This window comes from Anopheles cruzii, chromosome 3, assembly GCF_943734635.1.
Source record: "Anopheles cruzii chromosome 3, idAnoCruzAS_RS32_06, whole genome shotgun sequence".
In the NCBI taxonomy this organism is placed as follows: domain Eukaryota; kingdom Metazoa; phylum Arthropoda; class Insecta; order Diptera; family Culicidae; genus Anopheles; species Anopheles cruzii.
Window position 1 is genome coordinate 48,879,213 of NC_069145.1, and position 64,653 is coordinate 48,943,865.

Below are 64,653 nucleotides of genomic sequence, written 5' to 3' on the forward strand. Positions count from 1 at the left end.
ACTGCTCCTAGAACATCTGACCTAGATTGATCGCAGCACTCGAACTAGAATCCAGTAGTTGGTTGGTTGGGTTGAATGAATGCTTTACGCATGCCTCGAGGACCTCGGGAGAGAGTGCGAGTCCTCGAGCGGGGCATACCCACTAAACCACTCACCTTGGTTCTCCATTCCACCACTTCTGGGACTACTTTTCCCAACTTTTTTACGGAAAAGGATATTGCCGCTACTCTTGAGGATCTCCGACAATCTCTGCAAGTGGATTGTTGAAATCCATTCTTGCCCAAGACACATGTCCTTAGGTGTATGCAATCATCGGGCCATGATGATAAACAATGAATGACGCAATGAAAGCAATGTTATTCTCAATAGACATAGATGTTTTAACCTTAGTCATACCATCTGAAGCAAAGCCTTAATGGTAGTTCCGAAAGGGCTAGGCGATTCAAAGGAGTTGATTGAAATCTCAAATATCAAATTATTTGCTTGATTAATCATATTATTTGTTGAAAAGCGAATCTTATTATGTGAATAACAAGGAAGTCTATAGAACAATGTTTCGCCCGTGAAATTGTTTGCCAGATCACTTAATCACTGATGGAATTAATGCATGAATACTAAAGTTCTTGTTCTGAGTTCTTCTAGTGGCGTGTTATAAAAATATCAAAACAAAATTTATATTTCTTATTTATTATTTTAATTTATATAAAAAGGTGATTTGATTCAGAACAGTTTAAGTAAATGGAGAAATCCAATGAAATATATCTAAATATATCCAGTAAATGGTTAAATCCAACAAACGTAATATTCTATTATAGACATTAGACAAACGGAAGTGCAAATGTACTTGTAAATCTGAGGATACTTTATTCCGGATCGCACCCCAACAGTAAAATGCATGAGTTTGAGGTGGGCAATTTATTGGTCCGCCTTTAGCGGCCCCCCTTTGAACATGCTGTCTATTAGTTCCTCTGTCACGGGTGAACATTGCACATGAGTCATGTAATTATGATTGCGGGGCGATAGAAAAATCCAACAAAAAATCGCATTTAAAACGTTTCCCAGTCATCGTATCCGCGTGTGCTGCATAACGCAAAACAACGGCCTATAGTTTTCGTGTTCATGGTTCGTTGTTTGACGTTTTCTAGTCTGGTTTTTGTTTAAACGGAAAAGCGAACAGCAGTACTCGAACCGTATGAAGTTTATATAATATTAGGATGCCCAAGGGCCATAGACTATACCACGCTCGGTTACAGTTACTGAATAACAACTTCAACAGCGGCTCTGTAAAGCTTGATGTGTTATTCGAAAAATCGCCATACCATTGAGCATAACGCTTGTAAAAAAGTCAGCTGCGTAGCTGGTGGCTCCGAACAACCACCGAATGTGGCTTTTGGTAGGACACTGGCGTCTACCGGGACCATCGCCTGCTAAAGTGTATCGGTGTGAAATTAGAAAGTGTTTTCTAACCATTTCAGCCACTCAACGAGCTTTGCTGCCTTTCGTATCACAAATATGCTCTTTCGCGTATGCATTTTTCGAGTATACCTTTACACGAGTGTTAGTGATTTTGATGAGGGCCTGCCCGTCTTGGTCGCATCGATAGTTGGCGGCATTCAGACTGCTCCGAACGCGGAACGGAAGATGATCTTCAAACGATACCACGTTGAATGCATAGATACTTAACCACTTCCACAGATTGGATTGGATTTCAGTTTGCAAATTGTCTTACGTGCTTGTGTTGGTTTAAAATTACAATCATATAAAAGATTTTTTAAATAATGTTCATGTTATCAAGTTTTGTAACTTTAAGTATTATTCGCGAGACTAACGTTCTCCTGGAAACACATTCTTCGCTTCCTCCAGAAATGGTACACTACCAAAGAAAACAAAAATTGGAAGACGCGTATAGTTTGTAATTTAAATAAATCGCTATTATTCTCGTACTCAGAAGAACCGGGGTTTTTCGTGTTTTATGTTTACCTTTTCGATCTTTTTTCCTTATGTTCGTATTCTATGAGTCTGTAGTGTAAGCATGCCTAGAACTATTGAGGATCGCTGGCAGGTAGCATGAAAACAATCATTGACGGAACTTCCACATGTTTACATAAAACGTTCTGAACCTGCTTTCTCTCATCCACCAGCCTCTCATCCTCTCTTGCTCTTTCTCTCTCTCTCTCTTTCTCTCTCCGTTTCTCTCTTTTTCCCTCTTTCTCTTTCTTTCTCTGACTTTTACCCCTAAAATTTCTCACTTACCCACACGATCACACACACATCGTACGAACAAAAATATTTCGAATGGTGCCAAAAATGAGAACCTCAACGTCCTTTCTCCAAACAAACCAACAAAACATAATGTTGTTTTTGCAGATTTGTTTCAAATTATGTTCCAATTTCTATCCAATGCCACACTTGCCCGAGTTATTTATGGTACCGATTTATGCTGTTGACAAAGTATATGTCTTCAAACTTAGATCTGCCTATTGTTCATTAAACCCTCTTCTTCCATTAAGATGGTTCGTCGTTGAGGATACAGTAATAAACTTGTCCACACTATTGCTCAACGGTTTTCGTTTGACAACCCTACACTGCACTGTGACAAGTTGTTAAATGGACTCAAACTGCATCGCTGTGTTTCGTTCGATATCTGTGTTTCTTTTCCCTTCGCAATATAAGGTTCTCTTTACTGCTACCAAACCTCTTCACAAGGCACGCACTTAGGCAGCTTGCGCTCTTCGTCGTGACTGGATGAAGGCCACTTAATGAAACTGTCTGGCTTGTTCGATTTCACTCGCTCACGAACGGTTTCTGCGAATTGCTTTCCGACTTACGTCTATAATTCGTAATATCAGCCACACTGGGTATAATCAAGGACGATATATCACAATCGATTTAACACGGGTACGATCGGGAATGCAACATTTGGGGCTGACCTCTACGATACGATACTAATCGAATAAACAACCCGATATTCCCGAGCACATTTATGCTTCTATCAAAACTATTCTTGGGTCTGCACTGGTGCTTAATGCCATTCGGCGCATGCATTTGTGTGGCAACTTTCTACCTTTAGCAAAAAAACTCTCGTGCTGTCACAAGCCTCACGCACACAACGATCCAATCGACTTCAAACGATTCCCTCTCCCCAGTATTCCACCAGCAATCCTAATATCATCCGTTGGCAATGAAACATCTCTACGCTTCAAGGCAACAATCGTAAAACACTGTAACCGTTTATAGTATTTCAACTTACCACGGCTTAAGTGTGCGTAGCAATGTTTTTGGTAGACGATCTTCGTGCCACTAACGGTGTCCTCTGGCAACAGAGAGACATTGATTTGTTTGCACTAAAATATCACACATCACGATCGTTGTACGTACACACACACGCACGAAACCGAGTGTACACGATGGCGGTGAACTTTTTCTCTCGGATTCGAACGGCCGCTGCAAAACAAAAACAATACTCCCGGCTGAACGTCTGCTTAACCAAAGGCGACAATCACTTCAGATCGGCTGATCTCGTCCGTCGTACGGCTCCGTGCCCGCAATGGCGCTATGCAGGAGCGAAGCGTCGTCACAAAATGTTAATCCACCGATGGCTTGCAGTAAACTGAGTTGCGTTCGGCCACATAATATGTTCAGTGGATGGAGTGGAGCCGAGCCCCGAATGACGACCGATGTTTACCAAGGTGAGACGAAACGATCGATCAGCGTGTGAGTCGGTGGGAAAGAAAGAGAAGTGGCTGCACAATAATGCTTAAGTCTGGTGCAACAAACAGCCGTGTCATCGGAGGGAGAGGGCACGGTTGGTAGAAAGTCGCCAGGAGCGGGTTGAGAGCCCCGTCGAAAGAGCGAAACTAGCTTACGATCGCAGAAGAGATCATTATTGAGAGAAATCGACTGCTTGTTCCGATGCTACGAACGCACCTGGCTCTGGGGAGTGAACTCTGATCGCACCGCCATAGCTCATCGCTCGTGACCAGTTCGGCAGCCGTTCGCGTACCGAACATGAGATGAGAAACAAATGACTTAAAACGCCGAAACGAACCGAAAAAGTAAGTGACGAACCCTACTTCGGCTACTCGTGAAAATGAAGCGTGGCCATCGATGGAGAAATTTGCCAATACGGCAGACAATGGGCACAGAAAAGCGGTGTAAACATACGTCCAATACGGTCACCATAACCAGCTTACCTGTTACGGCTAGCAGTTTCGGCCATGTTGGGTTTTTTTCTTATGGTCATAAATGGACAGAAACGCAAAGGGATTCGCTGGCAAGGGCAATCGAAAAAGAACTTACAAGCGGGGCTTAATGGAGTAACCGAAATGCTCGAAAGCCAGATCCTACATTTTACGATATTGTGCGTAATTCTATGTCATGTCAATAGTAGTGTTTATGTTTCAATAGTGTTTTCAAAGCATAACATAGACATATGTATTTTCGATACTTTCGATGTTATAAAACTATATAGAGAGAAATGTCTTTTCGCACTTGTTTAACATATTCGTTGATGTATTGCCATCAAAAATATAATATTAATAAAACACAATTGAAATAACCTTATAGCAGTTTTGTACCTGTATTTACTTATGTGCTTATCATCATTGTGGTAATTACATGATATTAAATCAGATACGATAAATCACAAATGTTTTGTTTTACATAATCTTTGTTGCAAAACTCGCCAGCCGTACAGCGCGGATCATCTTTGACAACGTATGCAAATTGTGTCCAATGACCTAAACTCCATTGGAAGAAACAAACGTGTCTCTGCGGATACAAACGTGGAACCGACCATTGAAGAAACCCGGTCATTCGTCGACTAGAGAACAACAAAGCACCACCGCTGCCGAACAGCCGTATTGGCACTGGCGGGATAATAGCCGAGCTCATAAAGTATGCTGGAGGGAGATTAGCGAACGAGAAAAAACAGATAGTGCATCAAGTGATCGAAATCGATGCATTTTGACTAGAACTTCGGCAACATCGGCATCAGTTTGAAGAAGCTACTTACTGTTGTTCAACGTATAAGTCTCGCCAGGCTCCGGAGGGTTGATCATGTCATGAGAAATGCGGGCGACGAACCTGGCCGTAAAATCTTCTCAGGCCGTAGAAGATGCTAGGCTGTTTCGAGTTATGAGCTACAGTTATGAGGCCAAGCGCGAGTGTAAAATCCAATGAATACCGTTTGATTTATTTTCATTTATGCTGAACAATTACAATTGTACAAAATAAGAAAACTAAATACATAATAAAATCAGTACGTATCAATAAAAAATAACAATGAAAAATAATAGTAATAATAATAACATGGTGAAAATCTAAGAACGCTTAATAATAGAATCCTAATTTGACTTCTAATAGAATCCTAAATTTGAATATACCGTCCACGCGACCACTCTTTTCCACCTCACTCGGTAACTGTTTCCAGCTTAAAAGTTTGAGTCGTACGGCAACACTGCCATATGTCAATTCGAAAATCAAAACAAACCAAACCACACACACACGTCAAACGTAAAAAAAAAAATTATTGTTGTAAAAGAAATATTAGAAAACCCAAAGCATTGGATGGAAATTTGTAAAACAATAACTGCGCACCACTCATTAAAGCTTTCTGTATTCGTTTAGTTCATTAAGCACATCGAAAGATTCTTTGTGCAACAATAATCATCAGCTAGTCGTTTTAATTGTTCGAAGCATTCTGATCAGCCAACACCACAGGTTATTATGGCCGCACTTCCGCCACGTAAAAATCCTACTCCAACCAAAATCTCCAAACAACATCTTACCCCACTACAAATTCTTCTTCAAATGGGCTTCCCAAAGCATCGTGCGTAAGTAGTGCTTGCGAGAAATACACGTTACAAAATAAAAGTCACTTCCACGCTTTGCAGGGAAAAGGCACTGGCTGCTACTGGGAACCGAGGGGTACAGTTGGCGTCTGACTGGCTTCTGGCACACGTTAACGACCCTTTTTTGGATGAATGTGCACCTCGCGAATATATATTGTACGTTTGCCCAACTGGTCCATTTCTGCAGCAGCTGGAAAAGTTTTGGTCACAGTCCAGGGAAGCTTGCGGTTGGAATGGAGCCCACAATTTCACTCCCCACATTACCCTAGTGTCCTTCTTTAAGGCACCGGATGAATGTGCACCTCAGATGTCTAAAGCTTTGAAGGACTTAATGAATCTTCCTGGTGCTCGCCTGGACCGTCCCATAGCCCTGGAACTGTATATGAGCCCGAATTTTATGGGCTTTTTTGTCGCAGAAGATGACGCCAATTATCTGAAACGCCTCGCCCTGCAATATGTAAAGGAAGTGTCTCACTCAAGTAAGCATTTTCCGTTTCAAGTTGTTGCTATGCTTAACTGCATCCACATATAATCTTTCATACTAATAATACTTGGTTTTGTGGTGTTTTGTTTATCTCTGTTTCGTACCTTTCCATCTTCACTACCCTGGGATCTTATTGGGCCGTTGATCAAACCATCAGTAATTAGTGACACGTATGAGCAGCTAGATGCACTGGTAACCTGTTTTCCATGGTGCGGGGGAGTAACTTCAGCTCGGTGCATACCGCGTAGCAGTCGATGTAAGCAGCTGGTGGCCCCACTGAACCGGTGGCCGCTGATGCTTTCAGTTTGCACTTAGTTTTCCGTATACTATGTTGTGTTAGTATGATTTGCATGTTAATTTTTGACAACGCAAATAGTTGATTTGAAAATTACGTTTTCTTTTTCGCTTGCTTGTGCTAAAATATGTAATCTCATACTTTAAAAACTGTTCACATTTTTTAGCCATCTCGCTGGAACCTCACGTAAAATCCCTACATCTTACACTGGCGTACCAGTTTTCGTCAGGACAATTTAATAGCCTGAAGTCATTGGTTGAAAAACTTGACACATCTTGTACGGAAGCAAATTGGGAGCTCAGGCTGTATTCGCGGGATCCACGATTAGCCTCTAAACAGGTCCATAAAGTGCTGTACCCTCACACACCACGGGAACCAGACGAATTAGAACTGCGCATTGGTGATTACATTTACCTAAATCAGGAAGCTATCCAAGCCTCGACGGATGGGTGGGTTGAAGGTATTTCTTGGTTAACTGGAACCAGTGGTTATCTACCAGAAAACTACACAGAGCGAACGGCTGAATCCGATGCCTGGACGATGCACCGTACTGTTTCTTTATGCGATACTAGAGAACTGGAAGAAGCATCCGACACAGTCGATGGAGTGCGGTTTGAACCTTCGATATTGCAAAACTTTGGTGCAGAAGGAAACGATGTTACATCGCAGGAGACAAGTAAGTTATTCATTTCAAGAGCGAGTAGTTCGATTTTTACACAAGTGTCATTTAATCAATGCAGAAAATTTCCTCGCGTAAAATGAACGCTCAGATTATTAAACTAGTTGACAATGCACGTGTAATACATGTGTATTAATTTATGTCTAGTTCGATGGAACAATATTTACTAAGCAACCAATGCGTTTTCCATTTCAAAAGAATCATGTTAACGACATAAAAAACTAATCAGATATAAAAATACGAAGTTAGCTGTAGCATTGGCATTTTAATTTTCTTAAATGGCCCTAAATATTGCTTAATGAAATGGACCGAACTTTCCGGTTGTCCTAATACATGTGCAAAAATTCGCTAACGTCATCGTGATTCAATAATGATTGAACGAAGCCCTTGAACGAATACTGATTCCCGAACTGACGCAACCGTGTAGATAAGATAAGGTTCTACCTCCAACTGGTAGCATATATGATACGACAGACATGCGATACTGCTCGTACTATCAAAAAGCGAATCCCTCTTTCAGGCTCTGCAGAGCAAGCCGAATCGCAGAGCGATCAAGTTTCAACGAAACTAGCCACATTGCAACCCCACGTGGACCCCTCATCAACAGAAGATTCGAGCAGCAGTAAAATGTTCGGTGGCTCAAAAACTTTGGAAGATGTGCCTTTGGAAAAACTACACGAACTAGTGAAGAAGCGGACCTCGATGCAGGTTATTCCCGGGGATGGTAGCAGTCGCCAGGAAAACTCGCTCAAACAGGATACAGGTAATCGAAAAGTGTACATAATGCGTCATGGAGAACGTATCGATTTCACATTTGGTACCTGGGTACCCTACTGTTTCGACGAAATCGGCAATTACCTGCGGAAAGACCTCAACATGCCAAAAACGCTGCCTGGAAGGTAACAAAAATCGTTATAACTTCTTCTTTTCGCGACATTATATTTCTACTGAGATATCTTTTTAATCATTCATTATTCTTCTCTTTTAAGGAACCCTACTCTTTGGAAAAAAGATTCTCCACTCACTAACGTAGGCCGCTATCAAGCTCGGCTTGTAGGAGAAGGCATGAAAGATGCAGGTGTCAAAATTGATGCAGTGTACAGCTCGCCGTCATTTCGTTGCATTCAGACAGCTACTTCAGTATTGGAAGGTCTTGGACTGAAAACATCCCTACCGATTCATGTCGAACCTGGCCTATTTGAATGGATGGCGTGGTATCAAGACGGACTTCCAGAATGGCTTTCAGCAGAAGAACTGCTAGCCGCTGACTACAATATTGCCACCAAGTACGAGGCTTTGACTACGGCGGAAGATCTTAAGGAATGCTTTCTAGAGAAGTTGAACGAATTTTATCATCGCAATTCGTCCGTTACGGAAAAAATTATTAATACTACCACAGGTATGAGGATAATCCATGATCATTTTCCACACCCCTGGGTGCATTTATATGATTCACCCGTCTGTAATTCGCGTAATCGTAACTCTCTTATTCGTATATTTCGTAGGAAATATTCTAATCGTTGGGCACGCGACGACCCTCGACACTTGTACTCGTTTCATAGTTGGAGAAAAACTTCGCTCTACCAGTGAAATGGCCAGAATTATGCAAAAAGTTCCTTATTGCAGTCTGGCCGTGATGGAATCTGACTCAGTGGGAACGGAAGACGGTATTGGCAAAACTATGGGACATTGGCGACTAATCGAACCTCCCTGTGATCCGGTCACACATACCAACAACAATCGGTTCGACTACAAAATACTCACAACTCATCTTCAGAGAGATACATAAACTCAACCGATTTGATCGACGATAACTGGAGCCAAGCGGCACATTATTTATTAACTCTAGTGCTGCCTAACGACAAAGTTTGCATGTCTTGTTGTTATTAGCGTAAATGAAATATAAAAGATGCGTAGCGAACATTTTGTTATTACACAATGAAGCAATTATAATATCCAATATGGAACAATATTATACAAGCTCTGTATACAATACTCGTTGGATCGGCATTAACAATGTTATGTATGCATCGTGCATGTAAATTGTTGTCTTCAGTGTTGCTAATCATATTTTTGTCGAAACCTCCAAATATCGCTTACTAATTGACAATAACGCAATAATAATATGATCTCAACGGCTCATGATGCACGTTCAATGGCTTAATGTTTTGTATTCAAAAAATACATTGGAACTAGCATATTTTTAGACAAATAAAAATATAGTAAATAATATTTAGTCAATATTACTCAACTTAAATTCTTACAATAGGACAAATCAATCTGCAAACATTTCCCTTAAAATAACCTAACGAAATATGATAATGCTCTTAAACTGCAATTGTGTGATTCGTTTCCTTTATTTTATAACGAATTTCCGTTAAGTATAAGAACATCTTATATGTTGTTTTAACATTATAAATCGTTATTAGGATCGATCTTGACGCTTGAGAAACGCATCTACAGTCTACTCATAACAGTTGTTCACAAGCAGACTGCATTCTTGTTAGTAATCCTCGATAAGGAACTACTCCTGCTTGAGATAATACGAGTGCAATACACGCGTGTACCACGATAAGCAAATATTTCCACCACACAGTAAGAAATCTACATCAAACCGAGAAGAAACAAATAGAACTTGAGGTCGAAGTCTATATATTCCAACAAATACATCAGCTTGCACTCACAACCAAGCACTCAACCATGAGAATGACCTCTCAAATGGTTATGAGTTACGCTAATCGCAGCCCAAGGAGTTGGTTTTGCACACGATCCCATACAATTCCTCGACCACACAGCCACAACCATATCATCGAGCGATGAGTCACTCATGGTTGTTTGTGCCCAGGGACAAAGAAATGGTTATTACGCAGTTGATAATAGAAACCATGATTCGTCACTGCAGATGATGGCACGGTTTCTAGCTGGCATTTTTGATAATAATAATCTTTCCACTATGAATTTTACATACATTTCAGAAAAGTTAATGATTATCCTTTCTGTGGTTAATCTGGCCTTTTCATTTTACTTTGTTTTATTCACAAAAGTTTTAACACATATTTGGACTACCTATAAAACGTATTTGCGACAGAACAAGCAACAACACATTGTTGCAATCAATCATTAGTGTGATATAAAATCTTTCGGTACTGTACTTATAAATTACAATACGCATGTTGTCGCAGTACTGTTGATGTGCAAATACCATTACCAAAAATAGAATCGGTTCTATTCTCGATGCAAATCAATGCATTTAGCCTGTCGAAAGTGCCACATCATTGCATCTTCTCGTTATTTACGTGCTTACACATTGAAGAGGCGCAATACCACGCTGATAGTGCAAAATCTGCTTTATTGTACCAAGAAGTGCCCATAGCAACGTAATGGAAAAAACCATCGAATGGTTGAGTTCTACAAAATGGTTTTGAGTTCCCTCACGCGGTCACATGGTCTGCATACCATGGCTCGATCGTATTACGGCTCGAAGGGACTAACATCCACTCACTTCTGTCATAGTATGCATTATTAGTGTAACATTCGGTCCAACCAAACCATGTACGTTCGAGATTGCTTTGCTGATAGCACTTAGCACTTCCTTGTTCCTACAAGCTTGAAGAAAATTTTGTTTTATAAGAAGCAACATGATCCGCTGGACATAGGTCAATGAATCGTTTCTGCATATGAAACTATATTTAGTTTTAATCGATAAAACAGTTTTATACACTAATCGTAGTTTAATGTTGTGTCAAAACATAATGAAAAGTAAATAAAAAGCCAAATATAAAGCACGAGCAAGCCACGCGAAGAATGCATGTAAACCGTCCAAGGAATCCGTCCGTAAATGATTTTTTTATATGGGGAACGTATAATGTTCACTATTTTCTGTTTGAAATGCAATGACATATTTTTGAAACCATTCATTGCATCATTCCAACGTTTGCTATTGCCTTAGTTTTTGAAACTATGTCATACGTTTCTGGAAATGAACACCTTTTAACACCTATCTCTTCAGCATCGATGACGAGACATACGCAACGACCGCAGAAGTTCTGGTAACAAAGTGACGACTGATAACAGAAACGAAAGATCTCAAGTTTGTTAAAATACTTCCCTTTATTAGCAACAGGAATCTATCTTTCTTGACCAACCATTCGAGTACTGAACAATTTACAACCCTAAATTTTTCAAGGATTTTTCTGACATTCCTTTACCATAAATTTTCTGTATCTGATGGCTAGTAACTAATACAAATTGGGCATAATACACGTGACGTTTGGATCACAAAGACAAATGGGATTTATTTCAATCTTAAACCACGTTACAGCGGCAAGTACAATGAATAGTGGCGTCTATCATGGCATCGAACAGTTTCTACCAACCGATATGAAGACGCCTGATTTACGATTGTTTATTCTGCTTTGGCCAAGTACTCATCAAACAGGTGATTACCCAAATCGCTGGCCGGCTGTTGCTTCTCAGTGAAGTGTTTCAGGTTATGGATGTATCCGGCAAGGTCACGTACAGTACCCGACTGATACTCAATAACCTTTTCATCCAGGTAGTGTGCTGCGTCAGGATCGTAATGGTAGACATCTTCAGATCCGTTTGCACTGACCTTCGAGTGGGCATGCGAAACCTTGCGGTGGATGGCGTGTGCTTCCTTGGCCAAAGTCTTCTCGTAATCCAGTGCAAACTGTAGCGAACTGAGCTCCTGGACATCCAAGACTTTATCGTACTTCGAATCCTTTTTCGGTTTTACGAGGTTGCCGAAAGATCCACGGCGGCTCTGGTATTTGATCAAACCAACTGCATCCTCCCAGGCCTTGTCGCTCATTTTGCGATAAAGCTTTTCGAAGCCCGGTCGGTCCAGGCTGTGCTTGTTGAAGGCCGACGACATGATGAGAAAGTGGAACGATTTGTCCACCAATTGGCTGGTGTATTGCCTCAAGTCGTTTTCAACCGTTTTATCTCCGCGAGGCAGGAAGCTTGAATAAGTGGGAGAGCATCTCTCTGCGCCATCAACGATACATGACAATCACAAAAGAAATCCGTTAATACCTCGACTGTTTCCAAACCAAACAAAACAAATCGGTAAAATACTCACCCACGGCTGCTTCACAATCGTCGGCGCTCGGGTCCGTCGCCAAAGCGGATGCTACAAGCACGAATCCAAACAGAACTGCGACTTTTGCGTTTGCCATCCTTGCTTGTCACTTCGTGCCTCAATATTAGGCTTTCTTCAAAACAAAATCGATAGCTCGAGGCGATTGCGTTGTTGAAAACCGATTTTGTGAACCTTCTCGGTTCGACAAAAACCTTCGTTCTACTAGTAGAGTCTAATCAGCGAATGTTTCGCTGCAAGCTGCAATTTTTCTTCCGACACAAACCACGATTTACGTCTTACTTCTCCGAATGGTAGCCACTGCATTGAATTCATCGGCAACGAGGAGTGACTTTTGTTCCCAACCATCCATCGCAGTGGTAGTGCTGAGTGCTGCAATCGGTACACGCGATCTCATCAGTTCTTTTCTATGTGGGTGTGTGTGCACACGGTGTTTGTCGATGACCAATTCTAGATCACCGATCAGTATCTTAAGCTACGTGTAAAGTACAAGGTTTAACTTGATCTAGATTCGATTGTTTGGTCTTTCGATTCGGGAGGAACGTGCGCAAAATAATTAATCTACTTCAATCCAGCCACAACCATTTTGCTGATCATCGTCAATGTAACCATTTGCTATTTACAAGGCAAAGGAACTCACATGGTTTCTTATCAATGTGTACGTAGGTTTCTTATCAATGTGTACGTATGAGTGGAGCTTCGAGATCAATAAATGACCAGTCTTAAATTGTGAGTTCAGCAATCGGAGCAAAACGTGCAACGAGTGAACAGTGGTTTCTTCCAGCCAGAACAAAAGCGCTTCTGTACAAATCAATTGTTTCGTAAGGAAATCCAGTTCTTAGTCTATCGCATTCGCGACTCGTCCTGTTGAAGTGTCACCTTCTGTGCCAGTGCGTATAAAGGCTGACAACTTTCATATATCAAACGCTTTTTTTTGTCCAGTTTCTGTGAGTGCTTATGCGAAAACAATTCTCACTACAAAGTGATTTACCTTCGCTCCTGCCGAACTTGCTACGGACATAAATCAACTTCGCTAACTATAAACAAATCTAAATTTTAGTGTTTGAACCCGTAAGAATACTAAGCAGAGATGATGAAGTCGATATTTTTCGGAATCATCGCGCTGATGTTTGCGGCTGTTGTCATGCATCAGGAGCAAGCTTCTGCACAACTGACAGATTCGGATACTGCATCAAGTGAGTTTTTAATCATAGTTGGTTTTTTATACAGCGTACATAGATCGTAAATTATTTCTAACTAGCACCATGCCCAAAGTGCAGGACAGAGTATTTAAAACACGGCGCAATAACCAAGTCCTTTCCGAGCCCTTTCTAGAGAAATCGATTATTCGTACACTTGGTCCCGGCACACTACGTCGCGCTTGTTACTAACACTATCAAGCTTTGTGTGTGTTCGTTCGTTCAACACACTCACAGATTGAGGCTTTGTTATGATTTACCAAATGGTTCTCAAAGAACTCAAAATCTGGAACTCATGTTGAGCTGATAATTCGAGGAATAGCTGTGAAAATAAAAACTGCAACGACCAGACGGTATCCTGCTGCGATAACAAAGGCTGAGGGTTGCCAGCTCAATCTCGTATGGGAGGAATCCGGTCCCAATCCACATGTGTTCCCTATTGTATTTCAATCACGCATTCAAACCGTGCCAGAACTTCTTTTTCCGCATTAGCAAAATTTTGTGCATGATGTCTACCGCCCAAAAATTTGCATCTATTTAGTTGTGATTAGCTAATTAAGTCGCCCACTGCGATCCTTTTCCATTCAATTTTTTTTGTATTCTGTCTCTTACCACAGCCACTGACCAGTGGAACTACATGAACAGGAGCTGCACGGCCAAACTGCATGATCAGATTAACAAGGAATTCGATGCAGCGCTCTTTTACATGCAATATGCGGCTTACTTTGCCCAGTACCAAGTCAACCTTCCTGGATTTGAAAAATTCTTCTTCAATGCCGCTTCCGAAGAACGAGAACATGGGATTAAGTTGGTTGAGTACGCCCTTATGCGCGGACAAAAGCCGATCGACGCCAGTACATTCAATCTAAATTTCGTACGTATTTAATTTATTTTGGCATGGAGGATGCTGAACACAACACTATGTGCCATTGTGCTCTGTCTGATACATTTTATCACCAACAGGGCAAACTTCAGCGCCCGGAACCTACCGATGGATCAGTGGCCCTAACTGCCCTTCAAGCCGCTCTATCTAAGGAACAGGAAGTAACGAAGAGCATTCGCGAACTGATTAAGACTTGTGAAGAAGATCATAACGACTACCATCTGGTGGACTATCTGACTGGCGAGTTCCTGGACGAACAACATGAAGGACAGCGCGACTTGGCCGGAAAGCTCGCAATGTTGCGCAAAATGTTGAACACGAACCCCCATCTGGGCGAATTCCTGTTCGACAAACAAAACATGTAAATCATAAAACTGACGGCGCGTTTCATGTTCAATGCCGCGGGTCTGTGTAATGATGTAGAATTTCAATAAACTACCAAGTACCATCAACCAGCGAGAAAAGGCTTTGTTGCTAGGCATTATGGCGGACGCTTGTAAAGGGTTAGTTGGCCAGAGGAAAAGGTTATTTGTATTGTGATAATTTTTGTCTTAGATGCGAAAACTCTTTAGTAACAAGGTTTATCATCACTAAATAAATTTAACAATATACTAAGGCTTTGTCTAAGTACACTTCAATTGTGTTGATTTAAATGTATCATCATTTGCGCTGTCAAGATAACATCAAGCGAACAAAGATGTTCGAAGGTTGTTCACCGATCGTCATTGACAATAATTAATCCGATTGAGAGAATGAATCACTACTTGTGATAAGTTGAATTCAAAGATAAGGGATCCAGTAAATCCGTTGTTCGATCCTCAGAAAAAAGAACGACCAATCGAAGTAATGTTTTCTTGTGCTGTCTTGCTTTACGTGTGTTGTTCTACAAAAATCACGACCAAAATTACAATACGCTAAAGTTTTTCCTAAACAAATTTATCATAGCTACCAAAAGTTTTATCTAAAAGTTCTTAGAAAAAATATAGTTAAGGAATCATACGGAAATGACAGACGAACTAATAACGAAAGTATGTTCATTCTTCGATCGTCCATTAAGTTCATAGCTAGTACTTGGATTCAAGTGCGCAGATGCAATGATGAGGAATACCTGTCAGAAACGGCGAAAGAAAATGTTAGACGATTGACATATTTTCACTTCCAGATAAGTTTAATATTCATCGTAAAGTGTTTCCCACCACATTATGCTTTGAAAACGTTCATAATTCTGCAAATTCATTATTCTTATGATTTCACGTGACCCAATAGACTTGATATGCATTCTTTACACCGCAGAGCGTGGAGCGTGTTTCAGCGTGGAATAAGTAGTTGAACTCTTCAGCAAACTCATGGAGTCTGATGTGGAGAACGAGTCACAAAGTTTGCAGAAAAATCTGATAACGACCTCAGAATTGCACGTAAATTAATGCTGGCTACGAAATAACTATCTAATTTTCATACAGGGCATGAAAGACCCCTGTTGTAGTGCAAACAACAAGCTGAAATGAAGCGCCAAAACATTCGTACCCTTTCATTGGTGGTATGTACTTTTACCTATTTACTAATTGGTGCAGCCGTGTTTGATGCACTAGAATCGGAAACCGAAGCTAGAAGATGGGAGTTTTTAAAAAGTAAGTTCTGTAAATTATAAAAAGTAAGTTAGTGTCAACACCGCATGATTTTTGTCGGCTTTTTCAGGTGTAAAAGCAAACTTTGTTGCCAAGTACAATATTACCCCGGAAGACTATCATATGATCGAAATTGTAATTACGGAGAATAAACCACACAAAGCGGGACCCCAGTGGAAGTTTGCCGGTGCCTTCTATTTTGCCACCGTTGTTCTGGCCATGATCGGTTACGGACACAGTACCCCCGTCACAGTGGGTGGAAAGGCTTTTTGTATGGCTTACGCCATGGTCGGAATTCCGCTGGGGCTCGTGATGTTTCAAAGCATCGGTGAACGTTTGAACAAGTTTGCGTCTGTTGTAATACGCCGTGCGAAAAGATATCTGCGCTGCAACCACACGGAGGCAACGGAAATGAATCTGATGGTCGCAACGGGATTACTTTCGTCGGTCATTATTACGACCGGAGCGGCTGTGTTTTCACGTTACGAAGGGTGGAGCTATTTCGACAGTTTTTACTACTGTTTCGTGACACTCACTACGATAGGGTTTGGTGATTATGTTGCACTCCAGAATGATCAAGCGTTGATTAACAAACCGGGCTACGTTGCACTAAGTTTAGTGTTCATACTTTTTGGATTGGCGGTCGTCGCTGCTAGTATTAATCTCTTGGTGCTAAGATTCATGACCATGTGCGTACCAGCATCTGAGTTCCAAAACGCAATCCGCTACCGACAGTATTACTGGAAAATTGTCTTTATTTTAGGAACGCGGAAGACATACGACGTGAAGAAGCAGAAATGCAATCTTCAGTGGACGGTCTCACGACATATGAGTGTCAATCTACCGGTAAACTACTTTCCTGTGCCAATTTAAACTACTGTTCGGAAATTGAAGAAGACACCTCTGTATGTTCATGTACTTGCTTGGGAGGCAACAGTTTGACAACCCACGAACACGAATTTCTATTAAACCAAGGATATCACCCAGCAGATATTATTACCAGTACAATTAGTTTGAAACGCATGTCTATTTAAAAACATAAGGCTAAGCTGATACAGATAATCACAGTCCTGCATACTAGATAGAATTACGTTCCTTCTCTTACAATATGCCACTTCCATTCCATTAGATAGAGTTATGAGAAAATTTAAATTAACCTCCAACGAAACGATGTGTGCCAATTGCCGGGAAGAATAACTCTCAGATAAAAATCCCTTCAAGTACATTCGAATCACTACAAATAATGTTCTTTGTTTCATTCGACATTTACCAACATATATAAAAAAATGTGACAGCACATTAAATTTCATTGACAGATATGATATGTATATATTCCGCAAATAATAAATTCGTAATTGTGATTGAATTAAGTATTGCACAATTGTCTTTTCTAACTTAGTACAGAGTACAGAGTGAACCACCTAGCGTTCTGGATATGGTTGGTTCTTTTCATTTGATTATAAAGGAAACAATCCCACCGCTGTCACCAGTTGCACGGACCCACGTGATGGTCTGAGATCCTGCAATTTCTCCTAAGTGGGAAAATACCTACTTTCAAATCACCTTGCGCGATCGGACGGACTGATGAATCTAAGACTCGAACAAATGATCTTACAAGTCGACGTTTCAACTCAACAATCACGCACAAAACATTCACACGTTTTGGGTGTATTGGCTTCTCTTGCACGACGTATGGGTTCTCCGGACCCCAAAAATGACAACTCTGCTTCTTAACATAACCACAGAGGAGGAAATGAGCGCATGGGACTTGCCGTTAAACTTGCCTTGCAAATTAAAGGAGACAATTGTTAGAGACAGCTTAAGCTTGCAGGCGACATGCAACGAATATGTGCGTTTTGGAACGCCAGGAGGTTTTCTCGCATCCAGGTAGAAATGTGAGTGTTTCTTTAAACCTTTACAGGTCCCGACGTTGAGCAACCTCGATGGTGTCTATGATCATCCTATGAGCGGTTTAATTGAGCAGTGGTTGGCCCCCTGTCACGACGTAGGACCCACGTGAGGATAATATTTAAGATCCTTGGGGACCGCGTTGCTCCTGACCCTCTAAATTTAGTCTAGGGGTAGCTCAAAATTAAGTCTTATTGACCATCCATCCAAGCTTAGATATTCAGAAACAGGATTGTACACCTTCTTTTCGAATTCTGAAAATATCCTGTTCTGTTAAGCGTCTGATGTAACCCTTGCCATGATGACAACTGATGTTGGTTCGTTTATATTCCTTGTTTGGAACGTCAAACAAGATATTCCCTTTGAAACATTGCTACAGCCATATGCAAAGTTTTCAAACCGTGCCTTTAACGCTATATAATACTGGTGGTTTGTTCCAAAACATCATCACACAGGTAGTAAGAATTTAATCCGTCTTTATCTGTATGTTTGCTATTGTTTAGTTAGGTAAAATGTGTAATTTACTCAGCTAACTTCTTGCCAAGTGACACTTCTTACCATTCTTTTACATTTCTTAGCTGTGGTCTCAATTAAAGAAACGCTGTACGGGTGTACTTTTGCTGTAAGTAGAAAAATCGATAATCATTGCCAACCCTTTCCCTTTCCATGAGAAACTCTACTCCACTTTTTCATCTTATCTGTGTTTAGCCATCAGCTTGAGGCATAGCAAAAGGCAGACAATGTTTTGCAATGTCCCTGCCGGTCAACACAGCGACGGCAGCTGAACCATTTTCGTCACCGGTGAACGAGGAAAAATCAAAGCACCAACAACCAATCACGTTGATTTTACCCACCAGCGGTAAATTGTTCTACGAAAAGAAGCAAGAGCTTCAACTCTGCAAACCGAGACTACTCCCGTTGAAATCGTTTAGCTTGGAAAAGTTGGAAAGGATTCACCAAGAAGCGCAGTGTCAGCTGCAAAAAACGCGAGCCTGTACCGCGGCCAACAAAAGCAACAACGAGTTTTAAAGTGTCCACCGGTCAGTGTCGGTAAAATGGGATATTTACTAATATTTTCCATCTGCTTGGCTTTACTGCTGGCATCGTTATCACTGTACCGCTACGGCTGTATCCAGCGACAGCATCCAGTTGTGACTTTCTCTGTGCTAACGGCGTGGAGTTTTTCCTTTCTGATAGTTTTTACAATTCCGTTAGATGTAACTTCGGTAAGTAAGCTAAACAGATGCATTCCTTGATGATGTTGCTGATATTTGACTTTATTCGAAAATCCAGACTGTATATCGGCAGTGTCTACAAGAGCATAACATAACGAGCAATGGATCGAACAACAATAATCCCGATGCAATCTGTCAACGACCGTGGGGAATGGTGGAAGAGAGTGTTTTCCCGAACCTATGGCGTATCATCTATTGGTCCTCACAATTTCTCACGTGGCTAATCATGCCACTGATGCAGTCTTACCTCAAAGCAGGAGACTTTACGATCAAGGGTAAACTACGTTCAGCCCTGGTCGATAACGCTATCTATTATGGAACATATCTGTTTATCTGCGGCATACTATTGATCTATCTGGCAGTGCAACCAGGCATCTCACTGGACTGGCAAAAACTAAAAGCAATCGCGTCATCCGCCTCCAATACGTGGGGTCTATTCCTACTCGTATTGCTGCTCGGTTACGCTCTGGTCGAAGTGCCACGTAGTCTGTGGAACAACTCGAAACCGGGTTTTGCTCTGCAGTATGCCTACTTTAAGCTTTCAAAGTTAAGCTCTGAAAAGGCGGAAGCTGAAGAGAACGTAGATGATGTGCTGGAGAGTTTACAATCCGCGAATCGAGCCGTCCCCGCGCGACACGTTTTACGGCCAGCATTGGAAACCATTATTCGCAAAGTACCGACGGAGCTTATGGAGCGTGCGAATCGTATTACACGAGAAGATGCATCACCGATGGCGGTACCATCGGAAAAAGCACTCGTGCGCTTGCATCGCCAGGTGATAAAATCACTTCAAACACTCCAACGTACCGAAGCGCTATGGAGCGTTCAAGTTGGCAGAGTTATGCACTTGGAAGATGTTGCGATACAGGCTTTGTCGTTGCATCATAAGTTTGTTAGCAGTTTTCCGAAGCAGCGCAGTGGACTGGCCCGTTTTCTGTACAGCCCACAACTCGAGTGGTACTGGGAGTGCGTTATAAAGGCACCCTTTCTGAAGGTGCTAGCTATTATTACTGCTTTTCTTTCGTTTACTGTCGTCTGGAGTGAGCTAACATTTTTTAATCGCAAACCCGTACTTTCTATTTTTGCCAACATATTAATTGCTGCTAAGGGCAGCTATGATTTTGTTACGATCGAGCTATTCTCAATGCTTACTCTTTGCTACCTTTGCTACTGTGCATACTCCACTGTGTTTCGCATTAAGTTTCTAAATCTCTACTATCTGGCAGCTCACCATCAAACGAATGAATACAGCTTAATCTTTAGCGGAATGCTCCTTTGCCGACTCACACCTCCGATGTGTTTAAACTTTCTCGGTATGATCCACATGGATTCTCACATTATTAAAGAGAGAGTGCTAGAAACGCACTATACGCAAATAATGGGCCACATGGACGTACTCGGAATCATTTCGGACGGATTTAACATCTACTTTCCAATGGTAATGCTAGCATTCTGTTTGGCGACCTGGTTTTCACTCGGTAGCCGAGCGCTCAATGCTTTCGGTTTCCAGCAATTCATGCTTAACGAAACGATAGCCTTCGAGCTTGTCGCAGAAGGAAAGGATCTGATTGCGCGCGAGAAGCGCAAACGGCAGCGTGCTGAAGATGCGTTAGTTCGGAGACGGGATAATATTCTAGGGCAGATGACTAGAGATGGAGGAGCCCAAGCTAGCAATGCTGCGAATGTTGGCGTTACCAATGGGTCCGGCAGCCCAGGAAGTATGCTATCGAAAAATAAAACCCAAAAGCTCAACACGATGGGACCGAACGATGATCTTGTCGGACATAGCGATCGCCTGGATTATAGTACCGTAACGGGAATGCGTGGTATGGATGACCTCAGCATGTCGTTGTCGAATGAAATCAATGAAAGGTTTGGAGTGAGTACAGGCGTTGCAGTTGGATTTAAAGGGTACGGAACAGCATACGATGATGAACATCATAAAAATCGCACGACAGGCGGAGGACGAACTGGTCCTAAAGGACTGTTCGACGATGTTTAAACTGGTTCATTTGATATTGGTTGATTGCTGTGAAGTTTTATGAAGTATTCCTAGTTGCTCTCGTTTCTTAAGTTTTTCCTCGCGGTGATACATTTATGAATAACAGCTCATAGTAGGAAAAGGTCATTACTCTTCGCTACCGGTAACTATCCTGTTCGCTATGTAAAATGGCAACCTCAATAATTATTTTAGCAACAAGTGTTTCAAGTTTCAACAGCACGAAATCTATTGATGCACTAATCTAAAATAAACACTCCACTGATCATGAAACACTCCACTGATCATAATCGTAAATGAGCGCTAACAAATTGCTGCTTGCTTTTACCTTTGGAATGTAAAAATAGTGATATAAAATTTACAGTTGGTAGCAAAGTAAATAAACTCGCAAAAAGAAAACCTTTAATGAAAATTATTACCGAAATATTTTGTTACCAAGAAGTGAAAATTGTGTTTGCGAACTCAATTTGTTTAATGCTGTTTTTTCCCGATACGGAAGAATTACCCAGTACTGATCTCTGTGGTAATGCAGAGAGGCAGGAATGCGATGTTCACCGTCCTTTTTTGTTACCAATATAGTATAAAAATGTAACAGTTGCCATGCTAGTACTAGCCAATTTTATTATACCTATACTCGTGGTTTGTTCACGAAACTTTGCTAGCTGTTTGCTGCTGCAAATAAGATTCTGAATTTCAACCAGATAAAAGCGTATTCCTTTTTTTCGAGCTTGTGTTCTTTTCAAATAAAAAGGTCAATATTTTTAAAAGGAATATCTGAATGCAAACCTGCTCTATCTTCTCGAGATTTTAGGTGATTGATAACGAAAAATAATACAATTCCAACAAGTAAGTACGCTGGCGTAATGTGAAGAAGCGTGAGTAAGGATCCCAGATCACTTATAACTTTTTAAAAGGTTATACAAAATTAACCAGTTCAACATGTCAAATTAGGCATAAGTTTCCCGATTCAATTAAACCGTTTTTCATGTTTTATAATTTCCAGGAAAGACAATTTCCTGAAAAGAGTCTTTCGTTTACACTTTTCGTGTAGTTCGGTCATTATCGCATTATCATTATTATGTTCAAAATCCTTCTTAATGCTCTAACTGTAAGAATAATGTTAGGCTGAGGAAAGCATTCTATTCAAATATTTTTTGGTAAGTAAAGAGTAACTTTTGTTATAGTTTATCAATTATAAATCCATTTCCCTGTGCCGCGATGTTCCATCAAAAACATAGAAAACATAGATTATTATTTTCCCAGTCGGATTACTTTTTTCCCCGGAAGGATTACTTTTTTCCCGGAAGGATTACTTTTTTCCCGGAAGGATTACTTTTTTCCCGGAAGGATTACTTTTTTCCCGAATTTTTTTTTGTGTGTGCGTTTGGCTTCAATGCGAAACGTCACTTCATCGGTTCACCCAATTCGAGAGAGTTCATTCCAGAGAGTTCACCCAATTCGAGAGAGTTCATTCTTAGTTTTTCCCCACATTTTGAACTATCTTGATCCAAAAATAAAGTCCAAATTTGCATGCAAGTGTAACCCTTAATTTTGACAGCGATGTCAAAAGTGTTGGTGCATATCGTTCTTGACTGCCATCACTTATCCTGACAGCTTGTCACGTTTGCTGCCGTCTTTCCTTCCGACATCTTGGACTACGTGAAGCACGCGTTTTTCGGGTGTACGAGTTTTTGAGTTGTAAGTAGTGTACGAAATAAATAGTATTCTGGTCGTAACAATGCCAGAAATAATCCGTGGAGAGTGACCAAAACAAAAGTGCCTTTCATTTGTTTCAGCTGCGGTCGAATAATGAAGCTGAACAAACACGTTTCCTCTTCGCGGCGCAAGAGCCGCAAGCGCCACTTCCAAGCACCGTCGCATATCCGTAGGAAGCTGATGTCGGCTCCGTTGTCAAAGGAACTTCGGCAAAAGTACAATGTGCGCTCGATGCCGATCCGCAAGGATGATGAAGTTCAGGTTGTTCGTGGTCACTATAAGGGTAACCAGCTCGGCAAGGTGACGCAAGTGTACCGTAAGAAGTTTGTTGTGTACATCGAGCGTATTCAGCGCGAGAAGGCAAACGGCAGCAACGTTTTCGTCGGTGTGCATCCCTCCAAGTGTCTCATCGTTAAGCTGAAGATGGACAAAGATCGCAAGAAGATCCTGGATCGCCGAGCCAAGGGACGTCTGGCGGCGCTTAATAAGGACAAGGGCAAGTACACTGAGGAAACAACTGCCACCTCAGCGATGGAAACTACATCTTAAGTTTGCCAACAAAAGTACCCCTTGTGAGCTGTGCTAAGCATTGGCTCTGGAACCTACAAGCGGAGAAATTAAAACGAAAAATGTGTGCTGCATACTGGAGTGAAGCGAGAGAATAAAAAAAGTCAGGCGAGAAAGTATTTTGTTTGTTTTTATTTGTTAAACAACAATGCGGGAAACAGCTTGAACACTCCAAGATGAATTAGTTGATGCCGAGAAATTCGAAGAGGAAGATTTTGTTCGTCCAGTTCCAATGCAATCTTCATTCCGACTTCGAGCTTTTGCAGCTGCTTATCCCCAGAATCCAAAATAATTATGTTTTCAATTCTTTGCCGGCAATCGTCCTTGTCAGTGGTTGTGTAAAAGTGAAGCAATACTCGCCCGTAGCAGCGTTCAATGGTTTCCAGTGTTACTAGTAGTTTTGGTTGAACGATACCGGAGAGCATTTCATGAAACCAAACCCTCTGAATCGACGTTTTCTCTCTCAAAACCGTTGCTAGCATTTTAAGAGGCGAGCCTGTCCGATATTTCCCTTTTGTGTGTCTTCCAACTAACGGCATTTCATTTTCATAGAATGATGATGCTGTTGAGAAACACGTTGATGAAGAATTTTCAACAGGTGACGGTAACAATTCTTCGATGTTGAATAAATTTGCACCAGCAGAGCACGTAGTGATTGTGTTTCTTCTCTGTCGATGTCTTTCAGCGGGCGATGGCTTATTTGCGTGTTCCGATGCTAGAGCATTCCCATCGGGACACGATAACATTTCTGGAGAGTTAACCACTTGTGATGGTTGAATGTCTTCAATAATGAATAAATTTGAAACGGTACTTGAAGCGTCGTAAGTCTCACAATTCGCGTCTTCGGAAGATGAATCGTCGTCCACTATATTCCATTGGGTGGTCGAAAATGCTCCCATTTTTGTTCTTTTAGCTCCTTTTCTTCTCCTTGCGGATGACGATGACGCGCCGTTGTCGTTGGCTGACGAAGGCGGTTGTGAACGTAAATCTTCTGATGATGGTGAAAGTTCCGAGATTGCACACCGACAGACATCGTTTGAAATATGTGAAACTTTGGTTTTCTTACATCGATAATTGTAAGAACATGCCTTAAAACGTGTGCAACTTGAACCGTTAGGGTTCTCAACTGATGAAACCATCTCACTTGCGCAGGAATCGTTCAAATCATCTACAATTTGCCCGTAATACATGCATGTTACCCCAGGAAAAGGTACATGTGGCACGCGTTTCTTCTTGCAGTGAATTGCTGAGCAGTCATCCATTTCAGACGGAGAAGAAACAAGTCGTCGATGTGTAACGTCTTCATCATCTTTCGAAAGCACTAATTCCGAATCCGACGAGTTTCCACCTTCTATCGCCACTTCAGCGGGACTGATGAATGGTGTCTGGGATTGAGTAAGCAAAACCTTCTCTGCGCCGTGCTCTTTTTCAGGATCAGATTGGAATTCATCATCCGAAGAGTTTTCGATCATCAAATCTCTCACGCGTAAACCAGTCAGGTTCTGAAATACAATTCAACTTCTCTGAATCGAACCTTTCAAAAGCACGTCCATTCCTTACCTTACTAATCATTCGTTGGGTCGTTTTTTGTCGTTTAAGCTTAGGTTTCTTCGTACTGGCCTTTTTCTCCGTCAGTAGAGGCGAAGAGACTAGCTCTTCAAGGGTCTTCCATGATTTTCTACTACTCATTGTATCGCTAGCACTAAGGATCGCTGTATCTACGAATTTTTCAATGCGTGCCAGCGGTGTTTGTGCATTGTAAACAGAACGAATCCTCTTGACACCCGAGCTGTCAAAATCGGAGCATCCAGAAAAAAATGAAATCTCGCGTGTAGATGTTTCTATCGCAAAACGCATACACATACTTGTGTTGGTTGGTCGGTCGTCGTTTTCCTTCAATACAGTGCGACACAGTCGTCAAGCGCAGCAAGTGCACAGCGATTACCACGAGAACCTTTGCTGTGAAATCCGAATGTGAGATCGGAAAAATTGTGATAACTAACAAGTCGAGCAAGTCTCTGTGCAGCCTACTTCGTTGAGCTGGACCGACATCTTTGGCTGGCACCAAAGCAAAGCAAGCAGCCAAGATTATTGTGCAAAAAGTGTACACAAATAAAGAAGAAGCAGCGTAAAATATCCATCTTCGACTTTGTGCTCCAGATAAAGAAAACAGCGAATGATATTTTTCCTTTTCTGCTTGTTGCAGTAATGCGCGTTCAACCTGCAGACTTGGTAAAATAACTTGATCAAGAGCATGGACGAGTGCAAAGCATTTCGAAATCAAGCATAGGTCCAAATTTGTCAAACCACACAATATCCGATTGCGCACGTGAACATCGTCACCGTAGTCGAGAAACTATATGGGATCATATCGCTGCGAAGCCAATGGGCGAACTCCATTGATTATTATATGATTCATGCTCGTAGCAGAGGAACAGTGATAAGGGTCTCAAAGTGAATTGCTGTTCAGGCGGAACAGAAAAAGGGTAGGAAAACCACTTTAAAATGGCTAATAAGTAGATCAAACTGCCCGGTTTGACGTGAAAAAGCCAGAGTGGCGAACACTACAAACATCAGTAACCTTGTCGCCAAACTTGTGCTTTGCGTGCGTTGTGTTCATTATTGCGCGAGCGTCGGTCCGGTCCGGTGGAATACCAGTTCCGATTTGTCTGTTGACGTCGTTTAGTGGTCACCAGCAATAGGAAGGATGAAAAAGTTTATATCGAAGTTTGAAACAAAAAATGAACCCACACCGACATCCAGTAGCCGAGAGACGAACAGTTTCGTGGGCAAAACCTTCAAGCTGAGCAAAGAGAACGTAGTGACCGTTGAGGAAGTTCTGGCGGAGGGAGGATTTGCGGTGGTGTTTCTAGTCAAAGGATCGAAAGGTGAACGTTACGCCCTGAAGCGGCTCTACGTCAACAATGAGTACGATCTTGGGGTATGCAATCGAGAAATAAAGATAGCGAGCAACCTGAGCGGCCACAAAAACATCATCGGTTACATTGACCACAGTATCAACGCGAAAGGAAACGGCGGGGTGCACGAGATACTACTGTTGATGCCGTACTGCAAGACCAACTTGCTGGCTTTAATGAATGCTCGTCTCGGAACGGGATTCACTGAGCAAGAAGTGCTTCAAATTTTCTGTGACGTAGCAGAAGCAGTTGCCCGACTGCACCAGTGTCAGACACCCATAATCCATCGGGATCTGAAGGTGGAAAATATTCTGCAGAGCGACCAGGGCCACTATGTGCTGTGTGATTTTGGTTCAGCAACCGGCCGCATCCTCAATCCCAACAGCCATGGACGTACGATGGTGGAGGAAGAGATCCAGAAGTATACCACGCTGTCATACCGAGCGCCTGAAATGATCGATCTTTTCGGCGGTCAGGATATTACAGTTAAGGCAGACATTTGGGCGCTCGGATGTCTACTCTACAAGATTTGCTTTTTCACGCTTCCGTTTGGTGAGAGCGCATTGGCCATTCAAAGCGGCCAGTTCTGCATCCCGGATGGTTCGAAATATTCACGAGAATTGCACCAATTGATTCGATACATGCTGGAACCGGATCCAGAGAAACGTCCAAACATTTATCAGGTGTGTGATGTAGCTTTCAGCATTGCTGGACGTGCGAATCCGGTTCGCAATCTCACCAAATGCTCGGTTCCGGGTTTGGAAACCCTGATTGTGCCACCATTTGAGTCGGAAACCAAACGATTTTCGGTCACGTGTGGCACGGCAATGAGTGGCTCCGGGCCAAAGCCGGCAAAACCAACCTTGCAAGCACCACCCGAAGGAGGTACCAGTGTCGCACCCCGACAAAGGCCAAAAGCATCGCAGGCGAGTGCTGCTACTGTTTCCGGCGCAAGCTTTTCGCTAGGCCTACCACCAAATCCTTCACCAAAAAATATCCTATCTTCGCCGACGCCCGGTGGCGCACCTACAGGACCAGCGGAAGCACCAGAAGCATTTGTGGCAAAATTTTCGGCCAACTTTCCACCAACACCGGGAACGGGTGCAAGCACTGATCCCACTATTCTGCCCGATTATAGCAATCCTGTGCAACCAGCGGTGCCAGTAGCTACCCTCTTTGAGACAACCTATCCAGATCCGTTCCGGGAGCCAGAAATGCCTTACGGCGAGAGCAGCAACATCGTCTCGACAAATCATTCGTCATCCTCTTCGTTGTCTGTGGTGCATTCGCCTAGTCATCCGGTACCGCCGTTATCTGCCAGTAGTGCCGCATCGACTGCCACCGCCGAAGGAACGAGCTCCATCCTGGCCCCGCCGAAAATGGCCACCGGTCATAGGCGCAACGTGAGTGATACATCTGCCTTCAACAAAGCGTTCGCAACGGAAACATGTCAGTTCTTAGCATACGAGCAATCGACACACAATTACCAACAAGCTTCAATTGCGAATTCCGCAATAACTGCGCCATCCACTGTCAGCACCCACGGTTCGAACGGTTCCATACATAATATACATACACTTGTTTCGTCGGCGGCGATAGCATCAGCCCTTGAAACGCGGCCAGCGAATCTAGTTGCGGCTAGCTCCAACCCTCAGTTGCATCAACCCAGATCGAATTCTTCTGCAGGTGTTGCAGGCAGTGGAATGAACTGGAATCCGTTCGGAGATCCTACTCCGTTTGCGCAGATGACCGAAGATCACATATTCGGTGAAGAGTTTGACAAGATCAGGCAGCAAGGAAGTCAGAGTAGCTTGAAGACACCGCCTGAGGTACCACGTCATTCGTCACTTCCTCTCATCCAAGCATTGGCTACGAACACAACCCTGTCAAACGTTCAGCAGGCCGCCCAATTTTCGCCTGAAAACCTTCCCGATACGCTTGCTGACGATGATGACGACCCGTTCAGCTCGGCCCCATTTTCTCTCCCATCTCTGCGCGGGGGTGGAAAATCGTTCAAGGCTCTCACCTCGCGCAAGGTGATTGTAATTGACGGTGGTTTTAGCACGCAGCTTGCCGAACATGTCGGTCCAAAAGTGGACAACGACCCGCTCTGGACGTCCCGTTTCAATGCGACCAATCCAAGCGCGGTGCTGGAGACACATCTCGACTTTCTCAAGGCCGGTGCGGACTGTATCACGACCAACACGTACCAGGCGTCACTCGAAGGTTACATGGATTTCCTTGATCTTAACGAAGATGAATCGCTCAAGCTCATCCGGGCGAGCGTTGAACTGGCGCGGCTCGCTCGCACCCGATACATAGCTGAAAAACAGGAGAACAAATCCCACAAGATTCCGTGGATCGTCGGATCGATTGGACCCTACGGAGCACACTTGCACGACGGCTCAGAGTACACTGGGGCGTACGCTGATCAAGTGCCAGCAAACCGTCTTCAAAAGTGGCATCGACCACGAATCAATGCCATCGTCGCTGCCGGGGTCGATGCATTGGCGATCGAAACCATTCCCTGTAGGGTGGAAGCGGAAGCGTTATTGGAACTACTCACAACCGAACATCCGGGCGTACGTTTTTGGATATCGTTCCAGTGTCGCGACGGAACCACCATTGCACACGGAGAAAACTTTGCCGACACGGTCATTGATTTGTGGTCGAAAGCGGCGTTGCTAGCCAATCACAATTTGTTGGCAATCGGCGTTAACTGCGTACATCCACAATACGTTACACCGTTGCTACGATCCGTTACCGAGCGACGAGGAGCTTCGTCCGAAGCTGGTAGTTGCTGTGATCGTATACCTATGATCGTATATCCAAATTCTGGCGAACAATGGGATGCAGTTACCGCTTCTTGGCATGGAACCGAGAATGTCGTACCGCTTGAAACATACATACCCCAGTGGGTGGAGTGTGGTGCAAAGTTCATTGGAGGCTGCTGTCGGACGAATGCACGAGACGTGAGACGCTTGAAAAAAACAATTATCTCGCTTTACGGAAGTCGCATCAGTGAGCAATAGGCATGAGGATTCGAAGCTTTGATTTAATTTGAATTTAATTTGCTAAAATGACATACGACCCTGTTGGCGTACTAGTTGACCAGCATGTTGAAACCTAATAATTATAGAACTCAACGGTGGTTAAGTGTGAGTTCGTTAAACTAAAATTATACAATTGCAAATATCTACCAATGTGCGCACTAAAGCTTCGGAAAGGGTAAGACGAGTCCACAGATGCTTTGTGTTTAGCCTATTATCTGAAAACTAATCAATGGCACGCGTGGGTTATTAGCCGAAAGTTGGTAAAGACATTGAAGAACTTTTTGCCAGCTACAGAACTCGTCTTTCAAGTAACAAAATATGTTGTATCCCGCATGATACGGTATTTCTTCAACAGACACGAGGAATATAAAGCGTATTGAAAGAGTATTGAATAATGAAACGTGTTTGGCCCTTCTTTTCGCATTCTAGTCTTTGTTTTCAAATGTAATAGGTTCTGATGTTCATGTGGTAGAAAGCATTCCAGCAATCACCCATGCAACGATTATTGTTATTGTTTGGTATTTACTGATAATTTTCTAGAATTATCCTACAACAACACTTCGCTAAATTGCATCTTTAGCATAGTATTAGGTTCAAAGAGATGCGAGCAGAACACTTTCAAACATTATAATCACTTCCACCAATCAAAAGAGAACATTTTCTAAGTCAGTGTAATATGCATATGATGTATGTATGGTTAATTTTATTATTAGCTGAATTATTTGCACGTCGCAATGTTTAGTAAAACTAGAATTTTCATATACAAATCTTGTGAAACCATAGTAGTTAAGCGGAGTAGGTAGGTGAATAAGTAGCGCAATGCAAAGACATACCTGCTTTTCAGCAAAGCTATTATCAAGAAGACAGCCACATGATGAAATATTAGGTTAGGTTAAAAAGATGATATTATTTATAACAATAGGCAATGCATTACCTGTTTTCGAGTGTGTGGTTAAGGTTTCCGATATTGTCTAACAGTCAAAGAATACAATTATTTTCGACACATAGCAGCAGCGTGTTCAGCTTTTATTCCCTTCAACATACTCTCCTCTATCAAATGTTCACTTGTTCCGCTATCATTTTATTCGTTCTATGAATACGATAAACGATTGAACAAACAAATGTTGCACGAAAAGTTACACAACGACGATGGCAAAGATGAGAAAAGCTGAAAGAAAAAGCCCCAGAATTCGATTCATCGGATAACGCATTCTTATCTACCAGCATACCACGCGTTCAACAGTTCTATAGATCACCTATTAACTATCCAGGCAAGGGATGCGACAATGTTTCCCGTGATATGCTTAAGTGAATATTCACAAATAACAATGTGTAATATCGTAACACTTATTGAAACGTCTTAATTGGAGGTCCATGTAACGTTCGTTTATTCTTTTCTTATCTTAGTTTCCATGCAAAAAATGCGAAGAGAAAATAGTGAAGAAAGATAAAATACAGGGCATGTGTAGGGTATTGGCACTCTAATTGCTATCGTAGCTGCAATACTAAAATATTGAGGCAAATGCTAATAAATTCAATGAACGCCAAGCAACATTTTCCTCGCTAGCCAACCTCACAAAATCGGAAAGAAAATATGCGTTTTAATTGTACGTCGTTTGCTTTATTTTTGAACTCATTTAAACTTCATCGACTAACTTAAAACGGATGTGCTGAAGCTCCGGAACGACATTGAAAAATTTCTTATAGATGGTTTGTCCTTCACGGCCAGCATAACAACGTTGCACCCACGTGTGTTCCAGGTTTGGATCAAGTTGTTCGCATGTGACATAAACTTTTCCATGTTCCATTGCAAAAAGTGTGCCGTTCCTTCCCAGTCCAACCTGAACAATTGAAAACCACACTTGAATCTACTAACGCTGATTTCTAAAACAATACTAATATTCCTTACATTCAATCCAGGATGAAAACGAGGTGTTCGTTGGGTGACCAATATAGATCCAGCTGAGACGTTATGTCCATCCTGCACTTTCCAACCGCGATGTTTCGGCCGAGGATTCTTGGGAGGGTTCCTTGAACTGCCCCCAGTTTTCTTGGAAGCGTTTCGGAAAATAGCTATAATCAAGGGTTCGAATTTGCGATTAAGTGATTGATGCCAAACTACGCAGTGAAAGTGAATTATTACTCATAAAAGGACTATTGTTAGTCGAACTCCGACTTAATCGCCACAGAATCGTGTTATTCATGGTAAGCTCACAACTAAATTCTTACTAAACCGGTGGCCAACGAACTCGTTCGCTTACGTAAACATACTCTTGTAAACATGTCATCAGTTGTCAAGCTGATGCCCTTAAGGAAAGGAAAAGTTAAATCGGGTCAACTAGTGAACGAACGAACGTATCGATCAAACAAAAAATAGTGTTTTGTGTTCTCACACGTTATATTCGCATAAATAAAATGTCTTATCTTTGTCTGGGGCCTATGAGTGCAGGAAAAACGCTTTTGCTGACATGTTTACAAAAACCAGAATCGGTGAACTTTACCTCTCATTCCGTACCGAGTGTGGGCACTAATTTATACACCATCAAAATACCTCCTATTGTTATCGATGAAAAAGATGTAAATCAAAAAATCCCTGCTCCCGGAAAGCGCAAAGACCTCGTGCAGGTGCGTGAGGTTGGTGGCTGTCTAGCACCTATTTGGCGCGATTATCTTCTAGCTCCCGTTGAAAAACTTATGTATGTGGTCGACACATCTAATCTTTGTCAAATTTCCGCGGCAGGTAAAGTAATCAGAACCATCAGTAAACTAAACCAATAAAGATTCTGTTTTCCACAGGCGTCCTTTTGTACTCCATGCTCGCCGAACCAAAATTACAGAGAACAAAGTTTTTGCTTGTGTTGTCCAAAATGGATCTGGCCTACCGTCAAATGAGGAATGAAGCGCTCCTGATGCTTCAGATGGAAAAGTTCCAAAAGCAAATACCTCAAAACATCACAATAGTGCAGTTCAGTGCTATAACAAAGGAAGGAATGGACGAAATATACGATTGGTTAGCGGCTATCTAGATTAAATGTTTTTTTAGTATCATGTTGATACCATCAACAGTTCTTGTTAATGCACTAATAAACTATGAATGTAACAAATCCTTCGTTGTTACTAGTTGAATGACCAATTGTATATTTTGGGCAACGAACAGGTTTAGACACTGCAGGATGTGAAATTTTCTATGTGTAGTAGCAAAAGAACTTCGGAATATCAACAAAACGACGCTAGCAAACGATTCCATCCCAATTCGGGTTCTCAAATCGCTACCACTTGTTGCTACGCAGGATTTGGCTTTTAATAGTGTTTCCTAGCACAACTCGAATATAACTATGAATATGCAAATATTTAGGTTCATGAATATCATTTTAATATATGATCTAAACAAGCAAGATCTAAAGAAATAAGTATAATAAGTATAAAGTTATTTCATTCGTGTTTTTGGTGAAGTGTAAAATGAAATAAAATGACGAATGATGAATGATTCAATTCGAAACCAACCGTTTCAACCGAAACCGTTCTAAAATCGTTCCTCTGCCCATCTCTAGTTCCTCGAGCACGCAATGTGTCAAAGCTTAGATTGTCAAAGATATCGAATTCGGTGGGAACGCGTACGCTTAATGTAAGTGTGGAAAATTGTTTTACGAAAAGTGGAAAATAAGCTCAATTCACCATTTCGCATCGGTTGAAAAGCCGACAGACCTTTCGTAGGAAATGGCGCACAATTACGTTGTGACTGCCCAGAAACCGACGGCTGTTACCGCTTGCGTGACCGGTAAGTGTGAGGGCATCAAGGGCCACCTTCGGCGATGAAAATATTTATTTCTCTCTGAGGAAATTAAAGTGGTAACAAAACACAGTAGTTGAAGTGATAGCATTGATTTGTTGCCGCGTAGCGCGTTAATAAAGAGCGGCTTGAAAAAGCAGAATTTGAAAAGTAGTGATGGAATCATTTCCTGGCGTCGTCTGTATAGGTTATGTTGTCATTGAGGTTTCGAGAATACTTTTTCTACTCGACACAGGCAACTTCACATCCTCGAGTGATCTGAACCTTATCGTGGCCAAAAATTCACGGTTGGAAATTTACCTAGTAACACCCGAAGGATTGCGCCCTCTTAAGGAAGTTGGAATAAATGGCAAAATAGCAGTAATGAAATTGTTCCGCCCGGCGGTATGTTCCAAATTGGTCTTAAAGCTCAGGTTGCGATCCATAAAATTAACTCAATCGTCACTTTTCAGGAGGAAACGAAAGATTTAATATTCATTCTAACACATCGATACAACGCAATGATTCTGCAGTGCTCGGTCCAGGGCGATGACATCGAAATCATCACTAAAGCGCACGGAAATGTGGCGGATCGAGTCGGCAAACCAGCCGAGACGGGCATCCTGGCGGTCATCGACCCGAAGGCTCGTGTTATCGGAATGAGGCTGTACGAGGGATTGTTTAAAATTATTCCACTCGACAAGGAAACCAGTGAACTGAAGGCTACGAGTTTGCGGATGGAAGAGATGAACGTGCAAGATGTAGAGTTCCTGTACGGCGCGACACACCCCACGTTGATTGTCATTCATCAGGATATTAATGGGCGACACATCAAGACGCACGAGATCAACCTAAAAGATAAGGAATTTACTAAAATTGCCTGGAAGCAGGATAACGTAGAAACAGAAGCTACGATGCTGATCGCGGTCCCAATGCCGCTCGGCGGGGCCATAGTGATCGGTCAGGAATCGATCGTTTACCATGATGGTGATAGCTACGTGGCCGTTGCGCCTGCCATCATAAAACAGAGCACGATAAATTGCTACGCTAGAATCGATAGCAAGGGTTTGCGATACCTGCTCGGCAATATGGCCGGAAATTTGTTCATGATGTTTCTTGAAACGGAGGAAAACGCTAAAAAACAAACGACAGTTCGCGACATAAAGGTAGAGCTACTTGGGGAAATTACCATTCCGGAGTGCATCACGTATCTCGACAATGGTGTGCTGTTCATTGGCTCGAGGCATGGCGATTCGCAGCTTGTAAAATTGAACACTACCGCGGGAGAGAACGGCGCATACGTGATGCTAATGGAAACGTTCACAAACTTGGCCCCAATCTTGGACATGTGTGTTGTGGACTTGGAGCGCCAAGGCCAGGGACAAATGATCACCTGTTCGGGTAGCTTTAAAGAGGGCTCGTTGCGCATCATACGTAACGGGATCGGCATTCAAGAACATGCCTGCATCGATTTGCCCGGCATCAAAGGCATGTGGGCGCTGCGTGTTGGCATCGATGATTCACCCTATGATAATACGCTCGTTCTTTCGTTCGTGGGCCACACGCGCATCCTGACGCTGTCAGGCGAGGAGGTTGAAGAGACAGAGATTGCCGGCTTTCTAAGTGACCAACAAACGTTCTATTGTGCAAACGTTTTGCACGGTCAGATATTGCAAGTTACACCGGGATCGGCGCGCTTGATATCGTGCGAAAATAAATCCATGATCTGCGAATGGAAACCACCGGATGATAAACGCATCGGCGTAGTGGCAGCGAATTCAACGCAAGTCGTCTGCGCCACGGCTCGAGACATTCATTATCTCGAGATTGGCGACGGAAAACTGGAACACCGGACGAAGATAAAACTGGATTATGAGGTTGCCTGTCTGGACATTTCGCCGCTGGACGAAGAGGCGAACCAAGCGGAGTATGTGGCCGTCGGCTTATGGACAGAGATTTCGGCGTGTGTACTGCGACTTCCAACGCTGGAGTTCCTGCATAAGGAAAAGCTGGGAGGAGAAATTATTCCTCGATCGATATTGATGGCTGCCTTTGAAGGGATTAACTATCTACTGTGTGCGCTTGGTGATGGATCCATGTTTTACTTCGTACTAAACAAATCATCCGGAACACTCACGGATCAGAAGAAGGTAACCCTTGGCACGCAACCCACAATACTGAAAACGTTTCGCTCGCTATCAACGACAAACGTGTTCGCCTGCTCCGATCGGCCGACGGTCATCTACAGCTCTAACCACAAGCTTGTTTTTTCAAACGTCAACCTGAAAGAAGTGAATCATATGTGTTCGCTCAATGCCGAAGCCTACCAAGATTCACTGGCCCTGGCGACGAAAAATTCGGTAATTCTAGGCACAATCGATGAAATACAAAAGTTACATATTCGCACCGTGCCACTCGGGGAATCGCCGCGGCGAATCGCATACCAAGAAGCATCGCAAACATTTGGCGTCATCACGTACCGCATGGATATGCAGGATTCGAGCGGACTGACGCCATCCCGCCAAAGTGCTTCGACACAGACAAGTAACATTACGTCGTCGAGTAACATGGGCTTGCTGAAACCAGGCGCCAGCAACACGGAATTCGGACAGGAGGTTGAGGTGCACAACCTTCTTATTATCGATGAAAACACCTTCGAAGTGCTGCACGCGCATCAGTTCATGCAGACCGAATACGCACTGTCACTTATGTCGGCCCGGCTTGGCAATGATCCGAACACGTACTACGTTGTCGGTACCGGGCTGGTTAATCCGGAGGAGCCGGAACCGAAGGTCGGTCGCATCATCATCTACCGGTACTCGGAGAACGAGCTCACGCAAATCAGTGAAAAGGAGATAAAAGGCGCCTGTTACTCGTTGGTAGAGTTTAATGGTCGGGTGCTGGCCTGCATCAACTCGACTGTGCGACTATTTGAGTGGACTGACGATAAGGATCTTCGGTTGGAATGTAGCCATTTCAACAACGTGCTGGCGCTTTACTGCAAAACAAAAGGTTAGTACGCTATGCAATACCAGTACACCAGTGGTGTCGTTCAGCGTTTACGTGAAATTTGGTAACTAAATTTTGAACTGTTTGGTTGTTTGGTAGGCGATTTTATACTGGTTGGCGACTTGATGCGCTCGATAACGCTGCTACAGTACAAGCAAATGGAGGGAAGCTTCGAGGAGATAGCACGTGACTACCAGCCGAATTGGATGACATCAGTAGAGATACTGGACGATGATGCTTTTCTCGGAGCGGACAACAGCAGCAATTTGTTCGTTTGCCTCAAGGATAGTGCGGCCACTACAGACGAGGAGCGCCAAATGATGCCTGAAGTGGCCCAGTTTCATCTCGGTGATCTGGTGAATGTTTTTCGTCATGGTTCGTTGGTTATGCAAAACATTGGCGAACGAACAACGCCAACCAGCGGCTGTGTGCTGTTTGGCACAGTTAGCGGCTCGATTGGACTGGTAACACAGATCCAGAGCGAGTTCTACGAGTTTCTGCGCAAGCTGCAGGACAATCTGACTAACACAATCAAGTCAGTAGGCAAGATCGATCACGCGCTGTGGCGGAGTTTTCACACGGAGATGAAAACGGAACGCTGTGAGGGATTTATCGATGGCGATTTGGTGGAAAGTTTTTTGGACCTTAATCGCGAAAAAATGCGTGAAGCGGCTCTTGGTCTCGAGATTGACGTTAATGGGTCCAAGCGGGAGGCCACCGTTGATGATATCATCAAAATTGTGGAAGATCTAACGAGAATACATTAACTCTGCTATCAATAACGCTGAACGGTGAACTTGTGGAAGATAATATGTATTTTTTTCGCGTACATTTACGTGCTTTCGTCGCTCTATGGAAAGGGACTGATTCATTGTACCCAGGATTGATACCACGTAATAAACCAAAATAAATGAGTAAGATTCGATGCAATCGTAAACACCGCGCTTGATCAGATTATTGATCGAAATGTATACCCAGATAGAATCAGAAAAATACAGATTTTCACTGTTCAGCAAACTGTCAGCGCATGTACAGGCTTAGAAGAATTATTCTTTTATTTCAACTACAAATACATAACAATACCGAGGACAGAAGTCTTAAGCAAACATACATGCATATATGCAACGTTTGTAAGTGAAGTACTTTCAAGTACAGTAATTTCTTGTGCAGCTATCATATGTGTGCAGTTGCCGGGAAGTAAAGCAAAACAGAATAAAAGAAAGAATTGGTTCGGCTCAGGAATGCTACAAAGTGTAATTCTTCTGCTGTGCTGTTTACTGTGGCTTTGCTTTAGCCGCGGTTGGCAATCATATCGTCAGGATTGAACATTCCCTGCAAAGCGATACAAATATTCGTGAATTGATTGAGTCAGCGCCTTTGCCGGGCTTTCTATAATTTACCTTTGCGCGACGTAAAATGGAATCCTTGCTTGCGTCGTACGGATGATCTTTGGAAGGAATTTCAAGCACTGCAGGAGTGGGGGCAGTGTGTGCATCGATCACATGACGGATCAACTCGGCGTAATTTTGGTTAATGAGAATAATGTCGATATCGTCTCGTTTAATGAAACGTTTAAAACAATCCTCAATTTCACTCACAGCAGTATCTGGAATTGAATGGAAAATAGTCAAAACCCGTACACAGCCCAGTGACTTACTGCATGGTCATACTTTTGTCAACTACCATGAAGTTGGGATGACGGTTTTTGTTTATTTCGCCAACTCCTCCTAGCAAGAAGCCTACACAAGTGTCCTGCAAGCGGATAAAGAAGAAAAAGGACTTGTGCAAATTTTTCAGAGGCACAAAACGTATCGCGGTCGCAAAGTTTTACCTCATCACCAATGACAGAAATTAATTTGCCTTTGACTGCCGATAGAAGGGCCATTTTGCCAACAGTTTATAATTTTGATTCAGGAAGTTTATATTCACACAATAAAATACCACTGTTTTCACAAATTTTCAAGTAACCAAACTGTTTTGACGAAGTAAAGTCACCTGACTGAGATTGAGTGTAGAGATCATGCACACTAAACGCGCGGGACGACATTTTCAAAGTGTCTAAAATAGAGCTACACTCACACTGATGTAAAATGTCTCGTTCTCTATGGAAACATTTTGAGCTACTTGAGCTGCAACAAGAAAAATCAATTTGTGCGTTCTTAAGAATAGTTCTTTTAAATTTTCTCAAAACATGCTATTTGCTTGGATTTAGCAATAATTTTATATACGAAATAGGGGTTATGTTTGAAATGATTGCAGTTTCCGATTTTAGCTCAACAATAGCTTCGGCGTCGGCCTCTACCGCGTGACGTTTTGTTTAATGCCGAAAAGCAATCAAAACAGTGCGCTCATTATTTGCCGCATTCTGTCAGCGGAAATTACGGGTCTAACCAGTGTAAAAGAAAACTTATTGTAAAACTTATTGTAAAACTTATTGTGTTTATGTTCAATATTAAACCATGACGTCGATCATTAAACTCCATGCCGTATCTGGGGCCATGGATGAATCGCCTCCATGCTACGTGCTGCAGGTTGATGATGTTCGTTTCCTGTTAGATTGCGGTTGGGACGAAAAATTTGATCAAAGCTTCATCAAGGAAATAAAGAAGTAAGTTGCCCGGGCCTTACATGGATATGAGCAAGTTAACTAACAATGCCTGTTTGTCTTATAAGGTATGTGCATACAATCGATGCTGTGCTGCTTTCCTACCCTGATGGGTGTCACTTGGGTGCCTTGCCCTACCTTGTCGGCAAGCTCGGGCTCAATTGCCCGATATACGCAACGATCCCGGTGTATAAAATGGGCCAAATGTTCATGTACGACATGTTCATGTCGCACTACAATATGCACGACTTTGACCTCTTCTCGCTGGACGATATAGACACAGCGTTCGATAAAATTGTGCAGCTCAAGTACAACCAAAGCGTGGCCATGAAGGGCAAGGGTTACGGCATTACAATTACTCCGTTGCCAGCAGGGCACTTGATTGGTGGAACGATATGGAAAATTGTAAAAGTCGGCGAAGAGGACATCGTGTACGCAACGGATTTTAACCATAAAAAAGAACGGCACCTAAACGGCTGCGAACTCGAAAAGTTGCAACGCCCTTCCCTGCTCATCACGGATGCATACAATGCACGCTACCAACAGGCCCGTCGACGGGCTCGTGATGAGAAATTCATGACAAATATTCTGCAAACTCTTCGCAACAACGGCAACGTGCTTGTGACGGTTGATACGGCAGGTCGCGTGCTGGAGTTGGCACACATGCTCGATCAGTTGTGGAAAAACAAGGAGTCCGGTCTGATGGCTTACTCGTTGGCCCTTCTCAACAACTTCAGCTATAACGTAGTAGAATTTGCCAAAAGCCAGATCGAGTGGATGAGCGATAAGCTGATGAAAAGTTTCGAAGGCGCGCGCAACAACCCGTTCGCCTTCAAACATCTGCGGCTTTGTCATACGATGGCCGACCTGGCGAAGGTTCCCAGCCCAAAGGTAGTGCTCGCCAGTTCGGCCGATATGGAAAGTGGATTTTCGCGAGAATTGTTCCTCCAATGGGCACCACACGCCAGCAACAGCATCATCATCACCAGTCGATCGTCACCTGGTACCTTAGCTCGCGATCTAATCGAGAACGGCGGAAACGGGCGCAAAATCGAGATGGACATTCGGCGTAGAATCGAGCTGGAAGGGGCAGAGCTGGATGAGTTCATGCGAACGGAAGGAGAAAAAATGAATCGGTCGATAAAAAAGCGCGACTTGGATGAAAGTAGCTCTGATTCAGACGACGAGCTGGAAATGAATATTATTACCGGCAAACACGACATCGTGGTTCGGCCGGAAGGTCGTTCGCACACTGGATTTTTTAAATCAAGCAAAAAACACTACGCAATGTTTCCCTTTCACGAAGAAAAAATCAAGTACGATGAATATGGTGAAATCATTCAACCGGAAGACTATCGTATGGTGGATCTAGTTCCTGAAACTAACGGGGACGACAATAAGGAAAACAGCATTAAGATGGAAGAAATCAAAAAGGAGAAAGAAGATGAGGTAACTGCCCTCAACAGACCCACGAAATGTGTTCAGGCACGTAAACCGATCGAAGTGAACGCACAGGTTCAGTTCATCGATTTCGAAGGTCGGTCCGATGGTGAATCGTTGTTAAAAATCCTATCCCAGCTTCGCCCTCGACGGGTGGTGGTGGTTCGCGGATCTCCCGCCAACACTTCGCACATTGCAGAACACTGCCAACAAAACATAGGGGCGCGCGTTTTCACTCCCAATCGAGGGGAAATAATTGATGCCACCACGGAGACCCATATTTATCAGGTGCGTTTAACTGAGGCCCTCGTGTCACAGCTCGAATTTCAAAAGGGTAAAGATGCTGAACTAGCTTGGGTAGACGCGCAGATTGTTATTCGCAACAAGCGCATTGACACCATTGCCGAAAAGGATGCTGGTGCGTCTGGCACGATATCTGCCAATTCCGCCAGTAGAATTACGTCCGAAACGAACGGTGCCGCGATTGACTCAACGATGGACGTGGATGAACTGGACGTGGTGGAAGATAAAATAGATAAACAGATTCTCACGTTAGAGCCCTTATCAGCCGAGGATTTACCGCCTCACAATCCGGTGTTTATTAACGAGTTGAAATTGATCGACTTCAAACAGGTGTTAATGAGAAGCAACATTGCGTCCGAGTTTTCTGGGGGTGTTTTGTGGTGCAGTAATGGAACTGTAGCCTTACGACGAGTCGATACCGGACGAGTGACGATTGAAGGTTGTATCTCTGAAGATTACTACAAAATAAGGGACCTTTTGTACGAGCAATATGCTATTATTTAATTGATTGATGGCTCGGAAATGAAAAAAAAAACTTATGTTTGTGGTCGGAAATGAAGTTGTTGGAAATAGAACGAACATTAAAAGTCTGTGCTTCAACCGGGGAGAGCAGAGTTAATATCGAATTCGTTTGACTGTCGTGGAAGCGCTAGGTGGGTATCTATAAAATATTGGCCGATATCACATCCATCCTCGTCGAATATTTGCACTTCCCATAGCTGATCGTTGTTGCTGCAAGGAAACGTAATAAATTAAAAGCATAATCTTTAATGCTTCGTGTAGTGTTATCCCTTACATAATCAAGGCATCGATTTCCTTATCTATAAGGACGTTTTGCAGCTGTTCGATAGCTTCGATGTGACATTCCTTAACACGCTGGGCGTTTGCAATTGTGCACCCTACCGCAAGGAATGGCACGTAGCTGAATCTTTCTTCCCATAATCGTAACTCATTCATTCTAACCGTAGCCGTATTACCATAGTCAACGTAGAACACATATGCCGTGTTATCTTCGAAGAAGTCGATTACTTTTGCGCGATACCACTGATTTTCGTACATTGCCAGCACCAACTCACCAGAACCTGTTGGCAAAAAACGCTTGCTATGATTGAGCAAAAAGCTTCATTGATGTAATTAAAAAGGCACGAAGAAAAACTTACACGGAAAGCGTTTAATCTCTCTATACAGAGCTACTGAATCAGGGTCATTCAATTTATACGGCAAGGATTCGATGTCCGAGCGAACTGCTTGGCATTCTGGAACTATTTGCGCGTAGAAAAGGTTCACATCATCAACATACGTGGGTTGTAATGTTACTCGGGTGTTTGGTTGGGGAACTTCCATTTGCGCCTTTACGTCGACCACAATAGTATCTTTATCCAGTGTCCATCCGTTCGGATCCCGCTCGACATGCCGTAGTCGACAGTTGCTTCCCTTAAAGCAACGTTTCGTTCGTGGGTTGTAAAATTTGCAGATAGTGGCATCATCCTTTGGAACGAAACCCAGCAGCGCTTTCGTTGCATTGGTCGTAGTCTCCGGTAATTCGTTCCACTGCTCTACCTCTTCCGCCGTTGGATTTTGTAGAGGGTTTCTTTCTTCGACTGGCGCTGGCGTGTTCGGATTATGCTGCACTTCAACATTAACCATGTTACTTTCATCGATGGAAATAACGCGGCATTCCAGTTCGTCGAATTGTTTGAACATTGGATCCCTCACATCAGATCGAATACGACATCTCATCACTCTTGATGGTTTATTTTGACACGATGAAGGTAGTTCGGCAATTGTAAGTGTGTCATCGTATGATACAGTTTCTCCCGTGTCTAGCATATAAAAGAAGCTTTTATTCTGGCTAGACGCAATAGAGGAACTGCGTACCGCGCGAAACCAAAATCCATCCAGAAGCACACAAAATACCACACCAGCTGAGGGTAGTTTCGTAAGTATGGGTTTCTGGTCGTTCTGAAGCTGCTTACACCATTTATCATCGTTTTCCTCGACGTCAATTGCGTAAACGACGTTCTCAAGGGACGGAGGAATGTAAACGATCAATAGTTTAATGGCTTGATTTGGTTCATCTAAAATTGCGTATTCAAGCGTATTATCAGTAAAACACATTTAGATTGTGCTGGATTACCGATGACTTACACTTGATCAATGGTTTGATGTAGTCCGACATCGGCTCAGCAGCTGCTTCTTCTTGGAGGTAAGATTGTTGCTTGGTGACATTCTTGCACTCTTCAAACAACAGCTCTTTCCAATCGCAAACAAAATTTTGCACTGCCTTGCTCATAGTCATGAGTTCTTCGTATTCCTTGAGGATATTTGGCATCTGCTTACTTTCATCCTCCGATGCTTGAAATAAACGATTCTCCAAAAGTTTTACCTAAACCGCATTATGGTACGCGTTATTAAAAGTTCTAAACAAATTCATATCTTAGATGTAACATACCTTTCCTAACATCGTTTGGTGGATGGTGTTTGCAAAACCGATTTGCTTCTCGAAAAATTCACGAGAAACTTTGCATAAATTTCGAAATTGCTCTTGTTCCATTTTTCATTTGCTTCTGCAGCAGCTCAAAAGAACCGATCTTAAGTACTCCAACGCAACGCGCGATTAGGAGGTTGCTTTTTTTGCACGCGGACACACTTTTCTTTCCTGGTAAAGAGCTCGCTGTTTCACCGGCTTGATGAATGTTAAAGTTTGCTACTCACTCTTGTTGTTGTTATTCTCATTTGACAGATTTGAAGCAAAGAGCTTCTTTCTTTCTTTCATGTGCTTTCGCTCACTTTTTCTTGAAGAAGAGAGCAAAACAACAATTTTCTTGCATTTTTATATTCGATAACTTAAAATACAAGAAAATTGAGTATTTGCTTCGAGCTAACAAGCGAGACTATTGAAAATCGACGGCGTAACGAAATGGCAGTCCAATATGAACGCTAGATTCGAGGTATATTATCTTAGCTACGATTTAATGGGAAAACATTCAGATAAATGCCACTGCGCTACCTTTCGGTTAGTTTTTGTTTAGTTACTTTGGTTAGAGCTACGATGTAGGACGTACAATGGTATATTGAAGTCCCGTACTGTAAAGCGTAAACCCGAAGTGTCTTATGACAGTACTGACAGTGTTATTCTGGCGCGAAGATAGCTTTAGTCAATTGAGAAACAAATTAATGACGACGAACAAGCTGAATATTTTGTGCATTAAAAGTGTGTTGTGCTAAACGAATTCAAGTTTTCTTAATCACAGCGTGCTCGAGACGTACCAGTCGATTGCTTTGAACATGGATTCCGATTGTGAATTACAAGCCTCGGACACACTTCGCTTTGAGTCGGAATCAGACCCAGAAGAAAACCATTCTGATGCAATGATTGTTAGGAGTCCAAGTGCAAATCCAAACGACCCTATAGACAACGTAAATGAAAATTCGAGAAATCCTGGAGAATACAAAGGAGAAGAAGAGAATATACAACCTTTGTCAAAGTGGAAAAACAAAGAGTCTGGAGCTCAGATTGAAAAAGATGATGCACAATGTGAGGGTAAACCAGACAGCGCAGTTCATCTGCGCTGGAAAACAAACATATCTAATATTATCGATAGTGACTCAGACGACGATCCCATTATATCTAAAACTACAGAAGATCATTATAGTTTATCCGATCCCACTAAAACAAAGATGCATCATCTCAAATCAATATATGATACGGAATCAGATTCTGAAATAAAGGTTAATAGTAAGAAAAAAGATAAATCTAGAAAAAAAGCAAGTAAAAAAAGGAGTAACGAAAGGAAAGGACGAAATGTCGACTTCGATTCTGGTACGGATGAAGCCATGTCAAACAGCGCATCATCCGGCCCGGTAGTCCATAAGGCCAGAACCAACAAAAAAACCAAGAAACATATTATTTTCTCTAAAATAGAAACAGCACAAGACATACTTGCAAACGTGAGTTTTTTTATAATTAAATATTTACAAACCGGTATGTGGTGTCTTCTTTTATAATAATTTCTTATAATTATAGTTGAATTTGGTCTTCAGTGATGAAGACAATAATGAACCGCATACTTTTGAAAAACAATCAACATCGCCATCGTCTTCAGATGAAGAGTCACGAGAAGCAAGTTCATCCAAGGTAAAAGGAAACAGAAAGGTACTTTATTGTCATATCTAGAATTAGATTTGTACAATTTATTATATTTTTTATAAACGTTTATTCTCTGCCAGATGACTAACCATGAAGCAATGGAAGAAAAACGTATAATTCAAAGCGAATCGCAGAGAATGAAACGAGAAACGTCAATTGATGTTCCATACCATCGAGCCCGAGCCCGCACGTTTGAAGAATTCCTTGCGCGAAAAGCTATATGCAGAGCTGATACACCGAATAACTGCATGCCCAAAACAAAATTGCGAGATATGTCGATGAAAATGACGCCAGAGCAACTGGAAAGGTTTGCACGCCACTTGAAGGAGCGAGAGGAGGAATCCAAAAAATTTTATCAGCCGGAAATCGAAATATCGGATAAAGAACCGGAACAAAACAGGATACCGAATCAAATTCGTAAATCAATCGATCTGCCACAATTGGATGCAGCGACTGAGAGGACAGCCAGCGAAGATAAAACGATACCAAGTTCTTCCGAAGAACCATTGCAAAAGTCGACTATTGATGTGAATCCTTTGAACATACAAACAAATGATCCATTGGTCACAGAAGTAATATCCAATGCCGATGAAAGCGATGATCAAATACCGGGAATCAGCAAACAGACACAGAACGACACAGAAAATCAAGAGCAAACTCAAAATGGTACGGAAATATGTGGACAAAACAAAAAACGTGCAGTGGACTATGACGTTTTTATGGATAAACCAGAAACTCCTGCAGCTACCGCTCAAAAGAATCGATTGTTAGCAACGCTCGAAATAGCATCTCCTCCTCGCTTAAGAAATCCGGGAACGACAATAGAACTTGACGGTGATGACTCACAGCCCAAACCCCTTTCCGGCATAGACATTCTTTTTGAAAGACTGGCCAAATGTGGAGGTGGAAAGCAAAACATAGCTTCTCCAGCACAGGTTGTCAGCATCTTAAGCTCTGATAGTGGCGACCTGAAACTGAACAATGTGTCATTACGCGCAAATGATGAGCAGCAAATTACTGCTAAAGATTCGATTATACCCGGTGCAGCAATGTTTAAAGTGCAACAAATTTTGAAGGAAAAGATAGATACTGATCGGCGTGAGGCAATTAAAAAACGTGAAGAAGAGTGGCCCAAAAACCTTGATGCTGAAAACGCGGAAAACAGTGAAGCAGAACAGGAAGAAGAGCTTTCGGACGATTATGGATCGGAAACGTCGGAAGATGAAGGATACGATGTTACTGGCCAACATACAAGTGCCGTAAATCATGAAGAGTTAAACAACGATGACGAGTATTCGTCATCAAATTCCAGTTCTGAGGAGAATGAAGAAGACAAATGTGAAGAATTTATTGCATTGCGAAAAACCGTTAAAAAAAAGAGTCGAATTGTTGCTTTCCAAGATTCGGAGGACGAAGCCGATGATCCAACGTTGAAGCCGTATGAAAAAGTGTTTGACCAAACAAACAAGACTCCTACAAAAGGTGCGTAAGCGTTTTTGTATGCTTGGGGTAAGAAACTTTAAATAATAAGAATATATTTTTTTCCACAGAAACTGCTTTAGAAACAGAATTTAACCAAACTTTTGGGGAACAAGACGATAACGTGATATTGCATTGGAAAGATGACGAGGAAGAAAATAATGGTAATGATGTATCAGAAGATGACCTAATGGCCTTATGTTCGGGAGGATTTACCACGCAGTCAGGTCCAGATAACCAATCTTTACCTACAACGCAGAAAGAGTTGCCTGAAAATCAAACTAAAAAAAACCTGCAACAAGCTTCCCACGTACTTTACACCCAAGCCGATCAACTTGTGGGAGAATCACAACTAATGGAAATCTGTTCGGGAAGTTTTGAAACACAAAAAAACGTGCAAATCCAGGAAAATTCAGTTGAGTCAAGCCAAATAGCAGATGCTACTAAAAAGAACTCGTACCATAATTTGGATAGAAAAATGCGACTTGAGTCTTCAGCCGAATCAGACAACAGTGATAGCGATTGCGTAAGAAAAGTGAGAAAACGTCGTAAGAGAAAACACTTGCACATATCGGATGATGATGAAGAAGAAACGGAACAAGAACAAGCAGATGAGTCTGGAGCAACAGATAAAAAAACGATAAGTGAGGAAAAATCTTCCACCAAAATCTCAAATACGGCAATGAATACTTACTTTGACTACGATTCAGAAGAAAATGAAATAGAAGTTACACTGCCAAAGAAGGATGAAAAACAAATGGTGAAAAACTTCGTAGAAATTGAAGCTGAGCTGTCCGAATCGGAGTGGGGTAGTGCAGACGAAGATGAAAAGGGCCTCGATCAGTACGATATCGAGATGGGCGATGAAGATCAGTACGACCAGAACCAGTTGCAGCAGGAATTGGGAAAACTACACCATCTGCAAATGCTAGATCGAGATCATAGAGAAGTGGAAAAACTGAAAGAAATTTACATGGAAGATGAAGAAAACGAAAACGTCTGGGTAAGACAATTTAGATGGAAAAATGCAGAAAATACCATCAATTTGGATTATGATAAAGAAACGCATGAAAATGTAAACGAAGAAGAAAATGAAGAGGCTAACGATGAAGAAACCGAACTGATGTGGCGGAAAATGAGACATGAACGGGACACAATGCTTAAGGAGAAGAATCTAGACTTCAACGACACCAATTTTCCCGCTGCTGTGTTGTTGAACACTGCCGATATAACAAATGTAGCGAGCGGGCGAGAAAATAATCAATCCATGTCCATGCCAAACATGGTTGGGAAGAAACGATTGACTATTGTTAAAAAACAGTCCACAACCCCTAGTTCTACAAAGGAAGAAAAACCTTTCCTGATCTCCAGTTCCAGCATCGTACAGGTATGAATTATTGTAACTTTTCTCGGGTAGTATTGGGTTTTGTTGTTAATGTTCTAAAACCTACCATTTCTTAAATTATTTCAGGGCAGCAAAGCATCATTTTTAACTCGCGATGAAAAAATGCTCAATAAGCTTGCCGATTTGATCAAATCAAATCCAGAGACCGAGAGTAGCACCGCAGTAGTTCCCGCTAAGAGTAGAAATTTTGTTTTCGCTGCTCTAAGCCCAGCAATCGAGAAGGTAATTTTTATTGACCAATGTTAAAATAATCTCGACGATAATCTGCAACGTTTTGAACTTATTTTAGACTGCAAAACGTGTGCTTGATCCGAAAGAAGCCGAGGAATGGAGTGACGCAAAAAAAGCCAAAACGTCGGGTAACAAACCAGATGCAAAACAAAGTTTATTTCTTGATTCTTTAATGTGAATATCGGAAATGTATATGAGAAAATCCCTCGTAAATATGTCAATATGTCAAACGGTTGGGATAATCAAAACGAGTTGTAAAAACACAAAAATGATGAATCTATGATGATAATAAATAATGTGGAAATTCGAGTAGACTCGAAAATGTGAGTAGAAATGTTCAAGAAATTTGTAATTATACACTAAGCTGATGACGCCGGGACCTGTTGGCACGCAGCTGGCCTGAGGCGGGGCAAACAACCCCGCCTGAAAAAACGCAACGTTACAGAAAGCAACGGTGATTAACATGGTTTCCGTTGTAGACCAAGACCGCTCGATGGTTGTAACCGGATAAGAAGCTGGTATTCAATTAAAAATTTAATAGAGCGCGAAATTGGCTCGTTGTCGGTTCGAAATGTTACAATAATTTCAATCGGGTAACTAATATTCGATTGCCGCTTACACATTGGATAAAAATGTATAATGTAACAATAACATGCGTAAAAATCTAATAATGTGTCTTCGTAAAAATAGTATAAATTGTTAATACGGTCATCCGGTTCTACAGCAGGTGCTGTAAAATTATAGAAGGATATTTTTGCAGTTAATGATTGATATGTTGTTATATTTAAGATCGTTGACTTTGCAATGAAAAGAAGTACCACCAGAAGAAGATAAAGAAAAAACAATTTGCACATACACATTCATGTGCAGTAAAGTCAGTTGCTAGTACCGCCGCACATGGCAAGGTTAGCAACTAACTTTAACGTACAAAACGTTTGCGTTTTGACAGCAGAATTGTTTACACTTGTAGTTTCGAACAATTTATTGTCAGCAGTTTAAAGATGCTTGGAAACAAAATATGTGTAAGCCAATAAATACCATTAACTACCGCCCGCAGCACTACTTTCTTTCAATCATAGCACTAATCCATGAAAATGTTACAGCTGGTAAGAACATTGCTGTCTACAGGATTTCAACGTGCACTCTGCACTGATTCGTCTCGCATTGAAAAAAGTAAGTATATTTTCAAACCGTTTTTACCCTTCGCAATATTTCTTATGCGATGCGTTTCTTTTGGATGATGTGGTTTGGATGGTTTGTCTTCCCAAACGTGTATTGCAGCTGTAAATACTGTAACGCTGCTAGGGCGGGTAGGAGCGGATCCGCAACGGCGTGGAAATGATGAACATCCGGTCGTCATGTTCTCCGTGGCTACTCATTCGAACTACAAGTAAGAAGGAAAAGTTCTTTGTAACTAGATAGTAGTTGTAATTTTACACAAATTATATTCTAATCTGATTGGCTTTTTCAGATATGAATCGGGTGATTGGATGCAGAAAACAGACTGGCATCGTGTGGTTGTCTTCAAGCCTGGTCTGCGAGATTCTGTGTTGTCGTATTTGAAGAAAGGCCAAAGAACCTTGGTGACTGGGAAAATAACATACGGAGAAATAACAGATCAGGAGGGAAAACAACGAACCACTTCCAGTATCATAGCAGATGATGTAATCTTTCTTCAACATTGACTGGGTCAACCAACTCAATCGGAACGCATTTTCGATATGAATAATTGTGTTGACATGAAAAGTTTAGAATTGTAACGTATGAATGCATTTCGATAAAATAATCATTTTTGCAGATTATAACCTAATAAAAATAATCTGTTACCTCTTGGTTTGACAACTAGCTTGAATGCTCGAGCGCACCGTATGATTTGCTTTAAACGGTTCGTCGATTGAATGCCGGCGCCTAAATTTTTGCGACACTTCACGCACACTATCACTCACTTTGTGCCGGCACATTGCCTGCTGAGAGCAGGTTTGATTCTGCTCAGTCGTTTATTATCCGCGGAACGCTGCCTACAGATTTTGTGCGATCTGGTCCGTTACTGTTCATTGTAATAGAAGGTGAAAAATCTAAAAAACCAGGGTTATATTGTTGCTTTGTATGCTGCGGAAACAAAGCAAAGAAAATTTACATTTAAAAGGTTCCAGTCTGGTTTATAGCTACGGCGACAGTGGTATACAGTTTCATCGTTCTTCCATCGGCGGTGTGTAGTCGGTGTCATCCTAACCTCTTTTCTGGTGCACCAAGCTCTGTGCATAAAGGAAGCATCTCTGCCGGGAGTGTTAAATCCTGCGTGTGTGTCTGTGGTACTGGTCCAATCCAACGGAAAAAATGGCAGTCGTTACCCTTGGCGAAAAAGTTCTCTCGGCCAAGTCCATCGTTTGCGATATCGAGGGGACTACAACTTCGATTAGTTTTGTAAAGGTAAGCCTTATTGCGGTCAAATACTATTCTTTTGCAGGGCCTTGATCTTGCTGCTTGATGCTTCTTCTTTTTTGCTCAACTGTGCTGCTTCGTATAATAGCTGACCCGCTGTAGGACTTTGATTTTTGAAGTTCCATTACTGTATTCCAATGGAATAAAATTTCAATACAGCCTTTTCATTTCTTTGCTCATTGCTCTCGATCGATTGGTGCGAGGAACTTTGCTAGCTACACCACCACAAATGTTGGGATCGGCTCCGGTGAAATACGTAGCAACGTTTATTACTTACTAACACAGTGGAAAATTGGAAAAGAGAAGAGATCGTCTCTATTAGTAGGATCTTGCAGTTGTGTAGGATCTTTGTCATCGAACCTGAAATTTCTTGTCCGAACTTGATTGTACTTGTACATCCGCAATCGATGCATATGCACTCAAATGTCCTATTGTTACATTTTGTGAATTTGTAACTCCCAGAACTTTAATTCAAGATGCTCGAGAGGATTCCAGCCGAAGGCGAGCTATTTTTGCCAATGGTGCACATTTGAAAGTTTATGAACACAGGCGGCTGCCATTTTCTCTCTTCTCATCTGGATGTGAACACTGCGGTTACTATAGTTTCTCTTGTGATGCTAAATTTCTGCAATGTTGCGACCAGCGTCTAAGAGAGAAAAAAGTTCTTCGTTGACTGCTCCCGTCCATAGACGTGTTAAAGGCGGCTATTTGTCCCTAGGTTGCTTGGATGTAGCGGCGTTTCCTGTTCCCTTCGAAGGAACGTTTTTGTAGTGGTGAAACGAATGTTCGATCGTACCATGAAACGGGACAGATATTTGATTGCAAAAACGTTGAAGAAATGAACTTTGGGTGTGCGAATGTTGCAAATTTTGTGTTTTCGACTTCATTTCGCTATTTGCTGTGATTTTACGTCGTAATGTGTTGTGAGAAAGGTTTCTATTTGCTCACAGCCCGGATTTGCTCCTCTCGTCACATAAAAGTGCCCTTAGTAGCACTGTGCGGTTGCGGCACACACACAAAAGAGATTTCCACTATGAAAACTCCACATTATTCTTTATGCTGCATTTTTCCAGCTCTCTTAACGCTTCAATACTGTAAGATGCAACAACATAGATGCAATAGTTTTGTACTACGAGGTGATTGTTCATTATTTCGGAAGATTGCAGTTTGTGATTCTCATGAGCGTAGAAAACTGTGATGCGTTTAATGTTTGCAGTTCAGTTTGTCATGTATCATATGTTGTGGTAGAATAAAGAAATTGCATTAGACAGAAGAATGTATCACCTTTGCTACTTTTCAATTATGCTTACGTTACTATAATTAAGATGATCAGCCTACATTTATAACTAGCAGTTCCCGGCGCACGTCGCTGCGCCTCATTTCATCCTTATTTCTCGAATGGGGGGGCGTTTCATAGGCCTTCTTGGTGACGTATCCGATCAGCTTCCCTTTTCGCTTCCTGTTACTCCTGCTTTTCAAACGATCGGGCTTCCCTGTGACGTATTCGTTCAATTTCCCTTCCCGCCTCCCTTTACCCCTCCGTTTCCCGGTGACGTATCCGATCGGCTTCCCGTTGGATACATGTAAAAAAAACGCACCACCTGAGTTAGGCTCAAATTGCTTGAAAATTATCCGAGCTTTGCTGACATTTACCCCGATTTTGTATGGGAGACCCGGAGGTGTGGGAGGGTCAAACTTTCCTATTCACAATCCGGGGTCACAAAAGTACGCTGTGCAAAATTTCACGCGGATTTGTTCAGTAGTTTTGGAGAAAATGCGGTACAGACAGACAAACAACCATTTTTATATATATAGATAATATACAAGGATTCTTTAAAGCGGCATGATAATTATATTCTCTGTTGCCCATTGTCGAATTTTTATATTAAACTAGCAGTTCCCGGCGCGCGTCGCTGCGTCTCATTTCATCCTTATTTCTCGATTGGGAGGCGTTTCAGAGACTTCTTGGTGACGTATCCGATCAGCTTCCCTTTTCGCTTCCCGTTACTCGTACTTTTCAGACGATCGGGCTTCGCGTTGACGTATTTGTTCAGTTTCGCTTCCCGCCTCCCGTTACTCCTCTGTTCCAAAGGATAGGTCTTCCCGGTGACGTATTCGATCGGCTTCCCTTCTCGTTTCCCGTTGGATACATGGCCATACTCGCGCCAGCTGAATTTGACTCAAATTGTTTGAACACTTTTTTAAATTTTGCTAAAATATACCCAAATTTTGTATAGTGGCCCTCTTTTTTATTAAAGAGGAGAGGGGTTTCGAACATTCACCAGAACATTGTCCCTTCTCCAAAACTTCCGCATGAAGAATTTGGTTCGATTTGCTCGAAAACAACCCGAATTATGGTGATCTTATGTTACGTTTGTATGGGAGCCCCCCTCCCCGAAGGTGTGAGAGGGTCAAAATTTTTTTATTCACAATCCGGTGTCACAAAACTACGCTGTGCAAAATTTCAAACGGATTGGTTCAGTAGTTTTGGAGAAAACGCGATACGCACAGACAAACATCCATTTTTATATAAGGCTGTCTAAAAAGTCATGGACGTTTTTTGCGTGAACTTCAGAAGGCTTGGTCGTTATTGACGAAAGACTCGAGCAATCTTTTTGCACAATCCTTTCTTGATCTCAATTTTTCATCACTCACGCAATTTTGTAATGCTCGAAAACGGTGCCAATTGCTTGGTGCAAGGTCCGAACTATACGGTGGATGCATTAAAACTTCCCAACCAAGCTCCCGGATTTTCTGGCGAGTCACTAAAAACGTGCGTAACATTTCGTTGTCCTGGTGGAACACAAAACCTCTTCCATTGGCCGACTCTGGCCGTTTCTGGCCAATCGCCAGCTTCGCACGGTGTAGTTGTTGACGGTAGAGATCTGAATTTAGTGTTTGGCTACACGGAAGCAACTCATAATAAACGAATCCTTTCAAGTTTCACCATATACCCAGTAGAACCTTCCTGGCCGTGAGTCTTGGTTTGGCCACCCTGTAAGCTGCTTCACCACGCTTAGACCTCGATCATTTTCAGATTGTCGTATGTATCCCATTTCTCTCATTTCCAGTACCCATCCGTTAAAAAAGAATGGTTCGATTTCGTTCCGTTTGGCCAAAATTACGCAAATTGTCATTCGATCCATCATGTTATTTATGTAAATAGGGTGACCCCATAATGGATTACTTTTTCCTACTACTTTTATTCTTATGTATTACTTTTATGATTTTTTGCAAAGTCAATTTTTAACTACTAACTTCTAATGAGTAAAAATTGTTCTATGAAGTAATTACGTTACTAACATGTTTTTATGGTAACAAAGTTTCTAATGTTTATTTCACCGTCTTTTACCCGCTATAATGTTTAATCATCGGTTCAACTGGAAAGAAAACATTCCACGAGGACGCAGGATCATTTTCTGCGTTTTTAGTGTTTTAGTGTAATTTTCGTGTTGCTTTTCCCTTGTTTTTCGCAACAATTCATCGTTGATTTTGGTTGAAATCCAGTTCAATTTGGATGAGTCATTAAACAATTTTAATTTTGATGTAATAAACTTTTATACAATAAATGCTAAAACAGAGCTAATAATGCTGGTGGTACTGATGAAGAAAAATTAGAAAAAAATGTATCAGTCCAGCATATTAATACGAGATATTTCAAGATGTGTAACAGAATAAACAGGAAATTGTGTATTTTCGGGAAACCGCCTGTCCGATGTTAAAAAAAGGATTATATGTAGTAAGCCTAGTATATCTCTTGTAGTTTACTTGGTCTTTGATTGTTGATGTGTTGAGGCAATAAAGTTGAATGATTTAAAAACCAGCCGTAGAATAACATCTTAATGCACCATTTCAAATGCGGATGTTTGCGGTGTGACGGCCCCGTTATTGGTGACTTACATTAGGTAGCTCCGATTAATTTTTTTTTTATTTTCAGGAGGTCCTGTTTCCTTATGCACTAAAAAATACCGAAGAGTATTTAAAAGCTAACTGGAATGAAGAAGCTACAAAAACTGTGGTCGAAGCATTGCGCGAGCAGGCCAATGAAGATAAGAAAGCAGATATCGAAGGAGTTGTTACCATCGCAACTGCTGGGGTATGTTCAGATTAAAACTAAATTTAGAAATAAAATAAAATAACAAACTAATAGTTGACAAAACCAAACATGTGGACAGAAAAACTAGGAACACATTATGATATTGCTTGCATGTGTTTACGATCACTTGCTTTTTTGTTTAGGAATCTGACGAAATTATTCAAGACCTTGTCAAAAACATCGAATGGCAAATGTCAAATGATCGCAAGACAGGAGCACTTAAGACGCTGCAAGGATTAGTTTGGGCCAAAGGCTATAAGGACGGGACTATCAAAGGCCAGTAAGTAAAGCAACAATCTTGTGAAGAGCAACATTTTTTAATGTGATGTGATGCAAGCACAGTTATAAACAAACCATTCGCATATGTGTTATTCTTTTCATTTGTTTAACCCAACTAGTGTTTACGAGGATGTGCAGAAGGCGTTTGAACAGTGGGATGAGTGTGGTCGAAAGGTGTACATTTACTCAAGCGGAAGTGTTGATGCGCAAAAGCTTCTTTTCGAAAACAGTGAACAAGGCAACCTCCTCAAATTTCTATCGGGACATTATGATACTAAAATTGGAGCCAAGCGCGAGAAAGAAAGTTATTTGTCTATTTTGAAAAATATCGATGCTGAAGCCGAAGACGTGGTTTTCCTTACAGATGTCGTAGCAGGTGAGTTAAAAATTGAATATAGTTGCCATTTAAGCATATTAAATCATCATTGATCGAAGATAAACATTGGGTAGTGTGTACGGGTGGTGGTGTTAAAGCTTGTTACTTTGTATTTCAAGCGGATCCCATGTACTCGATTGTACCCACTCATTTCGATGTTCGTTTTTTAAATGTTTTGGTTTGTCTATTTCCGTTTTATTTTTGACGAATAGAAGCAAAAGCCGCTAAGGAAGCTGGAGTGAACGTGGTACTTCTAGATCGGCCTGGCAATGCCGAGCTTTCCGAAGAAGATCGTAAAGAATTTCCAGTTATTAAGACGTTTTCTGAACTCTCGTTCACAAATGTAAACGAGGAAAACGGATCATCGGCAACCGCGAAAAGGAAAATTGACGAAACTACCGACGTCGCAGAGGACAATGCTCAGGTATATCCTAATAAGAAATAATGCTTTTATATTATTTTGCAAATTATCTTTCGCTACTCTTTTGGCAAGCAACGGCTACCAGCGTGGCACAATTGCTGTACAGTGTAGTAAACATACTTTTGCTACGTGATGCGTGAGTAGCGCATCAAATTGATTGGCTTTAATATTTCTTCAGAAATAAAAAAGTGTGTGGGTCAAATAAGTACACGAATGGGAAAGAATGGGAATGCCAAGTACAAGAATGTCTTCGATTGGTCATCGATTACATAGGGCTTTTGATGTTTACAATAGTGTCAAAAAAAAATTGCACGATTGTTCCTACCTATGGGATGCTCTGGAAAGCGAAGGCAATTAAAAATATCAACACTAAATACAACAATATTTTCCATTATACTGATAGATTATAGATTAACGTGAAATAAAATTGTATGACATACAAAATGAATGTATAATAATTAAGACAAAGATTGGCTTATACGTTATGTTGGTTCTTTTCAAATATTGCTCGATTTGTACGTTCTTGGAATGTCTGAAATGAGCATTTGGCTTAAAAAGAAAAATAAAGTATTCAATGTACAAAACTTGGTTAAACTTCACAAACTAATTTGATTAAATTTTTAAAGTAAATTGATATTAAGAAATTGCACCAACATTACAAATAATGCTGTGTAAATATTATAAGTCTTTGAGATATTAGATTGATACTGTGTTGGATGGATTACGATTTATTAGTCGTAGTATATTAAGTCCTCGTAACGATTGAGTGAAGCCAGTTTTAGTTTACTTACTAATTGCAGTGATATATTTGATCGACTTACAATTTGAATTTTAAATAAATAATATGTATACAATAATAAAAGCGCTCGACCGCGGGCGGTGGAGGTATTCCATGACGCAGACCAAGACCGCTCGGCGGTTGTAGCCGGATAAGAAGAAGAAGATATGTATACATGTTGAAGAAAGAAAAATTGAATGGTTGAGTAGTATCAAAATTTTTAAAGCACTTACAATGTCATTTAAAGTAAATAGACCATTAATAAGATAAGATCATTTTTAAGACACAAACTCAGTAACAAACCGTAGTAGTTTTGTGATTATTTTCAAATGTATATTCGTAAGTGTTGAAGTGTGTAGGTTTTTCTGTTAATGAATTTTCATCTTTGTTGTTAATGATTTTATTTATTCAATTTTATTTTATGTCATGACTGGTTTATGTCTCGACTATTTGTAAAGGTTATGCCATCTGTTGGCGAATCTGGAAGCTTTTGGCAGTTTAGTCTTGAACCATTTTTATTGTTTTTATCCCAGAAAAAGATGAACCGTTGAATAGTATTGTAATACACAAATATATTTATTTTATTCCCTATGTAATTTCAGGAACCTCCGAACAAACAGATAAAGGTTGACGAAGTAAAAACCAATGAAAAAATTACAGAACCACGAGAAGACATGGAGGAGGAAGGAGCTGCTTCTGTTATAACAAATGTACCAGAGAATGATAACACGAAGAACGAAAAGGATGTTGAATCAAAATGTGATGAAAACATGGAAGTAGATGATACTGTTGTTGAAAAAAAGCGCAAAGAGGAAATCGAAAAGGATGCGATTGAAACCAAGAAGGATGATAAAGTAGCTTCCAAATCAGAAAAGAAAGAGGAAATAATAGTAGACGTTACTGAAAAGACAACAGAAGAGAAAGAGAAAAATGAAAAATCAGAAGTCTCAATTACTATGGATACCATCGAACCCGAAACAGAAAAAGAAACAGAAAAAGAAAAAGAAAAAGAAAAGGAAAAAGATAGCGCCAATGACAAACAAGTTGAAAACAATGATGAGTCGAAAGAGCTTAATGAAAACCCAATAATCAAACAAACTTCTGACGAAATAGACGGCCAAGACAATGAAAAGACAAAAAACGAAGTAAACGACAAACAAATGGAAGATAAAGTTGATAGCGTTGAAGTTGACAAGTCTAACAAGAACGAACAGATTGAAAAGGCTGAAGAAACGAATGGAATCGAAAAAAAGACCACCTGCGCAATCGCAGAGGTAGATACCGGAGCAAAGGAGGTGAAGGAGGTGAAGGAAGATATGGCAAGCAGTTCAAATACCGAAACGCCATTAAATAACGGCCAAGTTGAACAAACGGCTCCTAAAGAAGAGGATGGCGAATCGAAAGCAGACCAAGCCACACGGAACGGAAAGACTGATGATGAATCAAATGCTACAAGCAATGGAAGCAGCTCTGCAAACCCCACAGAAGAAGAAAAAAATTCAGAAAGTGATAAGGAAAATGACACATCGCTTCAAAATTGTGAAACTGATGAAGTAACAAGCGAAAAAAATGGAAATAATGCAGATACCGCCACTAGTATTGGGGAAGACGCTACCACAGTGGAAGGAAAAAATAAGAAGGTGGCAGAAACGGTACCGACTTTCGACAGCAATTGAAGGCGAATTGTAAGTCGTACAGGTTTGATTCATTAAATTTCCGCCGGCCGAGTACTTGTTTTTACCTAGCGGATTCCATAGAAAAACCACGATCATTTGTATGTGCGTTTAGTGTTAAAATGACGAAGGCGAGAGTCGAAATTAAAACGAAGAATCTTACTGTTAACGATTACCTTTAATATTATCATAAAATAAGAAGAATAATTAACGAGAATTTGTCTTGCCCAGGAGACTCCAATTTTTACTAACTATTTTTTAAAGTCTTATTCATATCATTTGTTGCCACACAACGAGAGCATCGAACAAGTTAAATAATCTGAAGAACGTAAAATCGATCCATTTTGCGGTACCGTGACACATATGAGAAAGAATATATTGAAAGTAATAACATGTGTCATGCTGTATAAGCAAGCTACTCATAGTAATTAAAATATTTATTTTTGCATCATTCCAATTGAAATCTACTTAAATATTGTTTGGTCCTGGTTCGTTATGTCACTTTCTCCTTTTGTTTTATTAAAAACAACATAAATATTTCGAAACATAGCAATAAATTATTATATACGAGGGGCGTTCAAAAAGTAATGATAATTTTGCATTTACTCGGGCTACATAAGTCCGATTTTCGATTTTTTTTGTGGCGAAAAGTTACTACACATATCAGTGATTTATGGTGAACATTTCGGCCATTTTGAGTAATCGGTCAATTTTTGACAGCTGTTTAGCTTGGACAAGATTTGACTCATCTTCGATGCCGTCTTTATCGCCTAAATCGTATCGTGGCCTCGTCCTTTCATGCCTCCTTTTGGTTTCCGGAACATGAAAAATCACAGGAGGCCAGATCTACAGAATACGGTGGCTTTGGTATAATAAAAGTTTTTTTTTTGGTCAAAAATCCGCGCAGAAACCACGACGTGTGAGCGGGGCGCGACAGCCAATTTTGGGTTTCCCACAAATCCGGACATTTGTGACGGATTGCTTCGGGCGAATTTCGCATAACTTGCAGGAAATATTTTTTATTGACCGTTCTATCCTTTGGCAACAACTCATGATGCAACACGACCCTGCAATCGAAGAAAATTGCAAGCAAAACTATTCACAATCGATCAAAGTAGGCTTTTCGACGTTCACATCTTCTCGGCCCACTGAGAAAAATTTGAAACACCGATAAGCAATGCTTTTGGTCTTAAAAGCTTCACCATAAGCCACAGTCAACAAATTGATTGCGTCCAATCGAATATTTTCGTTTTTCACACAAAATTTTATAAAGATTCTTTGCCATCCATTTTTTGGAAGAGACAAAAATCGAAGATGAGTTAAATCTTGTCCAAGCTAAACAGCTGTCAAAAATTGACCGATTACTCAAAATGGCCGAAATGTTCACCATAAATCACTGATATGTGTAGTAACTTATCGCCACAAAAAAATCGAAAATCGGACTTATGTAGCCCGAGTAAATGCAAAATTATCATTACTTTTTGAACGCCCCTCGTATAGCTTCAAAAGGCGTGTAACAAATGAATATACCATTTTCCATAGGAGCAGACGAGCATGCAAATACACACTGTAAATGGAAATCGGTCGTATTTTTTATGTGACATAACAGATTAAAGACTGAGCACGAACGAAGTAACCAGCAGTAAAAGTATGAAATTTAAACATTTAGATGCACTCATCATAGGATGCACGATATAATTCTGTAACGTGGAGTCGACGAAAGCTTATTTGGTTTGGATACAGTAGCCACAAAAAATCTTTAATTGATTGTCTGACCAGTCGGTTGAGAGAGGTTGCTGACGGATGAAAGCGCTCGACTGCGAGCGGCAGAAGAAGTTTGTTGCAGGCAAGAGCCACTCGGAAGTTGTAGTGGATAAGTAATTAAGATTGTCTGTTGAATACTATTTGCATTTTATGTATGAAATAGCAAGCTACTCGATAGCATTACTTATTTTCAATTCTATTAGGTGCGTGAATTCTTGCCGGTTTTATACAACAACATCCAACAGGATTCTTGTAATAACTCCCCTTTTCATCACCAGTAACGATTCGGTACAAGAACTTCTTTTTTCTAGCAGTAATGGAAAAGTACTCGCTGCAAAAGCACTTTAACAGGAACTAAACTTGACACAGATGCTTAACAAAGGTGTTGTTTACACTTCAACCAAAAAAATACTGCGTTAGATGACTGCGACTGAAAATACTGCGTTAGATGCGTTAGACACTATCAAACGCATATTTCATAAACAAAATTTGTTACATTTAGTGAGTAACGCCCTGTATATTGTAAAACGGAAAGAACTAATTCACACACCTAATTATTGGTCTAAAGAACATCACACTGGAATATGGTATACGAGTATAATTACCTTGCACACAATCTATCAGTATTAAGTGAACATGGAAAAATGTATTACTTCAAGACATTTCCCATATCATCAATTGACTTATTGACAGGTTGAATACTACAACATCGTATTTGATTCGGAAGGCGCAACGCCGGCTTCTTGGAATTTACTATGGGTTTGAGGATTTTTTTAAGATACTAATGTAGCCTAAAAGTATCGAGAATTTATTTATAATTCATTATCTTTATTCTTCTAAATTCATTTCATTCCCCTTAAAGTAGCCCTCCCTGATGCAACACACTTGTGCCAACGTTTCTCCCAGTTTTGAAAATATGCCGCGAATTCTTCCGATATCGCCTTCAATGCGTTCTTCATTTCAGTTTCTATCTCTTGTATAAATTCGGAATGATGTCCACCGAGCTACCTCTTGAGTTTAGCGAACAGCCAGAAGTCACATGATGTTAAGTCAGACAAATACGGTGGTTGTAGAGCGATGTCGAGTTTGTGCGATGATGAAATGATCAAGCAACTGTAATGCAACAATATCCTCGTAAGGCAAGAACCAAGAATTTTCCCTTCACAAATCAAGTCTTGTTTGACCGACAGCATTACGAAAACGACGCATAACACTGAAATGGTATTCTTTGTTGATAGTTTGGCTATTTGGAATTCATAATGCACCACATCACCATAATCAAAGAGAACTGTTTCCTGTTTGTTTTGGTCACAATAGTATTCGTTGGAAGCAACCAAATTTATTAATATCGATATTCATATTTTATATATATTTTTCTATGGCATCACGTAAGTGAGGTTGTTGATATGTTACATTAGGTAGCTAATAAAAACGAACGGTCACAACCGAACTTAAACCGAGAAAAACAACATTCCATGTTCAAATTTATAATTAGACGTTTTTTCATTTTCTCAACGCAGCTATTTATGTGCTTCTTAACGTCAATAATTGATTCACTTTTTAACCACCATTAAAAGTTGTAACAGGGAACTATAACAAAGTAACAGAAGAAAGGATAATATTTCGCTACACTATTATTGTCAGTATAAGCCCTGAGTATAATATACCCAATATTCCACCTTGTCAGTATACAACGCTCAACGAAGCGAACGAAAAATAAAGAAGAGAGTCAAAGAAAGAAAAGGCTGTTCTATTTTGTTCTGTATTTGTTCAAAAAAAGTACTGCTGATATCAACCAACGGTTCAAAGAATGCAGCATGGGAAAAATGCATGTGAATGACATAAAGTCATACATTTTAAATTTCAATGTTTCAGTCATAAAAAGAACAGACAAAACAATTACAAATTTTATTCCTGTGCTTCGTTACACCATCATCAACGATAATAGAAGCCCTTACTGTAATAAAGTTTTGCTAAAAGGTAAATTTATTCTCAAATTGTGCAGATTGGGCATAACAAGTGACTGTTAGAATTATGGAGCAAATATGCAATCCCAAGCGATAAAGAAACGGTAGAATAAGCCAGGAGAAACTATCGTGTAGCCTAAAATTTCCATATGGAAAAACAAAAACAAGAAAAATAAAAAGGAGATAAAAATCAATCGGTAATACTTTAAAGTTTGCAATCAAACGAAACCAATCGGTATTTTTAATGTACTATACGTACAGTGTAATGTATGTTTTTAAGTATATTTAAGTAAGTTTGTGTATAGAAAATATTGAGAATAATTAGAAGGTCGTACTTTTTTATTTTCAAATTAGCCAACCCGGAATCTTCGTTCCATCCAAAGTAGATTTTTTCAAACTTTGTTTTATCGAACATAAAAGTAAAGCGCCTAGTCTGCTAGTATGTTGATTTGACATCGGTGGCTTCCGACGTGTCAAAATTAACTGTGTCCACGTAACTGCTCCAATGACAATGTGGAACTGTCGAAATGAAATGTCATTGTGAACAAACGAGCGGGATCGATTTGACATTTTTACGCTCAGATTTACGGTTCGTCTGGCCCTCCAGTTCTTTGATGGAGGCGCCTAATATCCCACGGAATGTGAAGGAATCATTTTTAATACAAACTAACAGATGATATACCCAATTCTGTAAAACTGTTCGATTTACATTGCTAAAAAACGTTATCATTATCCGATATTCATACACGTTACTTTAGTAACCTAGAGTTATCTTGTTTTTACTACTCAACAAGAAATCTAACATAAACTAGTGTTGTTCTTTTCACCGTAGAGTGGAATATCATATTTTGTAGTATCTTTGGGATATCAAATGTTTCCATTTCGCTACAACCATCATTTACATGATCGTGTCTTCTTTATGTGTGTTCATACAAATATCATTTGACTGTAGATTAAAACATGTTGCACTTACGCATTGAATTTGCAACAACATATAGCAAAATGTACTATATCGAGCACTGTAGCTATTAGTTTTCATCGAACCGTGGATGTTCATCGTCGACCACAACTGTTGAGTCGCGATCAACAAATAATACACGTAAAAACAGTTTTGCCAATCGGCTTCGTTATTTCTTCTTAAATACACGAACGCACGCTCAAACTTTATTTCACGGCTATATCTCTTTCCAAGTCCACTTCCAGATCGCAACTGAATCATTTTCTCCCTCACCTTCAATATATATCCTCGGGTTTTTGCGCCCCCTGTCTTTTGGTCTACTACTTTGTTGTCAACCTAGATTCCAGGAATTCTCACTTCCGCATACGCTTTCCTAGAATGCTAGTTGCAACATTGTATGTGTTCCCCGAATTCTCGTCGCAACATTTTATTTACATTTTATTATCCCCGAATTATCGTCGCAACATTCTATGTGTTCGCCGAATTCTCGTCGCAACATTCCCCGGCCCGTAACTCTGTACCGGGATCAATTGGGACAGAGTTACCCTTAGTTATTTCTAGTCTTGCTAACTTCGCCACCGCTCTTCTGAAACTACCTGTTTTAGTACGCACCCAGGCTTGCCTGATGCGACCATCCTTAGAGACAATTAATTCTTCAACTATCCCTCGTACCCAACATTTTCTTTTTTCTCCTTCTACTAGAAATACGAGTTCTCCCGTCTGAAGAGGTCTGGTTTCGCTAAACCATTTACTTCTTATGTTCAGAGTTGGAACATATTCCCGTATCCAACGTTCCCACAGAGCCCTTCCTAACTGTTGAGATCGTTGGAAAGCATCGCGTAGGGCTACGTCCAGGGGTGGGGCAGGGAGGATCTCATTCGGCTGATTCGGCGACACCCCGCGCAGGAAATGATTTGGTGTGAGGGCTTCGGCATCTTCCGACTGCTGCGAGTTATAGATGAGCGGGCGTGAGTTGATGATGTCCTCAGCTTCTACCAAGGCTGTCTGCAGGATCTCATCAGTCAGCTGCTTTCCGTCGTCCATAACCGCGAGCACCTCCTTCACCGAGCGAACTAGACGTTCCCATACGCCACCCATGTGTGGAGCAGCGGGAGGGTTGAACGTCCATCGGGTACGGGCGTTGGTCATCTCATCGGCACAGTCCGCACCGATCTCGCGCACCGTATTCGCTATCTCCTTGCTGGCCCCTCGTAGGTTCGTTCCGTTGTCAGAGAATATCTCCGAAGGCCAACCACGACGGCCGATGAATCGATGGATTGCCATCAAACATGACTGGGTTGTCAGGCCGTGTGCCGTCTCCAGATGAATAGCTCGTGTCACTAAGCAGGTGAATAACGCCACCCAACGTTTCTCCGTACGCCGGCCGATCGTCACATGGTACGGCCCAAGATAGTCCAGGCCTACGTAGCTGAACGGTCGTAGGTAGGGTGTGAGCCTTTGCTCCAACAAGGGGGCCATGCGCGGGACTTTCGGTCGGCAGCGATGTACCCGACACCACACACAAGCAGATGATACTTTTCTCACTAGTGCGTCCACACTTGGTATATAATACAACTGCCTCAGCACATTCTTTACAGTTTGTCTATACCCATGTCCACACTTTTCATGATAGTGCTGGACTATCATTTCCGTTATCTTGTGTTCAGCAGGTAGTATTACGGGAAACCGAAGATCAAAGGGGAGGAATTTTGCCCTTTCTATTCTTCCCTCCATACGCACTAGATCATGCTCATCCAATAACGGTGACAGTTTATAAAGCGGGCTGGACCGATCAATCACCATCCACTGACTGGAAGGACGATCTTTATTCCTTCTCAGTATTTTAACTTCATCCGCAAAACACTCACTTTGAGCAACTTCAATCAGCAGTCGTTCAGCCTTCTCGTACTCTTCCTGTTGCAGCGGTGTGCGTACTAACGAAACATGTTTGTCTTTAATAACTTTACACTGTCTGC

At 41.4% G+C, this 64,653-nt stretch overlaps 18 protein-coding genes across 22 annotated transcripts; 13 read left to right on the forward strand and 5 right to left on the reverse strand.

Annotated features, from left to right (window-relative positions):
- Positions 1-5,577: 5,577 nt before the first annotated feature.
- LOC128271376 (protein UBASH3A homolog) lies at positions 5,578-9,598 on the forward strand. Its single transcript, XM_053008867.1, has 7 exons — positions 5,578-5,834; positions 5,895-6,331; positions 6,494-6,592; positions 6,798-7,307; positions 7,831-8,209; positions 8,300-8,709; positions 8,816-9,598. The coding sequence occupies exons 1-7, from the start codon at positions 5,728-5,730 to the stop codon at positions 9,097-9,099; spliced, it is 2,226 nt and encodes a 741-aa protein (XP_052864827.1). The 5' UTR covers positions 5,578-5,727; the 3' UTR covers positions 9,100-9,598.
- A 1,981-nt stretch (positions 9,599-11,579) lies between these two features.
- Positions 11,580-12,737, reverse strand: LOC128274830 (soma ferritin). The gene is made up of 2 exons (XM_053013149.1): positions 12,412-12,737; positions 11,580-12,317 (listed from the first exon to the last, which is right to left on the reverse strand). The coding sequence occupies exons 1-2, from the start codon at positions 12,506-12,508 to the stop codon at positions 11,716-11,718; spliced, it is 699 nt and encodes a 232-aa protein (XP_052869109.1). The 5' UTR covers positions 12,509-12,737; the 3' UTR covers positions 11,580-11,715.
- A 418-nt stretch (positions 12,738-13,155) lies between these two features.
- On the forward strand, positions 13,156-15,097 carry LOC128272932 (ferritin subunit). The gene is made up of 4 exons (XM_053010820.1): positions 13,156-13,376; positions 13,490-13,625; positions 14,246-14,502; positions 14,592-15,097. The coding sequence occupies exons 2-4, from the start codon at positions 13,520-13,522 to the stop codon at positions 14,874-14,876; spliced, it is 648 nt and encodes a 215-aa protein (XP_052866780.1). The 5' UTR covers positions 13,156-13,376; positions 13,490-13,519; the 3' UTR covers positions 14,877-15,097.
- A 150-nt stretch (positions 15,098-15,247) lies between these two features.
- Positions 15,248-17,467, forward strand: LOC128272931 (potassium channel subfamily K member 9). Its single transcript, XM_053010819.1, has 3 exons — positions 15,248-16,139; positions 16,207-16,825; positions 16,900-17,467. The coding sequence occupies exons 1-3, from the start codon at positions 16,013-16,015 to the stop codon at positions 17,168-17,170; spliced, it is 1,017 nt and encodes a 338-aa protein (XP_052866779.1). The 5' UTR covers positions 15,248-16,012; the 3' UTR covers positions 17,171-17,467.
- Positions 17,468-18,618: 1,151 nt separating this feature from the next.
- On the forward strand, positions 18,619-19,073 carry LOC128271403 (BBSome-interacting protein 1). Its single transcript, XM_053008898.1, has 2 exons — positions 18,619-18,666; positions 18,753-19,073. The coding sequence occupies exon 2, from the start codon at positions 18,795-18,797 to the stop codon at positions 19,071-19,073; it is 279 nt and encodes a 92-aa protein (XP_052864858.1). The 5' UTR covers positions 18,619-18,666; positions 18,753-18,794.
- A 26-nt stretch (positions 19,074-19,099) lies between these two features.
- LOC128271402 (LMBR1 domain-containing protein 2 homolog) lies at positions 19,100-21,661 on the forward strand. Its single transcript, XM_053008897.1, has 2 exons — positions 19,100-19,270; positions 19,338-21,661. Exons 1-2 carry the CDS (start codon positions 19,100-19,102, stop codon positions 21,279-21,281), a joined length of 2,115 nt encoding a protein of 704 aa, XP_052864857.1. The 3' UTR covers positions 21,282-21,661.
- A 1,246-nt stretch (positions 21,662-22,907) lies between these two features.
- Positions 22,908-23,677, forward strand: LOC128274812 (60S ribosomal protein L26). 2 transcript variants are annotated; one of them, XM_053013125.1, is made up of 2 exons: positions 22,908-22,976; positions 23,075-23,677. In XM_053013125.1, the coding sequence occupies exon 2, from the start codon at positions 23,088-23,090 to the stop codon at positions 23,541-23,543; it is 456 nt and encodes a 151-aa protein (XP_052869085.1). In that variant the 5' UTR covers positions 22,908-22,976; positions 23,075-23,087; the 3' UTR covers positions 23,544-23,677. The 2 variants fall into 2 exon arrangements, with proteins under 2 accessions (XP_052869085.1, XP_052869086.1); XM_053013126.1 differs by having other exon boundaries at positions 22,927-22,976; positions 23,056-23,677.
- A 15-nt stretch (positions 23,678-23,692) lies between these two features.
- LOC128274811 (uncharacterized) lies at positions 23,693-25,286 on the reverse strand. The gene is made up of 2 exons (XM_053013124.1): positions 25,122-25,286; positions 23,693-25,063 (listed from the first exon to the last, which is right to left on the reverse strand). The coding sequence occupies exons 1-2, from the start codon at positions 25,248-25,250 to the stop codon at positions 23,693-23,695; spliced, it is 1,500 nt and encodes a 499-aa protein (XP_052869084.1). The 5' UTR covers positions 25,251-25,286.
- A 982-nt stretch (positions 25,287-26,268) lies between these two features.
- Positions 26,269-31,033, forward strand: LOC128274900 (AP2-associated protein kinase 1). 2 transcript variants are annotated; one of them, XM_053013242.1, is made up of 2 exons: positions 26,269-27,580; positions 27,635-31,033. In XM_053013242.1, the coding sequence occupies exons 1-2, from the start codon at positions 26,269-26,271 to the stop codon at positions 29,509-29,511; spliced, it is 3,189 nt and encodes a 1,062-aa protein (XP_052869202.1). In that variant the 3' UTR covers positions 29,512-31,033. The 2 variants fall into 2 exon arrangements, with proteins under 2 accessions (XP_052869202.1, XP_052869201.1); XM_053013241.1 differs by having other exon boundaries at positions 26,269-31,033.
- On the reverse strand, positions 30,962-31,814 carry LOC128274902 (50S ribosomal protein L27). The gene is made up of 3 exons (XM_053013243.1): positions 31,676-31,814; positions 31,442-31,605; positions 30,962-31,373 (listed from the first exon to the last, which is right to left on the reverse strand). The coding sequence occupies exons 1-3, from the start codon at positions 31,734-31,736 to the stop codon at positions 31,170-31,172; spliced, it is 429 nt and encodes a 142-aa protein (XP_052869203.1). The 5' UTR covers positions 31,737-31,814; the 3' UTR covers positions 30,962-31,169.
- A 133-nt stretch (positions 31,815-31,947) lies between these two features.
- Positions 31,948-32,558, forward strand: LOC128270516 (ADP-ribosylation factor-like protein 16). Its single transcript, XM_053007921.1, has 2 exons — positions 31,948-32,272; positions 32,329-32,558. The coding sequence occupies exons 1-2, from the start codon at positions 31,948-31,950 to the stop codon at positions 32,556-32,558; spliced, it is 555 nt and encodes a 184-aa protein (XP_052863881.1).
- A 691-nt stretch (positions 32,559-33,249) lies between these two features.
- Positions 33,250-37,177, forward strand: LOC128272585 (DNA damage-binding protein 1). The gene is made up of 4 exons (XM_053010419.1): positions 33,250-33,310; positions 33,558-33,706; positions 33,775-36,313; positions 36,410-37,177. The coding sequence occupies exons 1-4, from the start codon at positions 33,250-33,252 to the stop codon at positions 37,075-37,077; spliced, it is 3,417 nt and encodes a 1,138-aa protein (XP_052866379.1). The 3' UTR covers positions 37,078-37,177.
- A 163-nt stretch (positions 37,178-37,340) lies between these two features.
- LOC128272102 (V-type proton ATPase subunit F) lies at positions 37,341-38,326 on the reverse strand. The gene is made up of 4 exons (XM_053009836.1): positions 38,142-38,326; positions 37,981-38,062; positions 37,711-37,916; positions 37,341-37,642 (listed from the first exon to the last, which is right to left on the reverse strand). The coding sequence occupies exons 1-4, from the start codon at positions 38,193-38,195 to the stop codon at positions 37,601-37,603; spliced, it is 384 nt and encodes a 127-aa protein (XP_052865796.1). The 5' UTR covers positions 38,196-38,326; the 3' UTR covers positions 37,341-37,600.
- A 443-nt stretch (positions 38,327-38,769) lies between these two features.
- On the forward strand, positions 38,770-41,240 carry LOC128271799 (probable cleavage and polyadenylation specificity factor subunit 2). 2 transcript variants are annotated; one of them, XM_053009448.1, is made up of 3 exons: positions 38,770-38,918; positions 38,984-40,773; positions 40,882-41,240. In XM_053009448.1, the coding sequence occupies exons 1-3, from the start codon at positions 38,770-38,772 to the stop codon at positions 41,160-41,162; spliced, it is 2,220 nt and encodes a 739-aa protein (XP_052865408.1). In that variant the 3' UTR covers positions 41,163-41,240. The 2 variants fall into 2 exon arrangements, with proteins under 2 accessions (XP_052865408.1, XP_052865407.1); XM_053009447.1 differs by having other exon boundaries at positions 38,984-41,240.
- Positions 40,943-43,198, reverse strand: LOC128270517 (uncharacterized). The gene is made up of 5 exons (XM_053007922.1): positions 43,111-43,198; positions 42,807-43,044; positions 41,819-42,736; positions 41,455-41,740; positions 40,943-41,390 (listed from the first exon to the last, which is right to left on the reverse strand). The coding sequence occupies exons 1-5, from the start codon at positions 43,120-43,122 to the stop codon at positions 41,255-41,257; spliced, it is 1,590 nt and encodes a 529-aa protein (XP_052863882.1). The 5' UTR covers positions 43,123-43,198; the 3' UTR covers positions 40,943-41,254.
- Positions 43,199-43,848: 650 nt separating this feature from the next.
- On the forward strand, positions 43,849-48,202 carry LOC128271800 (claspin-like). Its single transcript, XM_053009449.1, has 6 exons — positions 43,849-44,609; positions 44,686-44,814; positions 44,889-46,290; positions 46,359-47,674; positions 47,759-47,914; positions 47,982-48,202. Exons 1-6 carry the CDS (start codon positions 43,947-43,949, stop codon positions 48,099-48,101), a joined length of 3,786 nt encoding a protein of 1,261 aa, XP_052865409.1. The 5' UTR covers positions 43,849-43,946; the 3' UTR covers positions 48,102-48,202.
- A 678-nt stretch (positions 48,203-48,880) lies between these two features.
- LOC128274356 (single-stranded DNA-binding protein, mitochondrial) lies at positions 48,881-49,686 on the forward strand. The gene is made up of 4 exons (XM_053012522.1): positions 48,881-48,945; positions 49,027-49,096; positions 49,205-49,313; positions 49,395-49,686. The coding sequence occupies exons 1-4, from the start codon at positions 48,925-48,927 to the stop codon at positions 49,606-49,608; spliced, it is 414 nt and encodes a 137-aa protein (XP_052868482.1). The 5' UTR covers positions 48,881-48,924; the 3' UTR covers positions 49,609-49,686.
- Positions 49,687-49,931: 245 nt separating this feature from the next.
- LOC128274355 (enolase-phosphatase E1) lies at positions 49,932-58,773 on the forward strand. Of its 2 annotated transcripts, none has more exons than XM_053012520.1 (6): positions 49,932-50,353; positions 54,303-54,461; positions 54,605-54,741; positions 54,860-55,116; positions 55,329-55,540; positions 56,918-58,773. In XM_053012520.1, the coding sequence occupies exons 1-6, from the start codon at positions 50,261-50,263 to the stop codon at positions 57,989-57,991; spliced, it is 1,932 nt and encodes a 643-aa protein (XP_052868480.1). In that variant the 5' UTR covers positions 49,932-50,260; the 3' UTR covers positions 57,992-58,773. The 2 variants fall into 2 exon arrangements, with proteins under 2 accessions (XP_052868480.1, XP_052868481.1); XM_053012521.1 differs by lacking the exon at positions 49,932-50,353 and adding an exon at positions 53,356-53,408.
- The last annotated feature ends 5,880 nt before the right edge of the window (positions 58,774-64,653 follow it).

Coding starts and splice junctions, on each gene's coding strand:
- LOC128271800 (XM_053009449.1), top strand. CDS start 43,947: ATGGATTCCGATTGTGAATTACAAGCCTCGGACACACTTCGCTTTGAG. Junction 44,610..44,685: donor CACAAGACATACTTGCAAAC/GTGAGTTTTTTT, acceptor TTATAATTATAG/TTGAATTTGGTCTTCAGTGA. Junction 46,291..46,358: donor AAACAAGACTCCTACAAAAG/GTGCGTAAGCGT, acceptor TTTTTTCCACAG/AAACTGCTTTAGAAACAGAA.
- LOC128271403 (XM_053008898.1), top strand. CDS start 18,795: ATGTCCCTGCCGGTCAACACAGCGACGGCAGCTGAACCATTTTCGTCA.
- LOC128274900 (XM_053013241.1), top strand. CDS start 26,269: ATGAAAAAGTTTATATCGAAGTTTGAAACAAAAAATGAACCCACACCG.
- LOC128272932 (XM_053010820.1), top strand. CDS start 13,520: ATGATGAAGTCGATATTTTTCGGAATCATCGCGCTGATGTTTGCGGCT. Junction 13,626..14,245: donor AGATTCGGATACTGCATCAA/GTGAGTTTTTAA, acceptor CTCTTACCACAG/CCACTGACCAGTGGAACTAC. Junction 14,503..14,591: donor GTACATTCAATCTAAATTTC/GTACGTATTTAA, acceptor TATCACCAACAG/GGCAAACTTCAGCGCCCGGA.
- LOC128270516 (XM_053007921.1), top strand. CDS start 31,948: ATGTCTTATCTTTGTCTGGGGCCTATGAGTGCAGGAAAAACGCTTTTG. Junction 32,273..32,328: donor TTGTCAAATTTCCGCGGCAG/GTAAAGTAATCA, acceptor TGTTTTCCACAG/GCGTCCTTTTGTACTCCATG.
- LOC128272931 (XM_053010819.1), top strand. CDS start 16,013: ATGAAGCGCCAAAACATTCGTACCCTTTCATTGGTGGTATGTACTTTT. Junction 16,140..16,206: donor AAGATGGGAGTTTTTAAAAA/GTAAGTTCTGTA, acceptor CGGCTTTTTCAG/GTGTAAAAGCAAACTTTGTT. Junction 16,826..16,899: donor GTGCTAAGATTCATGACCAT/GTGCGTACCAGC, acceptor TCTTTATTTTAG/GAACGCGGAAGACATACGAC.
- LOC128272585 (XM_053010419.1), top strand. CDS start 33,250: ATGGCGCACAATTACGTTGTGACTGCCCAGAAACCGACGGCTGTTACC. Junction 33,707..33,774: donor TGAAATTGTTCCGCCCGGCG/GTATGTTCCAAA, acceptor GTCACTTTTCAG/GAGGAAACGAAAGATTTAAT. Junction 36,314..36,409: donor GCTTTACTGCAAAACAAAAG/GTTAGTACGCTA, acceptor GTTGTTTGGTAG/GCGATTTTATACTGGTTGGC.
- LOC128271799 (XM_053009447.1), top strand. CDS start 38,770: ATGACGTCGATCATTAAACTCCATGCCGTATCTGGGGCCATGGATGAA. Junction 38,919..38,983: donor TTCATCAAGGAAATAAAGAA/GTAAGTTGCCCG, acceptor TTGTCTTATAAG/GTATGTGCATACAATCGATG.
- LOC128274356 (XM_053012522.1), top strand. CDS start 48,925: ATGCTTGGAAACAAAATATGT. Junction 49,097..49,204: donor TTCGTCTCGCATTGAAAAAA/GTAAGTATATTT, acceptor CGTGTATTGCAG/CTGTAAATACTGTAACGCTG. Junction 49,314..49,394: donor GCTACTCATTCGAACTACAA/GTAAGAAGGAAA, acceptor TGGCTTTTTCAG/ATATGAATCGGGTGATTGGA.
- LOC128274355 (XM_053012520.1), top strand. CDS start 50,261: ATGGCAGTCGTTACCCTTGGCGAAAAAGTTCTCTCGGCCAAGTCCATC. Junction 50,354..54,302: donor CTTCGATTAGTTTTGTAAAG/GTAAGCCTTATT, acceptor TTTTATTTTCAG/GAGGTCCTGTTTCCTTATGC. Junction 55,541..56,917: donor TCGCAGAGGACAATGCTCAG/GTATATCCTAAT, acceptor ATGTAATTTCAG/GAACCTCCGAACAAACAGAT.
- LOC128270517 (XM_053007922.1), bottom strand. Junction 41,741..41,818: donor AGAGATTAAACGCTTTCCGT/GTAAGTTTTTCT, acceptor TTTTGCCAACAG/GTTCTGGTGAGTTGGTGCTG. Junction 41,391..41,454: donor GAAATCGATGCCTTGATTAT/GTAAGGGATAAC, acceptor GTTTCCTTGCAG/CAACAACGATCAGCTATGGG.
- LOC128271376 (XM_053008867.1), top strand. CDS start 5,728: ATGGCCGCACTTCCGCCACGTAAAAATCCTACTCCAACCAAAATCTCC. Junction 6,332..6,493: donor AAAGGAAGTGTCTCACTCAA/GTAAGCATTTTC, acceptor TCAAACCATCAG/TAATTAGTGACACGTATGAG. Junction 7,308..7,830: donor TGTTACATCGCAGGAGACAA/GTAAGTTATTCA, acceptor TCCCTCTTTCAG/GCTCTGCAGAGCAAGCCGAA.
- LOC128272102 (XM_053009836.1), bottom strand. CDS start 38,195: ATGGCCCTTCTATCGGCAGTCAAAGGCAAATTAATTTCTGTCATTGGT. Junction 38,063..38,141: donor TTTCTGTCATTGGTGATGAG/GTAAAACTTTGC, acceptor ATCCGCTTGCAG/GACACTTGTGTAGGCTTCTT. Junction 37,917..37,980: donor CTTCATGGTAGTTGACAAAA/GTATGACCATGC, acceptor ATTCAATTCCAG/ATACTGCTGTGAGTGAAATT.
- LOC128274830 (XM_053013149.1), bottom strand. CDS start 12,508: ATGGCAAACGCAAAAGTCGCAGTTCTGTTTGGATTCGTGCTTGTAGCA. Junction 12,318..12,411: donor CGATTGTGAAGCAGCCGTGG/GTGAGTATTTTA, acceptor TTGATGGCGCAG/AGAGATGCTCTCCCACTTAT.
- LOC128271402 (XM_053008897.1), top strand. CDS start 19,100: ATGGGATATTTACTAATATTTTCCATCTGCTTGGCTTTACTGCTGGCA. Junction 19,271..19,337: donor TTCCGTTAGATGTAACTTCG/GTAAGTAAGCTA, acceptor TCGAAAATCCAG/ACTGTATATCGGCAGTGTCT.
- LOC128274812 (XM_053013125.1), top strand. CDS start 23,088: ATGAAGCTGAACAAACACGTTTCCTCTTCGCGGCGCAAGAGCCGCAAG.
- LOC128274902 (XM_053013243.1), bottom strand. CDS start 31,736: ATGAATAACACGATTCTGTGGCGATTAAGTCGGAGTTCGACTAACAAT. Junction 31,606..31,675: donor TAACAATAGTCCTTTTATGA/GTAATAATTCAC, acceptor CCTTGATTATAG/CTATTTTCCGAAACGCTTCC. Junction 31,374..31,441: donor GTTTTCATCCTGGATTGAAT/GTAAGGAATATT, acceptor TCAATTGTTCAG/GTTGGACTGGGAAGGAACGG.
- LOC128274811 (XM_053013124.1), bottom strand. CDS start 25,250: ATGAGTAGTAGAAAATCATGGAAGACCCTTGAAGAGCTAGTCTCTTCG. Junction 25,064..25,121: donor CCCAACGAATGATTAGTAAG/GTAAGGAATGGA, acceptor ATTGTATTTCAG/AACCTGACTGGTTTACGCGT.